Source organism: Antennarius striatus, chromosome 19, assembly GCF_040054535.1.
Source record: "Antennarius striatus isolate MH-2024 chromosome 19, ASM4005453v1, whole genome shotgun sequence".
Classification (NCBI taxonomy): Eukaryota; Metazoa; Chordata; class Actinopteri; order Lophiiformes; family Antennariidae; genus Antennarius; species Antennarius striatus.
The window spans coordinates 2,841,959-2,904,114 of record NC_090794.1 but is presented as its reverse complement, the minus strand read 5'-3'; the positions used below and the strand labels follow the sequence as shown (position 1 = coordinate 2,904,114).

General features: G+C 42.6%; 1 protein-coding gene across 1 annotated transcript; it reads left to right on the top strand.

Annotated features, from left to right (window-relative positions):
- Positions 1–52,587: 52,587 nt before the first annotated feature.
- Positions 52,588–54,105, top strand: tmem121ab (transmembrane protein 121Ab). The gene has a single exon (XM_068343012.1). The coding sequence runs from the start codon at positions 53,034–53,036 to the stop codon at positions 53,970–53,972; it is 939 nt and encodes a 312-aa protein (XP_068199113.1). The 5' UTR covers positions 52,588–53,033; the 3' UTR covers positions 53,973–54,105.
- The last annotated feature ends 8,051 nt before the right edge of the window (positions 54,106–62,156 follow it).

Sequence of the window (62,156 nt, the reverse complement as noted above, 5' to 3'; positions counted from 1 at the left end):
CTGAAGGTCACTTCTGATATCCTTTTATTTTACAGTGTATTCAGTTCAAAGCAAATACACAAAACTGATGCAGGCGAATGCTGCAGAAATGAAGGGATTTCAATGGATTGAGATGCATCGCTGTACAAATAACTGATGTAATACATCCTGTCCTTTCATCATTGAATGCATTCTTCTATAATGTAGCGGTCTGTTGTCTGCTGTAGTAATGCAATGTTCTTATAAGATAGTATATTGGTTATGTGGCTAACGGCTAGGCTAGGTCATCAAGACGGTCTTTTTTTATCCTTGCTTGTTTCCCTTTGGTTAAAAGCAGATAAGAAAAAAAAAAGCTGTAATGGAAAACATTAAAAAAATTAAAATTTTTGTTATACAACATCTGCATTAAATCGTACTTGATTTAAATATAACACTGCCCCCTCCCCTGCATTAGCATTGTTAGCATTTCAATGTTAAAAATGCATCAGGATCAGTTTTGAACAACGTCATAAAACACAATGCAAACATTGAAAAAGTAACATTTTCAAACCATTTGGCAACTTTTCAAACTTCAATTCAAAAGTTGAAGTATAGCGTTTGTGTTATCTGGGAACGGCTCTGCATCCATTACGTGAACGCTGGCATTCCCAAATAAAAAGCAGGTCCGTAAAATCACTGATGTTTGAAATTATTTTGAGACAAAAAAAAAAAAAATCCACTAAACGATGATTTTATTCACCCTTCCATCTGTCCTTGCCTGGATACACGTTCTGTCAAAGATTATTTTTGAGGAAAAAAAATGCACGCCTCGGAGTTCAAAAGCTCTCATAACACAGGCGCTAATTAGCGCGTTCACATTTGTATAACTTAATATGACAAAGGATTATATTGTAGTAAACAGGCTCTCCAGAACTACTTTACATTTCACCGCTACCTAAGCCTCTGAGAATTAAGTGTTTCATGCTGTACACCTGGCAAGCACAAAAGAAAACCAGCTTTTCATTTCACCTCAGACCCAAGTCTAATTTATTTTGTGCTGTCAGTGGCTTCAAATTATTCACTATAAAAACCCTCAGAGTATTGTCTTAAGAATGCTGCAGCAGGGACTCACTGACATTTCAGCTTAAGTCATGTGTTCTCGCTAAAATAGTACCAAGAGATATTAAAGCTTCGCTCGTCGCTGATCCCTGACTGACAAGTGTAACATGTGATTATTCACAGTTTTGCCCGGAAACAGCAACGTGACTGGAGATTTGCCTTTGACAGCAGCATTATTAATTCATCGGGGTGTTAATGAATCTTCCTGCAGTTTTTCTTTTTGAAAAGCACCAAACCCTCCTGCTTGGTTGTGGATATAATCCTATGTGCATGCGCATGCGTGTGTGTGTGTGTGTGTGTGTGTGTGTGTGTCTAGGGGCCAAAACAACACTTCTGCTGAAATACAAACAGCAGAACTGCAGAACCCAGAGGCGATGTACCTCAATGCAGGTGTTGGGAGTACTTCTGTCTTTGTGCATGTTCTGTATGTCTTTAAGTGTGTGTGTGTTGTGTGTTTGTTAGTGTGTGTACAGGTTGAAAAGCTGCAGGCGTTTTGTCCAAGTCTGTCGGGCCGTACAGATGTCACCACCCTCGGGCGGTGTCTACTGGACACCCTCCTTTTGAAATCAAGACCCGACTCCTCGGTGCAGAGAGATGCCAAAAAGGATGTTTACCTTCAAAATAAATGAAGAAATCCACCATTAAACTGCATAATTCACTGTAGAACACACATGCGAACGCACATACAGTCCACGCGGGAACCCTCACCTCATACTGTGGTAATAATTCAAAGTTACTACCAGGAATAAGCGGGCTGGAGCCCTATTTAAGCTCAAACTCATAATTACTACGCAAAGACATCAGACTATAAATTTAATTCTATGTGCATTCATGTGCTGCATGATGGTGGGTGTATCTCTTCCACAAACACGCAACATAAGTGGTCGAGCAAAGCTGCGATGCTGGCAGCAGGTATGGCAGCTGCATGTCAAAGGGGTTGCCATGGTTACCAGGCACAGTCAGCTCCGGCATCCTCTCCCTCCCTCCCCCCCTCCCATCCCTTCCCTTCGTCTTTCTCTGAGTCTTTTCTCTCACTTTATCTCTTTTGCTCACTTTTTTACGCTCCCAGCTGCTTTCGCATGGCGCCAGAGGGACGGCTTCGCGTTCGCCCGGGACGGCCTGGGGGGGGGGGGGAGTGGAGCATCCTTTAGATCATTAAAGAGCATCATCCAGCTTGTCATTAATGTAAAGCAACACGAGTTTTCTGTCTCATCCCGCTTGGCGAGAGGAGAAAAGCATCGCTCGCTCGCTTCATGTCTTCATCACTTTTTCCCCCTGTAAGCGCCGTAATTGAGGGGGACGAGCCCCCCAGAGGTGGTAATCCCATCCTGACAAAAGGAATGGTCCCATTCTGAAGCAGAGCACGGCAGTTGTGCGTCTTTACCACAAATGTCCCAACGCTTTCCTTCTCTTCTGCTTTACTCGCTGAGGTGATGTACCTCTGAGTTAATTGCTTCTTTCCCACGGACCCACTCAGGACGTCTCACAACCCCCTTCAGAAGCTCCAGAGAACCAAGCGCCAAACCAACTCCCCCCTCTTCTGCAGTCACGCAAAGGCCCTCCATCCTCCGCCGTCATTAACGTCGCTTTACCGTCGTCTTCGAACCCGTTCGTTAACACCGTCGATTAGCGCGGAGAGAGCTAGCACAGGCTAAAAGGACGCTGGCGGAGCATCGTGGCTAAATGTCACCCACATTCTGCCTGCAGCGTGAGCCCATAATGAGAGCGCCGAGCTCTTAAAATAGGAGCTACTGCTTGTAATGGGAGTCTCATGCAATGACTCAATGGCGTCTTTGTCTTGCTGAAGCTCCCATACATGCACACACTAACTCACATTTACACACACACGCACACTCTGACACTGAATGTCGGAACCTCACGCCGAGTGACTCAGAAAGTCGCACACAAAACGGAAACGACAAACGATAATTCATCGAGCGCCCTCCCCCCCTCACCCCCAGCCCCTTCCTAAAACCCCAACACACACCGTTTGAGTATATGAGCCCGTATTATACGCAGCTCCCTCGCAACATCAAATTAACCCAGCTCACATAATCTCTGCAAGTTTTCACCCCCCCACCCCCCCACCCTGTCGTAAAGAAGGGTGCAGTGTGCTAAGAGAGGTCTTTCTTCTTTTACAAATGAGGCTCCGGCTCACAGAGAACAGTGGGGAAGAGACAGGAAAGTGTCGAGAACTGCCACTGGGATGCTTTTGGAGAAGAATCTATGGTGCAGTCAGCCGGCATTCATCCACGCTCTTATTTTTCCTAGTGTCTACAGAAGGCACAGTGTGAATCAGAAACACCCCCCCCACACACACACACACACACACACACACCTTATGCCTCGGGGATATCATTTGCACCTTGAGGACCTGCCATATTATATATATGGAAATACAATTTGAATTCTCTCAAGAAAAAGATCACCTTTCCCGTGAGGTGAGGGTTATTAATCTGCCATCAACTTTTTTTTTTTTTTGTTGTTCCCCCCCACAACACTGCTTTTTATTTATTTATTTATTTAAATTCCAAGGATGAGAACATTTTGTCTCCACTTTAATAAAATGAAAATATAAATAAATAAATAAACAGCCAAGATAAGATTGTTCCTCGCTTGAACCTGAACAAACCTCAAGGTCCAATGAGGACTTCATCATCCAAGTACGTTTCAGGTTAGAAGAAGCAGCAACTTTTAAACAACTCTTTAAAATCATTAGTGTCAGGGTTTTATTATCTCTGCTAAGGTTTCTTTTTTTCTTGCCTGATCTTTTGTTATCCGTTCCTTTGCTCTTTGCTAACCGGTTTCCTTTCATGCTGGTGTGGATCCTATGCCGATACTCTATTCTTCTACATTGAGAATTTTCTTTTCTGCAGAAATGGTTTTCATTAAACCTTTTTTTTTTTTTTAAATTCTTTGTTCGTTTACTTGAATGTTGTTTATTCCTTCCAATTTATCACATAAACCATATCTCTAGTTCTTTCTATCAGTCTTTGATTCAATAATACTGCAGCTGGAGAGATTCATTGTGAAACCTCGACGCGATCGCTGTGTTCTCCCCCTCGCTGTGGACACCGGGACGTCTTCAGTTTTCACTTACACATCACATCCATCATTTGGACTGTTGGGGTGATGTGCTCGCCTCCTATTGGCTGCTGACACGTATGTACATCAGCGTTTGCGTCAAAGCGTGTCGACTTTGGTGAACGATCCACTTTTTAATTACACGTCCTTTTGGAGCGCCTCGACTGAAAGGATTTGTTCTTTTAAATTCCGACAAGAGGAACTCCTGGGTGTTTATGACAGTTTATTTTCCGCATTGTTTTACAACGGTTATTCCCGTAATGATTTTGCATGTGTAACTAACTGAGCCCCACGGGTGTACATTGTGCTGCGTTGATGGATTGGAGGCCTGCTTCTATTCCTGTGCTGCCAGCTATTGTCTGGTTGGGGAAAAGTATGTAAAGAACCTGTCAGTCATATAGACGGCTCTCTAAGGCTAGCTAAGGTTAAGTAATTTTAGAAACAGTTGTCTTGCATCTTCTATTTAATGGCAAAATATGCTTTTAAACCTCGAATATATCCACTTATAATATTTCATAGCCAAAAAACAGACATTTTTACTGGTAAAACGCCAACCAAACCACTTGTACGGTATAAACTAACGTCTTCCAGAGCCAAAGGAGCCGCATGCTGTGCTGCGAGAGACTATGACACCTGTAGGCTTGGCTGAGACTAATAGAATGTGGATAAGTATAAGTATAGGTTTCCGTCTTCTTCTTCTCAACCACCACCTGGAACATCTCCAGCCCAGCGTGCCTCTCCAAAGGGGGGGAAGCATTCAGACGAGCGAAGCAACGAGCCAGATCCATTGTTCGGCAGAGAGCAGCCTTGCCAGGTAGGGAGGACAACGAGGGATATAAAAGAAACCAGAAGGCACTCTAAGAAGGAATAGTGTTGTTGCCGTGGTGCTGCTGCTCTACTCAGATCAGAAAAATTATGTAAAGTCACCTAGAAACCCCTTTATGATGGGGCGTATGGATCAATTCTCCATCTAGGTGTTTTTTTTTCCTATAAACTACATTCCTACCCTGATTGCTACTAAATTAGCACCTCCTTTTTTTTTTTTTGAGACAAACACATCTGCACGACGCCGTTACCTCCTCCGACTCTCGTCGGTGAAGGTAAAATGAGGAGCTGTGAAAGGTCCGGTATCAAAGGGACAATTTTGCAGGAAATATATGGAAGTTATTTCTGGGGGGAATGTGAGTAGATTTCTTGGCCACAACCTCAAGCGAGCAACTCTTTTATTCTCAGCTGGACATATTTTCCAGGATCGGCCGACCTCCCCTCCTGGATAGCTGCCCTGCTAGGAGGACAAGAAGCAGCAAGTCCATCACCACTGGGTGTCTCCACATCAGTTGAGTTCCATACTGAGAGCTGGATGGGTTCTTTTCTATCAGCCATCGGCCCTTGATATCCCCGACACCATGCTCTGTCAAGGAGCTCTTGTTTTTTTGCAGTATATGTAAGCAGACTTGTGTTATCCGACGTTTTTTTTTTTTTGGGGGGGGGGGGGGTAGAAAGGATTAAAACCCATCCATTAGAGTCTGATAAATCTTTCCTGCTGCCCTCCGGGTCTATTTGCAGCTTGAGGTGATGAGCAGCTACTTTAAGGCAGGTCTTCAATGTCTGATGAACTGATAACCCCCCTGCTTCCTATCCTGTCAATCAACATGGACCCGCTGAACCACAAGAGCGTAAGAAAACCTACAGTAAGAGGGGAAGGATTATCGCCGGAGGCAAACGAGGACAGAAGTAGAACCTGTTGAGGACCCATTAGAGATCCAGCATTGGCTGCACCTAATCGAAGCCTGTTTCAGCATTTCTGATCATTAAACTAATGCTCAGCATTACAGATGGACCCCCTCCCCTGTTGTCCCCATTAATCTATTAGCGTTTATTGACTGGTCTAGTTTCCAGCATGCAGATAATCATGTTTCCCCAACGCGCCCTATTTACTCTTTTGCTGAGTCGCTGGCTGTCGATGCCCCAGAACTATGCTTTAAATGTTACACACTCCATGTTCATGCTCCGGAGTGTGTGTGTGTGTGTGTGTGTGTGTGTGTGTGTGTGTGTGTGTGTGTGTGTGTGTGTGTGTGTGTGTGTGTGTGTGTGTGTGTGTGTGTGTGTGTGTGTGCGTGTGTGTGTGTGTGTGTTTTCCTATGTACCAGTCCTAATAGTGTTGATGATAATGCATACTGAGGACTGTCTGAGCTGCTTAGTGAAAATTACTTAACCAATACAATGGTTTAAACTGGTGATTAACCAGTGGGGTATCGAGCTGTAATTAAACAAAGTGGAAATGTTCCGTTTTCTTTGTGTTTCTTTCTTCTGGTTGGTTTTCTTTTTTTCCTTTTGTTTTTCCCAGTAAAATCTTTAATTCTGGAATTAGCGCGCTTTTGTTGGTCTACTTAATAAAGTAGACGGGATAACAGCTGTCAAGTAATTTGGGAGATTGAGTAAATTTTAACTGAGATTTTAAATAAAATCATGTATAACTATGACAGTGTTGTCACAATATTTTAGAATATGAATATTTAGATTCTCCAAGTTTTGATCAGAGCCTAATTTACAGCATTTCAGAGAGAAAGACAAGGTGATTGAAATAAAGTTGGAATAACTTTTGAGGGATTTGTGTTTTGACTCAACAACTCCTAAGACTTTTAGCGTTAGCCGCTACCTTGACTTCTAAAACACAACAGAACACACGACAGAAAGGTTTTTCTGATATGCTTTAAAAATGATCCAAGTACACACCGGTTAGCAACATGTCTGTGAAGCAGCACAATCAAAACCAGACAGTCGGATACGGTTTTCTAGTTATTGAACTGTCCGTGGCGTGAAATGGGCCTGATGTGTGAGTGGGGTTGTGTCAGGTTTGGTTACAACACAACAAATGTCGACTAAAACCGTCGTTGTGTAAAACGGCCCTTCAAGCTTGTCCACAAGGACCTCGGGGGCATCGCTAACAGCTTAACTCCACGGTGAAGGAGTGGGGAATAATTTGACTTGAAACTAACAACCCCATCCCCACCCCCTACCATTGAATGCTCGTCGTTGTCACCACACAGGAGACCTCTGACAAGATCCACGACATGATCTTGATAAATCGACCAATAGATCGATGGCACGTCGCCACGGGGGCCGTATCTCCGAGGGGTACGTCCATGCAGTCATCCTAAGCAAACCAAATAACCAAGCTGTCAGCTCGCCTGCTCCAAATCTCCTGATAGAAAGTGGATTTGGAACATGATAAGTTACGATCTAGCCATTTCTGAAGGGGATTTCTCCTGCGATTCAAAAACCACGGGTAAAACCCGGGTCGGCCGCTTCCAGCCGGAGACAAAAAAAAAGCACAACAGGATGGACGAAAAATCCAAGCAAGCCAACGCTTAAACTGTGTGTCGCCAAAATAGCACCACCTGAAATCTGTTTCCTGAGAGCAGATTAATGAAAACCTTTTATATGGAACACACCCCGCCATAATCTGCTCAGAACAGGATGCTGGGTTGTGTTTTTGTTTTTTTTTCATAGCCACAGCAGAGAATGAATTCTGCAAATTAATGGTTGCACGCTGCCTTGGTGACGCCTGTCCCCTTCATCAAATTCTAATGACAGGATTGTGGGAAAAGCCCAGACAGGATTATCCAAACAAATGATGGAGGTGTGTTGAGGTGAGAGAGCAAAAAGAAATAATTGTCAACATGTGTCAAGCGCTCGCCATTAATTATGCAACAATATGTGCACGTCCATGCAAATTGCATTCAGGCATACATCTACTGATGCATATATTTTGTATGGAAGTGTGTGTGTGTGATTCCAGGAGCGTTTGAGGGCATGGTTGCATGTGGGAGGAATGTGCACGCTTCTGTTTGTATGTGTGTGTGTGTGTGTGTGTGTGTGTGTGTTTGTGCGCGAGACAGTGATGAATGCGGTAAAGAGGGAGGTGGCAGCGCTGAGTGATGGATCGTCTGTGTGCTGCAGGCAGAGTCTCCAGGGAGGGACGGTGCTACATCCTACCAGGGAGGGACAACTTAGAGTAATTGGGTCACTGGTACTGGGAGGAGTGTTTCCACCCAGGCATGCTTTTAAGTGAAAGAGCGGTACAGAAGGTAAGCAGACAGGAGACACGAGCGAGGTAGGACGAGCGATGAATAATGAGAATGTGGTCTATGAGGAAAGAGGAGCAATAAAGAGAAAGAGGCGGCAGGAGACGGAAGCCCAGTTGGTACAAAATTGGTTTTTCTTCTGTTTTCTGTCACCTCCCAGAAAGGCCTCTGTGATTACAGAAAGCAACGTTTATTTTCTGTCTCCTGCACAGCCTGGAGAATGGATGGATTCCATCCCTCAAGAGCTCCGATCGGGGAGCGTACCAAACAGCTGAGGCGACTGCAATCTTCTCCTGGTCTTCTTCGGTGGAGCTCTGATCCGATCAAAGCGTCTAGATCACATGTGTCAAACTCAAGGCCCGAGGGCCAAATGCGGCCCATCACATCACTTTATGTAGCCCTTTATGAGAGCATAAAAGGTCACAGTGTCTAAAAATAAATACGTCAAAAGCGTCCTCCAACAAAAACTACATTTCCCTCAATGCAATAACTATGGCTGTTTTAACTCTGACAAAAACAAAGTTAATGTCCTAACTTGTGTTTGATGTATTTGTCCTTTATTCATTTGTATAGTTTGATCCTTGATTGACGGAGTTCTGACCGATTAAAAAGATTTATGTTATAACAGAGCAACAAGAAAACATGTTTGTAATGTTTGTAACTTGAATAAGTAATAAATTCAGAGTTATTTAACATTAAGGAGTAGTTACATTTCTTTTGACATTACATTGAGTTACTTTTAGTTACATTTATAAGTTACATCTGGCCCTTTCAGGACAGCCATTATGCTGATGTGGCCCTTGAAAATGAGTTTGACACCCTTGGTCTAGATGAGGTTTTTACACAAAGAGGTGTAAAAAAGCAAGGGGTTGGTCGGTTGGGTGGGTGGGCGGTAGGATGGAGTTGTCAAGACGGTATATTACTTCTGGGATCAGACGTGAGGTGGAGAAGAGCGAGGAAGAGGTAGAGGAAGAGGGAGGAGACGGCGAGAAATGTGAGCGTCCTCTGCTGCTTTGGCAAGACTGAAAGGTCAAAGATTGAATATGGTGTAAATCTATCACTATAGTGCTGGAGGGGTGAAACACCAGAACTGGCTGCCACCCTGCTGATTCCGGCCTTGTCTTCTGCCTCCAATCCCGACCATGTCATCCGTCTCTACTTTAAGTTTTCCTAAGATTTACAGCAGATAAATCTCCCTCGCTGCTGAGTTTGCATCTTTCCAACAGGTCTGCATTTACATCCCGAGCTGCATCAGCGTCTGTAATACCCGTAAGGTGGGATTCTTCGAAAAGGTAGTAGATGATATACCTCCAGCTGAGGATTGGCGCACACAACCTGCAGCTCTATATGCATGACAAAGATTCAGCAGCGGAGAGAGAAAGACAGAAGCGGTGATGCAACTTGCGATTTTAGCATAGCATACGGCTTCACGCCGTGAAATACCGTGGGCTGCAAACCCACAGCACCGAGCACATAAATAATCAGAAGAGGAAAACTCACAGGGTTTCTGCAGCCATGGAGAAGTATTGATATATTTATAATCCTTTGCATATTACCTGACCTTTCAAACTATTTCTTTTTTTAACTCTATCAATATTTTACTGATGGTTCTAAACAACCAAAACAACTAAATCCAGCAGAATTTGTTCTTCTCCACATTAATTTGTCTGAGGACCTGTTCTCTTAATCCAGTTATTAAATTTGAATAATGAGCATAATCATGTTGAGAAGCAAAAACATATTCCTCTGAATAGCTGCTGTGCTCCACATATGCAATTAAATGATTTTTTAGACCACAAATTAGATTAATCACAACAATTCATAATGCATGCATGCTTCATACTTAAATTGGGCTAAGAAAGAAAGCCTTATTATCGGCTGCCTTGGGGGAAAAAAATGTTTGTATTATATTAAGTTTTATCTATAAATCCTCAAAGAAGGAGTTTGTTTGCGACGGTTTTTGCGGCCGTCAGGCGGCGTGATTGATCATCAGGAGAGCAAATATGAGTGGCGTGGTCAATAAAATTCATTAACTCGTGGCTTCTGGACACGGATTGACTTTGTGTCTAAAATAAAAACTGTCTGTCAAACTTAAGAAGCCCCGAGAGTGAGAATCAGCAAAGACAGGAGGATTCCAATGAAACACGCAATCATTAGTTTGTAATCCTTCAAAAAGAGTAAAAACAAACAAAAAGCAGTCAATGTCTGTTGATTTGTCGTCTAATTCAGACGCGTGTTGGCTGAACGTCATTTTAATTTGAATTCTTCAGAGTTGTAAAATGATAATTCCAAGCTGGTTTGAATTTAGTCATTTAAACTTGAGAATTTTTTGCAAATTTATGCAATTTTTCTTTCCCTACTTTTACTTTTTACTTACTTTTTCTTGGATGAGTTGTTCTGTAAAAAAAAACAAAAACACGAACACTTTTTGGCAGCTTCTCCTGCCTGACTTTTGTACTGTTTCTTCATGTTTTATTTTTTGTTTTTTTTACTTTTAACGTCAAACCGTTAAAAAAAAGAAGAAGATGGTAAACAGAAATAAATAAATAAATAAATAAATAAATAAACAGCACACCTGCTGAACATGAACAACTGTTAACGTGTCAGCGTGAAATCAGAATTTACATCAGCTGACATTTTGCTTTCCACATCTATTCCTCCGTCACATGATCAGAGCCGTCCAAGCATGCATTCATTGAGTGTGAGGAGCTCACTCTACCCACTGAGGGCTCCTCGCTGGGCTGAGAGCCCCCCAGCAGCCAGAGCAGAGACCATATTAATTACACCCAGACCTAAGATTTTAATCAACCTCTCTGCCCCCTGGGCGAACCAGCTGTACAAGAATGTCAATCTAAAGGAACTGCATCAGTCTGAATGAAATGAAAGCATAGTAGGGAATCTAATTAGTGTTTGTAATGGGGGGGGGGGGTTGAGTTGTCTTACACAAGATTTCATCAGGGCACACATCTATTCTGAAAAGGGACAATCATACCAAGTCCTTGACCGCCTTCTGGTCGTCGCTGGCTGTACCTTGGCGCCGCTGGAGGCTGATCAAGTAGGTGATCTGGGAGTGTGTTCAGAGAATAGAAAGTACAGACAGAACACACACCGTCACCTTTCTGACAGCTCTCAGTGTGTATCTTGCATCAATTTGGGCGACGTCCCCCCTTACCGAACCAAAGAGTCTGATTAGTTTGAGGCTCAAAGAGGACTTCACTGAGGTTAGAATAAAAACTTCTTTTTCTACTTTAATCATCACAAACCAGACACAAAAAAAATACCCCTCACATATTTTTTTTTGTTAGATTTCATCTGGAAAACATCCAAATATGCTGTTATAAAAAAATTTAAAAAAAACAAACCACTGATTTTCTGCCACCAGTGAGACTGAAAAATGCCAAGTTAAGTCATTTCAAATTGTTCTGTTACCTAGCAGCTGTTGCAGATCCGTTTCATGTTTCAGGTCGTCGCTGTCGCCTCCTCCTCCTCCTCCTCCTCCTCTTCCATCTTCCTCCTCAATGCATTCAGTGTTGGCAAAATCCAGGCTGTAGACACATTAATGCACCACATTAGAAACATACACACGTATCCATACCTTGGAGAAATGTGCCTATGTTTTATCATGGGCCGCACCGGGGTGACATGTTTACCTCATTAACATGATGGGTGTCGTAATTTATCTCGAGACACCCCTCACATAGACAGATTTAGCATTGCAAATACTCAGAGGGTTTTTAAACATGAAGCTGAAAACCACACCTTGCACCTTTTATTAAGCTGTTCTGCAGCGTGTCGAACATACGTACAGAACGGCAGAAACGCTCAATTTAGAGTCCGAATACGATTCCGCGTGAGCACTTCCTCTGAGGATGAGGAGACTTTTGAAGAGCTTGGTGCTCAGCAGGAACAGATGGACTCGGGGTCGAGAGGATTAAAGTAGGACTCACCAGCTGCATCTCATAGACACTTGAAAACATGGTACATTTGCTAATTTGCTAAAATATTGAGCTGGTATGTTGGCTGAGGAGGACAACTGACCCTAATTAAAAAATGAGAGTAAAAAATATACTGAAGATGGTGTTAAAGTTTGTCATTTCAGCAACGATGGGTCTATGTGTGATGTATTTTAGCACCTTCCTTTAAATCTGGGGTGTCAAACTCATTTTCACCGAAGGTCACATCAGCATAACGGTCGTCCTCAAAGGGCCAGATGTAACTTATAAATGTAACTAAATGTAACTTAATGTAATGTCAAAATAAATATAACTATTCTTCAATGTTAAATAACTCTGAGTTACAAACATTTAGGACAAACAGAAAAAATACGTTTGTTTGTGGCTCTGCTATAAATTAAATCCTTTTAATTTGTAAAGTTATTAAACCCACATAATTCCATCAATCGAGGATCAAACTATCCAAGAGAATAAAGAAAAATAACATCAAACACAAGTCAAGACATTAACTTTGTTCAAAACGAGTTCAAATGGGCTGAATTACAGTACTGCATTGTGGGAAATGTAGTTTTGGTCAAAGCACACTTTTGACCTATTTATTTCTAGATACTCTTGTGGGGCACATAAAATGATGTGGCGGGCCACATTTGGCCCCTGTGCCTTCAGTTGGACACGTGTGCTTTACATTGTGCACCGTACTGCTATGAACTGTCTGTGATGCGTGAGCGGAGAGGATTTAATGTCCATCCTGATGAGCAGGTGACCTCCAAATCAAGGGTGTTTTGATTTAGCAGTTCTTCATCTTTTGTGCCGAATCGCCCACACAAGAATCCATTCCCTTTATTCTCCCTCTATCCAGTTTCGTCTGCAACTTCTTTCAGCAGCTGCTGACTGAAGGACGTGTAATGAGACGTAAACCGATGATGGGTCACGGCTGCGATGGAGCCGAGAGGGAGAGGCGTAAAGCCTCCTGCTTTCTAACAACGTGTTCCTCTGATTGACCTGTGACCAAACCCGTTCTAATCTCTGGAAGCTTTGGCTCATCTCACAGCTCACCTGTCAGAACAATACTCTTTCTCTTTTCGCTCTGCCCTTTACTAATCCTCCCATCACCACCTCCCCTTTTCCCCTCTCGCTCTCATCCCGCACATCCATCTGCTTCATCCCCACAATTCAATTTCATTTGCTACATTAGCACAGGACGGGAAATGCTTATCTTGCTAAAACATGTATACAAGAAATAAATTGAAAAACATAATAATAAAAAAAACAACAACAACAGGCTGTAAATATGAGCGAGGATTAAAGTTGGTAAGCCGTCAAACTTATTTGCAGCCAAAGTGAGTTTTTGCAACAAAGGATTCTCCGTTCGCCGATCCAAATGTACCGCAAGAGCTGGATATGAGTCCCCTAACCCTAATAAACAATGTTACTTCTCATATTCTGCTTTATCAGACACACAATCAATATGGAAATTATTTTTAGCGAGCCTCTTCTGCCAAAAAAAAAACCCAACATGCTGATCTAAGTCTAGTTTCATCTTGGATGGGGGCCCTCGTCTCTCCACAGAGAGCGTCAGGCGGGCTTTTAATGCACTTCACCGCCTCCGCCGATATCAGTGTGTGCACATAGACACACAGAGGGATGTGCAAAATATGCTTCAAAGACCCCCCCACCCCGCCCCCAAGCTGGCTTCCACAGGCCAATTGCCCCCCCCCCCCCCACACTATAAACACACATGCAACAACACGCAACCACTTACCTCGCTGCAATCCTCTCACATTTACACATTCATTGAGTTTAAACAAACTGATGGTTAAAGTGTCAGTGTGTGAATGTGTGTGTGTGTGTGTGTGTGTGTGTGTGTGTGTGTGTGTGTGTGTGTGTGTGTGTGTGTGTGTGTGTGTGTGTGTGTGTGTGTTATACAGTATTTTCCACGCTATAGGGAGCACCTTCAATGAATGACCTGTTGTAAAACCTTTTCATATATAAGGCGCACTGGATTATTAGGCACACCGTCGGTTTTTGAGAAAATTAAAGGCTTCTAGGTTCACCTTATAGTGCAGAAAATACTGTAATCCTCTACATAAGACCTATCATTTCTTTTTAGTCTGGCTGTCTTCATAATGCCTCAGACACTCCTTTATCCCTGGACAAATCCCAGCCTCGCCGTCAGGTGGAGAAGTGGGAAAGCGTTGGATGTCGCTGCCGGTTGAAGATGGGAGGCAGAGGAGACGAGACGTTACAGCAACGAGCTTCCACAATGATAAGACGCTGTGTTTACGCTCCACGGACGAAGGCTTGAATCTGTTGAGATGCACAAGGCCGATAGATGAGGTGCAGCGCCGGGGGTGGTGGTGGTGATGGTGGTGGTGGTGGTGGGAGGGGGGATAAAGGGAAGTGGGTTCTTCTGGCGATGCCGGGACGTCACCTGCCGTGCTGCGGGGATTTACTGAGTTTAAATCTGATTGCATCCTTCTGCTTATCTCTCCTCTCTAGCGCCAAATTTTGATGATGGATAAGAAAATGAAACAGGTTCACGTAAAGGTGAAAATGAGACGTGGGAAATGCATGGAAAGAGTCTGCAAAGAGGACTGTGATCAGCACAAATTCCACTTCTGCTTAGGACGTGTACCTATGTGCTCTATGTATATACTGTATATGAAAAGAAATCAGGAGAGAGTTTTGCCCCCCTCCCCCCTCTTCACTGACACTGCATTAATACTTTTGGTTACGCTGCACTGCCCAGTCTCCCCACAGGGATCATTAAAGTTTCATCTCAGGTATCCTGTGTGACCATAAAAGCTTTACATATAGATTTTAATGCACCAAAAATGTTCAAATAATTTATTTTCTAAAAAAAAAAAAGAAAAAAAAAAGACTATTCAAGATTTCACTTCGTAGCTTTTAGGCTTTTTCAGTTAATATTTAATTTGATTCTATTCTGATTTGGTTTTCAACGCCTGACACGGGGAGTTTTTAAGGACTGTGTGTGTGTGTGTGTGTGTGTGTGTGTGTGTGTGTGTGTGTGTGTGTGTGTGTGTGTGTGTGTGTGTGTGTGTGTGTGTGTGTGTGTGTGTGTGTGTGTGATTGAATTCAAAAATGCTTTCAAGAAACACTGAATAAATCCCAGCTCACCTGATCCAGACAGCTGGGCTGGGGACCAGCACCGTGAAATCAAAGCACTGCTCAGAGCACGCACAGAAGGGAGGCAAGAGATGGGTGTGTGTGTGTGTGTGTGGGGGGGGATAAAAAGTTAACACGAGAAAAAAGCCCAACAGCGAGAAAAAGCAAGTTGTGTGTGGGGAAAAACATGAATAATGGATGGCGAGCAGAAATCATGCAGATGAGAACAAATAGAAAAGTCCAATAAGAGCTGCAATGAAACAGACAATATGAGACAGATACAAGGGTAACTGGGGAAGAATTTTTTTTTTTTTCTTTCTTTGCTCGTGCGGCGGCACATAAACCGACATAAATACGCCGCCGCCGAACGGAGAAGCCGTCTCCTAATAGGTTTGACGGTAATGAGACAGAAGCAGAGTGCTGCATTTAAGGAGCAGAGCCTGCAAGCAACAGACAGACAAGCAGAGCATGTCAAATCAGCCTTATGTGGGACAAAGTCATTATGTCACCACCGACTAATCTGGAAGCCGCAAACTGCAATTGAACTTTTGGCAGAACATGGGTCAGTGGCAGATGGGTAGAAGCTGGAAGCGAGGAAGTCGTTGCTGGCGACGTTGCAGCAACTCTAACCTCATTTACACCCATTTTTATGTGGTCCCCCTGCAGGGGGATGGGGGGGGGTCAACCTACGTTGTAAGTCCAAGGAAATTTAGGCCAGGTCTGCAGAGATTTCGCCTTCGACGCCTCTGGTCAGCAGAGGTTCGCGTGCAGCTGCTAGAGGGTGAACCGAGCGTTAGACATGCACGTTTTGGTGCTCAAGAAAGCTGAAAGAATGCAAAAAATAAATAAAATAAAAGTCACAGATTTTATGGTGAAGAAGCAGGAATGGAGGTAAAGAAACACGGAAAAGGAAATGATTTTGTCTTTGCAGTTAAACTGAAATATTCTTGATAGACTTTGGCGATAAGCATCAAAACTCTTCAAGCTTTAACACGCTCTTCTTTCTAAATGAGCAGCCATTGCCGTGACAGGAACAACGCACTTGCATCCCAGCAGTAATGATGAGTCACAGAAAAGAGGAAAAACGTTCCCCTTAAAACGGACATGATTGGTAGAAACTTCTTACATTTGGTAAATTAAATGTAATTCTTCAAAATTGCACATTTGCAGCCAAAAAAAAAAACCAACCTCAAGAGCACTTTACACATTATTTGAAGGAAGGGCAAAGACAAAAAAACAACAACAACACAAATTTATTCCAGCTGTGTTTCATTACATTGGTTAGACTTACTGTGGTGACAATTTAGCAGCAAAATAAAAGGATGCGTGAAAATCCAAGTTTTTTTTTTTTTTTTTTTTGCTCATGAGCTTTAGATATTATGACTTCACCAAAATAAAGGACTGTTTTCTGGAATTTCCGTTTGAACGTTTTTTAATTTTGTTTACTCGGTCGCCAGTAAATAAAAAATTAACTTGACATTCCGTGAAGCACCAGCGGCATTTCAACTACTCCAGCAATTACATTTTCATTCTGACAGGGTATCTGCTGATTCTTGGTGTGAATGTGGAACGACAGCTAAAGCTGCACCCAGCAAATAGACTTAACCAAGGTCAGCCTCCTCCGCTGAGAAACAAAACTGGCTTTATTTCCTTTTAATCTAATGCTTTTTAGATTATCTAATCATTTCAAAGTTTAACAAGTACCCTCTCCACCAAAGTTATTCAGCTACATGCAGAGAATACGTGAGGGCAATTATTATATACTTTTACCTGATTTGAGTGATTTAACTTGATTCTGATTCATGCTTTTGTTGTATTATGATGCGTTCAGGTGCATTTACACACACAAAAAAAAAGACAGTTTTGTCCTTTTTTTTTTTTTTTACTGATTTCAGATTTTTGTTGCCATCGGCATGAGGAAACATGGGCTGAAACGAAATGAAATTTGGCGTTGTATCTTTTGACATTGATCTACTATTCTGTTAAGTCTGTTACACAAAGTTTGGACTGAAGATGAGGCAACATCACAGCAGCACAGATGCTGTAAGATTAATCCTGCTGCAATAAGTGTGAAACTGATGAGTAACAACGGCAACAGCTGTGGCGTTACTGCACACTTGCATCTCCTTTATTTTAAATAATAAAAAGGAATTACAGATGTTCTGTAATGAGAAACACGTGTATCTGGCTGCTCTGTGTGGTCGTTGCATCAGTAGATGTGGCCTAATTGCAACCAATGTGAAACCCGGGAGATAAGTTCTCTAATAGGATCTTCAACCACGATGGATTATGAATTGATCTGAACACGAAAAACGATCGGTTTTGAGAATTTAAATGTGCATTTTTATGTTAAAACTTTGCTTTGAGAGCATCGCTGCTTCCTTTTAATGAATATTAATAAAGAATATTAGTGTCAAAACGCTTTGAAATTCTGCCCCAGCTACACAGGTAGCCACAGTGGACGACAGCAGCCCACCCCCCGTGTGATGAAAGCATGCATTATGCAGTCAACTTCCCGTCCTTGGGCTGCCAAAGGACAATCTTTCCACTCCCCCCCCCCAAAAAAAAAAACCTGGAGAAAATTATGATACGACACGGAAAGCCGACTTCTAAAGCAGGAGGACTGTGGGATCCCTCAATATTTAACACCTCTCATCCCCCATTCACTTTAACTCAGAAGGAGGAATAACCTTCTGATCTCCCCTATCAAAGCTCGCTTGCAGTCACCTCACATCTCCCGCTATCCCCAAATCTAATCGGCTCTGATTGGCTTATGAAAATCCTAATCACTGTAAATGACTTTTAATATGATGTCGGTGTGTGTGTGTGTGTGTGTGTCTGTGGGTTCGGAACAACTTTAAACGGCTGAGCGAGAGCAAGGGTTTCTTTTGTGCCTACTTGATGTGAAGTAGCTCTGCACTCTATATAGATGTGGTTATGAAAGCTAATGAGGCAGAGCGCACCCCTCTTCTCTAAGGCGATGGGGGCAGCCAAATCCCCAATGAAAAAACAATTCAAATTCCTACAATAATTCTATATTATCCTAGAGGACAGAACAAGGCAACAGATTAACTGTGTATAGTCTTTCAACTGTGACTGTGATTATATTCTTATCTCATATGACATCATGTAATGTCAAACACCCCCATAATGAGTTATGCAATGAGTGACTGACTTTTTCCATTTCCATTTCCTGTTTCTAGATTGCTGTTGAGAGATATCCACTTACGACACGTCCATTTACTCAGCGTCTGTCGTACGCAGTGACTTTCTAATGCATTACAATTCAAATTAGTAAAGAAAATGTTTCCCGTCTTGTGGTTTGTTTCTGCTTTTAGCTTTTTATCCAGCCATTCATTATCACCAGAGCATGGACCCTAAACATACCTCATCTACTTTACTCTTTTTTGTGTCTGTGTGTGATGCATGGATAAGCCCCATTATGTCACTTATATTAGCCAATGCTATCATGCTAACATACTAAAATATGACATTAGCTGAATTGCGACTGTAACTCACAGTTTAGCTGTAGCATTCTGTCCCTTTTCCTTCATACTGATTTAAAATACTGCTGTTATGAGGTAATTTGCTCAGTATATCTACTTTTGATCTCATGACCCTTTATTCCGTGGTGGTTCTTTAATGTCTTATAGAATCATTTAGCAGATAACATTTTTCAGACTTATGCTTTGACTCTGAACCTCCACGTTGGGTACGCTGCCTTAATCATGCTTTAGACTACATTTAATAACGTAAAGCGACTGTATTTCTTACTTCTCCTATACTGCACTCTTTAACAGTAACTAAATCCATCATCATGGTAAAACCCTGTTTCCAAAAAAAGTTGGTATCCCGTGGAACATAAATAATTAGAACGTCACCCAGTAGTGCACACCGATTTGCCAAGGTCCGACGGTCCTTTAATTAAATTTAACTCTAATCCAAAATCCAACCCAGGTCATGAGTACCATCAAAACTGCTGACCTCGGGGGTTCTGTTAAAGTAAGTGGAAATAAAAATCATGGATCCACGCCTTTATCCAAATCCACTCCAAAATCCATTCCATTTTTGGCACACCTCCCACTCCCCCACTATGTGTTATGACAAAAAAAAAGAAAAAGATCTGTGTAAAATTAATGAAAGTGCTGAAAACAAACACACACCTGTACAGGTAAATATGTAAATACACATCATGTGTCTGGTTTTTTTGAATTGAAATCTCGCCATCCGAGCACTGCTGGGGAAACTTTACAAATTAATTAGCCATATTCTTTTTCTTTCATTTCACGCTTATCGACTGCCATTTGCAATCATTGCTGGATGGGCGGCGGGGGGGGGCGGCGGCGGTGAGAACAAAACACAAATAAGTAGAAAACGATGGGGCTGGAGGGGCCCCAAGCAGATGGCTGTTCCCTCTACATAAGCAAATTGACCGTAAATTCAATTGAAATGAGTTTGTGTCTCTCTGCGAGTGTCGTTGGGTACATCTCTTTGTTTGTCTTATAGCTCCTGTACAACAGGGAGGCTTTCTCAACTCATTGGATTCATTCACATTGAACGTCGCCGCCAAATAAAGCAACAGTTAAATTATTTCCATTTAATTATTGGCAGTCGTTCGCTGGCGTCTACTGTAGTTACTGTGTAGGAGACTGGAGGCTATTGGTCTCCCCCCAGTCACTCCGACATATTTGAATTGAATGGTGATTGATAGAGAGAGGGGGAGAGAGAGAGAGAGAGAGAGAGAGAGAGAGAGAGAGAGAGAGAGAGAGAGAGAGAGAGAGAGAGAGAGAGAGAGAGAGAGAGAGAGAGAGAGAGAGAGAGAGACCTGTGGTTGTGCTCATCCGGAGGATGAAGCAAGTAGCGTCATTTGCAGAGAGCCGGCGCTACCCTCACATTTATACCCTCGTATGACGTTTTGAATGTGCCTCGTGCCGTCTGGCACGCGACAGGAAGCGGGATTTTTCTTTACCGTAACTTAAAGGCGGCTGTTTGGACCGGCGGTGTTTTCCTCTTCTTGGAGGCGGATTTTAAAAAAAAAAAGAAGAAGAAGAAGAAGAAGAAGAAGAAAAAAAAGAAGAAGCTCCCATCCGGATCCACTGGATTGAGGTTCAGCACCCCGGACAGCGCCTGAGCCGTTCAGCACCCCGGACAGCGATTAACCGTCCGCTGGAGGTAAGCTGGTAGAGATGACCTGCCTTCATATGTCGGATCGTGCCTGACTAAAAAAAATTAAATAAAAAAAAAATTTAAATTAAAAAAAAATCACTATTCTATAATATTTCGCCCTTTTTGGAATATAAACGATCCAAATATTATTTATTTTATAATATATATTTATATATATTTTTTTTTTAGCTTTCGAGTTTAAAAAACAAACAAAAAACGAAATCACCGTCACTTTCTTCTGGTCGACTTTGTGACACTTGTCTTCTCGCTTTTGGACGTCAAATCACGCGTGACGTCACATGCAAAAAGAAACCGTAATGCTAATCAAGTAAGACGTGACCGTTAGCCACACCGATGTTAGCTCGTCAGCTTTATTGACGACAGCTGCTTTTTCCGGTCCGCGCGTGCCCAAGCAGCAGCAGCAGCAGCAGAGGCTCGTGCCTCCAGGCGGCGCGGAAAATCACCCCATCCATGTTCCCAATACCCCCCCCCCCCCCCCCAAAAGACCCCCGTGCTTCCGCATCCCAGGGACATAATGAGCGCGAGACAGGAAGTGCTCTCGTTTAACCCACATTTGTACATTACAGCAAGGGCTGTGTCATATTATGGGGGTTTTGTGTAAATATAGATGATTTTTTTTTTGACAAAATGTTGATCAAGTTTGATTATCTTGATCAAAATCAGACATATAAATTAAATTGATTATTTTTACCTTAATGAATGTGAATATTTGCTTATTTGATTTGATTGTTTTACCTCCATGGATGTGGATATTTGCTGATTTGTGTCGTGTGGCTGCTGAGTTGCATGTATGGGAATTAAAAAAAAAAAAAAAACCCTGACAATGCAATGTGGCTGTTCTGTCTATGAATAAAACACACTCATTTTCACCTGGTGATTTGAAAATTTCCATTTACCACTATCTTTCTGTCAGGGTCTGACACTTTCAAATGAAGAGAGTTACCGGGCAAAGTTATGTCAGAATAAAAATAAAATAGCCTGGTTAAATTGAGTTGTTCATTGTGTTCTCTTTCAAGCAGACTTTTCCTACATCAGAATGTAAATTCTTTTGAATCAGCAGCAAATATTTGAGCATTTGTTGGAGTTGTTGCAGCTAATTTGCCATGTGATGTCACTATTACCTATGCACATATTGTAATCCACAAGCAGAAACCAATACTGCAAATTTATTGTACTGGCCAATATCATAGATTGATAATAATCAATTCCCTCCCTATTTCTTTCTGAAATATCATAATGAAAACTCTCAGAAGTTAATCAGGATATTTGAATGAAATGAACATAATCTTTGTTTTTTGTACATGCTCATAATGTTTTATGTGTTGGTAAATGTTGTCACACTCAAGGATTTATATATTTACACCATTGTAATCCAAGCAGTACATTAGCTGCTGCTGGGATTATAAATGTGACCTTTTGGTTATAGCAGACGGCTGCTTGAAATTGATGTGGCCACCCAGCTACCATTTTCTTGTTCGCTCTCTGCATCACTTAAAACTGTCTGCTACAGCTCTTTTGTACAAAGAAATTAATTCTGAAAATGTAAAGGAAGAAAAATGCCCGTGTCAGGACTGCTTTGAATAAGAGGTGACCACCGCGGTTTATTTGCCCTGCGGTGCTCTAACAAGCTGTGATATCCCCCACAGACGCATGCCGACTGTGTAAACACAGTGATGTCATTCTTGGCTTTCATAAAGCCTCGACTTTAATGATGTTGGTGACGATCTTGATTGCGATGAATGTGTGATAACTCTCAGCTCTGCGTCGAGGTGTCTGGTGTGTGAATGTCGGATTGTGACAGGGATTCATTCGGAAGAAGCATGAATCATAGCTGATGCCTCTTCAGGACACACTCCAGTGTTCTGAAAAGAAATAAAGCGCATTGTAACCTGCCAATATCGTCTCTGGGTTATTAAGCCCTGGACACCGTTGTATGGAAATCACTGCTTTGTATCAAGAGGATGATGAGATAAATGCAAATTAATCTTTCATGCTCAATTGACTGTCTAATAAATATATTATGAATTTGGATCTGAACACTGGCCACACAGGGCAGGCGAAACAATAGCGTATAACCTCTGTCTTCACTCTCCTTCCCTTTTTAGAAATAAACCTCCCCTGTATAGGGAGTGCATGCAACACTGAATCCAGTGTATTTATCTGGAGGTGTTTCTCAAACCATAAAAGCAAGGCCAGTACCTGCCAGCCAGAGGGTTACCTCTGAACTGATGCACCGTCTGCAACTGTGCTTCAGTGATAAACAGGGAACAGCACTCGTCTTTAGGGTCAGGAGTTACAAGCTCACAGAAGCCTCCTGGACACGGCGTAATTTTTTATTTATTTAGTATCACACAGACTGCAGATGTTTTCATGAGCATGCATCTAACACGGTTGTTGCATCGTGGATTATGATATTTCATGCCTGGAATTCCATTTACGTGTCCCCTGCTGGAAGCACAATTAAATTCAGCATTCCTATAACTACACCATTGGCCGGTTAAAAGCTCCGAGTCCAAATCATCCCAGGCTTGACAAACCCCCTCCCCCCAACTCCTCACCTCTCCGCTCTGTGAATTATGGTCAAATCGAATGACCGACCAAAGACAATCGGGAGGCAATGGCGGTTACAGAGTTTATTAAAAACCTGCGTGGAATATCCAATGTGATTTTTTTCACTCCTGTGTGTTTCTACAGCACCTTCTGGCATGGATAGAAACAGGGGAAATGAGGAATGCTCTGTCTTTGCTGCGCCGGCGCCCTACTCTGGGCGAGATTGCGGTGCGTTTCTGTGCTGTGCTGTGTCATTAGCAGAACACAGCTGCTGTTGCATCTGAAGCAGAAAGCGCTAAGCTCATCTCATCGGTTCCCAGCCAGTGGTTTTCCACTTCAGAGTCAGTGTGCTTGGGAGGGCTATAATCTCACGGACATAATGGTGTCCACTTCCATCAATAGCCAAATGGCATGGCCAATCAATAGGGACCATGCTGTACAAAAGACTGGCCTGGGAATGGCAGGAAGGGTGGAAATGGCCTGGAGACATCACATGTTTCACTCATGGAGACTGAAAATAATCTCCTTAATTATGGATCAAAAATACCAGCCTTGTTAATGAACCACGTGTAATGGATTGCCGCATGATCTATGCTAATGTAGGCAGAGGAGTCGGAAAAAAACTGGTAACACGTTGCTTTCTTGCCTGCATCTCTTCTCTAATCAGCACACATTCCAACACACACACACACACACACACACACACAAACACACACACATACACTGGCTCACTCAGAAAAAAACTAAGATATGAAAGCCTGTATACTCCTTCTGCACCAACCAGAGGTGTTTAGAATGAAACGAGCAGCATTCACACATCCAGTCTGTTCAGTAAATGATTTGTTGGCGCTCCCCGAGGGAGCTGGAAAACTTATTGGCTTTCTAAAGTGTTAATCAAGCTTTTATCAAACCCTAGCTTAAAGATCTCCAAAATTAAATGGTGATTTTATACGTAAAAACGAGAGCGGCAGAAGCATTTCTGCAGTTTTATTTTAGAGAAAATTGCTTCTCATCCTGGAGAAAAAAAACCGTCAAAATATCCATCTGTTTGAAGGGTTTTGTCCTGGGAGATATTATCATGTGTGCACAGCAAAAAGGCATAACAGTTTTGGCAAAAACACAATTTGGAAAGGTAACCTCAGTCAGGGTCAGAGGTGAAGCTTAGCAACTGCGCGGGGGGACGGGGGGGGGTTTCCAACAGAGGAGCAAATTTCTCTCAATAGAAGATCAGAGGTTTATCTTTCTATTTGTGCTGCACTGTAACATCGCCAACATCGATGTATGACTAGGGTCAGCTTATAAAAGAGTTACTGCTCACCTCAATAACAGTTTCCCTGTTCATCAGCAGTGGGACAGTCTGTTCAGAATATGAACTCCATGTGAATTGACATGGTTTGTGGACAAGAAAAAAGCAGACTACCAGAATTCACAACCTCACGGCATTCCGTATACATGCAAACGTCTACCACGAATGTCACCACGGCTAGTTGTGAGCACAGTTGCAAACACACCCAATCTTCACATACGCCTTCTTGGCTACAGCACCCGCCCTCCTGCACACAATGGAAAGCATGCTTTAAACAGAGCGTGGCTGTACGAGCAGAGAGCGGTGAAATATTGGAGTCATTGCAGCCCTCCAGGCATGCCGTTATCAGGGATACAGAACTGATGGGAAATCAATCAGCTCAAGTGGAGTGGCCTGGCTTGTGAGGATGAGAGGAGTCTAGTCTTCCAGATGCATGCCTGCATCTACAGTATCAGTCCCTATCTATCTATCTATCTATCTATCTATCTATCTATCTATCTATCTATCTATCTATCTATCTATCTATCTATCTATCTATCTATCTATCTATCTATCTATCTATCTATCTATCTATCTGTCTATCTGTCTGTCTGTCTCATGGGCAATGCAGTGTGAATTCAAACACACACAGGGGTCTGTCGCATCTCTATGTCAACCTCATATCTAATTCATGCACTTTATTGTTGCTCTGCAGCTGCATGAACGTGTCTATGAAGTGCGGCGCCAGCGGCTTCAGCCAAACCACATCACAAGTATCTCACACAAATTTGAGTCCAATTATAGACCCATGCTATAAAAAAGGAGCGGGTCTCATTACATTTGAGATTCATTTGTTGTGTCATCGTTGGCACAAAAGAGAACGTTCTGTGTTATTTTTACTTTTCTATATATAAATATCTGTTAAATTAAACTTACATAGGCTGTAATGCAGCATAAATGTGTGTTGATCCAACAAATTCAGATTATTTGATTAAAAGCAAAAATATGAAGACTATCTGACATCATAATTTAAAAAATCTGGAGAAAATTTCAAACAGTTCCCTTGTGATTGAAGGAAAGTTTGAAACCAATCCAAGGTCTTCCCCTCCGTCTGAGGTTGAATTAATATTTACTGGCTTCTTGTCTGACCATTCTCCACCATTTCCACAGCTTTGGTTGGTGGAATCAATTCAATAGTTTAAGAATATTTTTGCCAACAGACATACAAACACAACAAATAGAGACGGATTAAAACCAAATCTCTCTGTTGGAGGTAACAAACAAGGAAAGATAATGTAGTAGCTGGAGGAGGTAATTTCAGTGTCTGTGGGCATTATGACGCCATATTATCCCACCGAGACCATTTCCTTTATAATGATTTTAAACAAACACATCCTTCTCGATGGCTTCGTCTCAACAGGAAGAATAGAAATATATCTGTCTTCGCTTAATTTATATGTTCTTATTATACTGAGGCTGAGATAAACTCCATGACTGCCAGCATAATAAGCATCTATATTATATCATCAGCATGTGTGTGTTCCATCAGGATTTCAGACATGCATATACATCCTAGTGTGAAGAGGGTTTCGCAGTAGTGCACACATTTGTGATACCTAACACTGTGACAGAAGAAATAACCCGCATCACATGTGTGGCTCCTGTGTGCATGTGTTTGCCTCTCATTTTCATGTTCTTGGATCTTGCGAGTGTATGCACCTATCCAGATATCTGTGTGCATACATTTACATGCTACACGGATGTATTTCCTCCTATTTGTAAAGGAAAATATGTGAATATTTATGGGTTATGTTATGTGGGAGTAAGATGCATGTTTTCAGATATGAGGAAAGCCTGTTTTTCTCTGGGTTTTGCATTTCTGTTTATTGATGTAAAATTCAGAATTACTACAATTGAAGAGACAGGAAGCAAATTTCCAGGCAATATGTGACAATACAGGTTTAATGCAACATATGAACGATGCATGTTTCCAACCACGGTGGTGTTCATGTCACCAGGAAGTTATCCGGTCAGTCACTGCTCCTGCAGCCAGTTCTCTTCATCCAGCATTTTCAAAAGCCTCCTCATCACAGAGCATATGCAACTGCGGCGTCTCGCACCCCCCTCCCCTCCGGTTTATTCTAATTGACTATTCATGAAGAGACTGGAAGCGATATGTGAGACCGCTACTATCGCTATCAACACCCAAAATGTGGGAACATACATCTATTTATCCAGATAATCCGTGCAAATTTAAACTGAGTTTGTCGGTATTCTGGAGATCATTAGGTCACGTTTTAGATTATAATTGCAAGGGGATATATTTTTATACCAAATTGCTTCTGGAATCTCTAAATGTCACAGTGCATTTAATGTTCTGTTTGTTCCATCCTGCTGTTCTGTTAGCTCACAAGTGACAGTCGGGTTCAGATCAGGGTCTTGGGCTGATTAGAGGCTTCGGCCTCAGTTTGCTGTCGCTGCCAGTTGAGCAACGAGACAAATGGAAAGCATCAGGTAAAACAAGCCGAGACTATTTGATGCAAATTGCGCATCAAGGGCCTGGAAGAAAAAAAAAGAAACATCTATTTGCATATTGCTTAAAGCACTTTTATTAATGCATTCAAAAGGTGAATGAGTGCAGCTCTTGCTTGTATATGTCACCTATCCGCACAGCTAATTATGACGCGGTAGAGTGAGATGAGTAACACATATGTGCACATGGAGTGTATGATGAGTTTCACCCTGCTCAAGGGCATAAGGTATTATCATATTAGCCTCAACTTATAGTCTTGTGTTGACAGAACCCAGCTGTACTCTATACAGTCGTGCATTCACGCATCAACGCTCTCGACTTCACCTCATTGTGGATTTTTAGTAGGTAGTCACGTTATATCGTACATGCATTCTGTTGGCTGACGGCACCCGGAAGTGCGCTATGTTCCATGAATCTCGGACTTCCGTGAGACACAAAAGTGCTTTAAACAGTCAATCAGAGTGTGGGAAAAGGTAATACAGATAGAAGGTGGTTTAATACCAGTATGGGGAGGGTCATAAACGTTTAAATCACCGTAAATAATAATAAGATAAATAGTTTGTCGTTATATCCTGGAATCCGTTATTCACGTGTTGTTCCTGGAACGCATTAACCACGAGGAATAAGGGCGCACTGTGTCTATTTACTAATGAGAAAACAGCCCAAAGGAGGTGAAATCAACCCAAGAAGAGTCAAAACTGGATGCAAGGAGGAGAAGATAATGAGGGAGGGGCACTGGCTCGTCCTTTAAGCGTATTTATAAGAGTGAGTTGAAAGACTTCTGCTGGAAAAACATTGTTTGGATAGTCTTAGCTAGTCGGTTAGCGACGCTGCAAAGACGTGCTTGTGTTTAATTACAGTATGTGTGTTTGCTTGTAATTAAGTGTAGGCCCACGGAGTCAGCAACCGGGCTAGTTTAGAGATCCGTGTGCTGCACTCCAAAGCAGTGGCTCTCATTATTTAATTACCTCAAAACACACACACACACATATATACACAAACACGGAGAGATGAGCCAATACACGAAACGTCTCACATGTTCTGTGCTCCTGTCTGTAACATTCAAAGGCTTGGAGGTGCCGAGGGTTAACCCCCCTGTGCGGCGCCGTCTGGCCAGGTCATAAAATATTACTGCTGGAACGTGTTGCACATTTCAGGCCAGCGTATGCAGCAAAGACGGTTCAGATCAACATGGATACAGATCGAACCCAGGACTGGTGGACTGATTGGTTCTTGTTGGGAGGCGTGGATGTGGCTTCCCTTCTTTCTTTCTTTCTTTCTTTCTTTCTTTCTGTCTTTCTCAGTGGAACATAAACACCAGCCTCAACAGGCTTAAGACAATGCAGCGGCACACACACACACACACACACACACACACACAATTGCCGTGTAGTAATGTGCTCCAACGCACACCACTGTGTGTGTGTGTGTGTGTGTGTGTGGGCTCAAAAAAAGCTGTTTTATCTCAGCCAGTTGTATTTAATCCTATGTGAATATACAGAAACATGCACATTCGCGCCGGCGAAGAACAAAGCAGGAGCAAATTATTTTGAATATAAATGTGCCTGATTACTTATGGGTCTTCGACAACTCAAGTCGGGGTGGCGTAAAGTCATTCTGCCAGTTGCTTTGCTCGCGAAAACCACAGGAAAAACACGGATAAACAAACATGAAACAATTATCGCCATGCCCACGAAGTCGCATGTAATTATCGTTTTGGTAGTGCAGTTTAACAGGCAGGGGAGGGGGCCCCGTCGTCGTCGAACAGCCACCAACACGTCCTTGAAATGCATCAAACGGAAGCAGAACCTGTTTGTCCAGACTCTTATTAAAAGCTCATATAGGCTATTTATGAGGGTGTTGTTGCTGGAACAGGAGCTAAAGCAGCGGTGGGTGCTTCATCCTTGTCCACATAGTGCTCTGGCAGTATAGGCTGGGGGCTACCAGCCATAGTTTCATGTCAGAGCCAGAGACTGCAGACATATCCAAGGCTGAAAAAGCTCCATCAGCCACAAAACATACTCATCTATCCTGAGCTGGCTGCAGAGTAAAAGAGATGGCTTCAGGAACAAAAAAACAAAAAAAAACAGTATGTGAATTGTTCCCTCTTTCTTTTTCTTTCTGGCTTTTGCATCTTTCCCTCATCTGCAATTCATTCCCTGGATTCGTCTTATTTCAGGCTGTTTCTTTCTTAAAAATGTTTACACTTTAATGAAACCCGACCAGCCTGCTCCCCAAAGCCCCAACGCCTTTGAACATTATTCTCGGCCTCGACGGATCAATATCGCTATGTTCTCTGTCTGTCTGTTCTCCATCGCTGAAACTTTGTGGCAATAAAGTTTTGGGTTTTTTTATAACCTCAAATGTGGAGTTGTCTGATGAAACCGGCTGCATCTGGGTCCCGCAGCAGGTTTTTCCTTCTGAGCGCTGTCAGGGCAAATAATATCTCTTGTCCCTCATAGAGCTCTTAATCTCTCTCCAATAATTGAAGTGTAAAAATAATTAAATGCTCACAGTCCCGATCACTCCAGTCAACCCACGGTGATGCAAGTTGATGGAAATCCATGCCATCAGATACGACCGCTTTGCCGTGCAAACCCCTGCATCTTGTTCAGATGCGTGGTGACATATAGGGACTATTTCCTGAGAAGGGGTGCTGCGTCCAATACTGCAATCCTCCAGCAAAATACTGCGGGTTAAATGGGTTGAATTTGAAATAAATTAATAATAGTACAACTAAATTTGTAAAGTAAGGTTTAATTATTCTTCAAGCATCCTTTTTTATGACGGTAATAAAAAAGGTCATATCAGAGAGGAATGACCTCTGTAGCTCATATCTAGCAAGATACCTTATAAAAGCCCAACAGGAAAATCAATGGCTCTTTGAAGCACAAATCTTTTATATATTTATTTGCTGAATAAAGGTCAACTCACAAATCAAGTATTTTTTTTTAGTTCCTTTATGTTTAAATTGCGCAACCTGCAAAAAATAAAAATCCCCATCTGAAACCCAACTTGCAAAAGGTTAATAAAAACTTCATTTTATTTAAGCACCTGCTGATATTTAAGCAATAAATGGGCAGTTTTTATAGAGTCAGAGTCAAATTCGGTGATGTGGAGTTTATAAATGATTTATGTTTATCTCAGTAACATGAACGATTAAAAAATAGACAGACCAGACAGTTTGTCATTCAGGGATGCTGATGTAAAACCACAAAACTATTTAGCCGATACAATCAGCTCACATAATCGACCCGCACATGACAGCAGCTGACCGGGCATAACAACAGTCTGCAATAGGAACTCTTCGAAGGGCAAATAGTCTGAAAACAACCTCATCATAAAGACCACCTTCCTGCAAATTGACTTGGAGCTCAAATGTATTCACTAGCTTAATACATAGTGGAAATAGCAGCAGGAAACAGTCCATGAAGGGCTGAGGTGGTGAATAAAATGAGGCCTGAAGATCTGTGCTCCCCCCTCCAGCTGCTATATTCCATTTCCCTCTGTGTATTTTCACTGGAAGTACATTAAAGCCCAGTGCATCTCATCCAGATGCTGCGGAATCCTCTCTGGTTCTGAATGGGATGCCAAAAACCTGGGTATGTAACGCCACGGGAACGAGATCCACGGTGCAGCGGATGAAGGGGGGGGGGGTGAGCTGCAGAGTGACAGCATACTGTATTGGTCTAAGTGCTCTGCTGGCACTCTGTTTACATCAGCGCTAGGCAACAGGAGTCAAGGAGGTGAATCTGAGGTTGACTGGCGACTTGCTTCACCGCACTCACTGAGTTTTACAAGGTCTCTGTCAATATCCATGACAACCTACAAGTGACATTACGCTGCAGTCTCCACTACCGAGGAAGGTCTGGTTAAAGCTTAACGCTAAAACTCCCACAGAGACAAGAAAAGCAGTAATAACGTACAGGTAGAAGAGAAAATACACCTATTTGGACGGAGATCTGATATACGAACAGAAATAAATGAGACAACTGGAGACAAGATCACACTTGTGTCACTTAAAGCGAACACAGCTCCATTCACCAGTAATACATACGGGTAAAAAAAAAAAAAAAAAGAACAGCACATTGTTTGTGTTTTGTGGCAACATTGATTGAAGAAAATTTAATTTTCAAAAATCAATAGGCACTTAGGAGGTGAGCAGATTAGACTTTTAGTCAATTAGTCAGTCAATGGAATATAAATTGGCATGTATTTTGAACATCAATTCGTTCCCTGAGTCATTTAACAAGCAAACATGTCAAACGTTTCTCTGGTTGCAGTTTTGTTTTATCGTTTTTTCTGTTTCTTTCTTTGATTTAAAGAAGCACTTTTAGCTGTTTGGTTGTTAATTGGAGAACTAAAGCAGTGTGAGTCACCTTGGCCTTCAGTTTTCTCTTTATTCAAACGATTAATTAAAATTGGTAAAATTCATGTTGTAATTCACACGTGTCAAACTCAAGGCCCGGGGGCCAAATGTGGCCCGCCACATCATTTTATATGGCCCTTGAGAGCATAAAAGGTCAAAGTGTCTGAAAATAAGTAGTTCAAAAAGAAAAAGCTTTAACCAAAAACTACATTTCCCACAATGCAGTAATTAATTTGTATTTATTGATTGAATAGTTTGATCCTTGACTGATGGAGTTCTGTGGGTTTAATAACCTGACAAATTAAAATGATTTATGTTAAAACAGAAAAAAACAATTTTCGTGCAACAATAATGTTGGTAACTTGAGTATAAATATTATTTAACATTAAGGAGTAGTTACATTTATGTTGCATGACATTGAGTTATATTTAGTTACATTTATTAGTTACATCTGGCCCTTTGAGGACAGCCATCATGCTGATGTAAGCCTCATTGAAAATGAGTTTGGCACCCCTACTCGAATTGATAAAAGGTGAAGATTGGAGAATATGTCGTCTAAAACATTAGAAACGTTTCAGTGAAGCAGAAAAATGAATGCCTTTTGACAAATGTTAGCACAACTCCCACATGAATGCTTTTATCCGCTGCAGCAGGACGACACAAAGCTTCCTTTAACATTACCAGATAATGTCCTTGATAATAGAAATACTACTCAACTGATTTTCATGAAATGTTGTGACACTTGGGTAGAATAACCTGAGCAGCAGAGGAGGATTCATGGATGATATGGAGCGCTATGCTAAGTCTTTGTGTTTGTAGAACGTACACACATCTCAGAGGTGGATGTACATTTAGCTTTACGTTTAAAACCCGCCTTTCACACTGAATTTAAACAAGAATGAATCCAATAAGACGATTCCAGCATCTGTTGACCTTGCAGTCTTCCTTGTTCATTTTACAAACGTAATTTTAATCTTTATCGATTAAAAGACTTACGTGATTCATCACTATTATTTGACACCGGTCTTGTATTAACTTCCCCTCTAACAGCTATGTTTCCTGCCTGATCGATGCATGTTCTCCAGCATCTCCATCTCTTTCTAATTAAGATATTTATTTGTGTTCTCCTCCAGGATTTAACAGAAAGGTCAAACCAACTGTTTCCCCATTTGCATCCCGCAGCATTCATAAATGCCTTGTTCATACCAGTGACAGTGACGCTGGGCCCGACCGTTTCCCTGTCATGAAAATGTCATCGACTGATGACATGAGGGGTTTTGGGCTGCGTGTGGCCGACTGTGTCAGGCTGGCTTTCCGGACGTAATTACCGCCTGTTTCATCAGAGCCTTCTGATGGGACAAATGATTGCAATAAAACACAAGGAAACAAATTAACCACTGGTGTCAAGATTTTAATGGTTCCAATTAGTCAGCACATGGGGGAACGCACATTATTAAGAATGGTAGCATGCCACTTCCAGTTAGAATAAATCTGACCTGGTTTGCACTGTTAAAAGGTGTCCTATAGACCTGAATACAACACGCTCTTGTTGCTACTACAACTAGCGCTTCGTATAAACGCTCTACACGACACCCTTAACCCACACAATGAGTATTACCTTTATTTTCTTTCTATTTGCTATCTGAAGTGAGATTTGAATCTGCATCCATCAGCGTTGCAAGACAGATCGGTTCAGATGTTCCATGTTTTGGATCATCTTTCAACGCCATACATCTCCCTTCTGTGCAATGATCTGAGGCGGTAACCCATCAGTTACCCTTAATAGGCTTTCCAGAGGTTGTGAAGCCAGAGAGAATAGCTTCTGCACTTGTACAATAAACACAAGGCTTTTTCCAGCTGCAGTGATGCTTCATTTTTAAAAAGTCTTCAGTCTTGCTGTGGCACTGTAAGGATTCTCAGATATCTGTGGAAGCAAGGCATTTGAAATAAATATAGGATGCATTATTTAGCAACAGATCATAAAGCATGGTTGCTTTGAACTGTAGATTTTACACCACATAGGCCTATTAGCCATTTCCCACCAGAATAAAAAGTCGGTTTGCTTTCCAGACTTTCCCTGAGCCGTGCTATCGATTGTCCAACAATATTTACACCCACACATACGTTCTCGAGGCTGAGCCCTGCTGAGACGTTACAGACTTCTAACATATTGGAGCGCCATCGCTTTTCTTCTCCATCTGACTTTTTGCTCATAAACAACGGTTGTCAAACTAATTTTCACCACATCAGCATAATGGCTGTCCTCCAAGGCCCAGATGTAACTAATAAATGTAACTAAATGTAACTCGATCTAATAAATAAATGTAACTACTCCTTAATGTTAAATAACTCTGAATTTATCACCTATTCATGTTACAAACATTACATTTGCACAGAAATTTGTCAGGTTATTAAACCCACAGAACTCCATCAATCAAGGATCAAACTATGCAAGAGAATAAAGAAAAATAACATCAAACACAAGTTAGAACATTAACTTTGTTCAAAATGGGCTGAATTACTGCATTGTGGGAAATGTAGTTTTTGCACACTTTTGACCAATTTATTTTTAGACACTGACTTTTTATGCTCTTGCGGGCCACATAAAATGATGTGGAGGGCCACAGTTGGCCCCTGGGCCTTGCTAATAGAGATCCATGTTTCAGGCAGGAGAGGGCAGATGAGGATCTGCCCTCCCCCCTCTTCACGCTGATGGAGAGGTTTGCCAACTTGCTGTGTCACGTCGTGATGTTAGAGGGTGAGGTGCTGCTCTTACTTACGTCCTCACATATCCACACCCTCCATCTTCCATCCCTTGGTTAAAAATGACCTGAGGGGGTTTGGAATAAGGGCAGAGGATTTCAAGACAGTCAGCAAGCATGTGTGAAAACGATAAGGCGGATGCGTGTTAACACGTGAGCAGAAGACATGCTACGTCAGATTTCAGTGAAACGAAAGAGAGACAGAAGCGAGAGGAAGAGGCTTAAATGTGCGCCGCCGCCGCCGAGGGCACACGGCTGCCTGTGAATGATAGAATGCTTGTGTTGCTCATCGTCTTTCTGCTCACGGCTCTGGTTAATTATTCACAGGGGTTGTGCTGCAGAGATGAACCAAGGGGCTCTGGGATAAAGGCACTGGAGGAGGGAAGATGAAATTATAAAATCCCAATGACGGAGCTTTGGCTGAATGTTAATTTCTTAAATTGATTTTGAAGAGGTGCCCAGATAGAACGGCGTGGACGGACGTTGAGATGAAGAGAGGTAGGAGTCCTCTTCCTCCTCCTGGCACGCTCCATCTCTCCTCAACCTCTGGCCTAATCTGCCGTTTTATCCCACACTTAAGCTTCATCACCACACGTCTGTCCTTTTGCTTCTTCCTCTTCTACTTAACCTGAACTTCCTACCTCCTTCTCCTCACATTTTCTGCTCTCATACCTTCATGATGGGATTATTTTAGTAAGTATTTCCTCTTTCCTTCAATAGATGAGATTTGAGAGTTATTCAGAGACTCAATCTTGTGGAGCTTCAAACTTAAGGGTACTTCACTTGGACTCATAAGGTAGCCTCAACCAGCAATGGAAAATGAGCACTTATGAGGAATTATTTAAGGCACATTTGTCAAACTCAAGGCCCAGGGGCCACATGTGGCCCTCTACATCATTTTATGTGGCCCACGAGAGCATAAAGGGTCCGAATGTCTAAAATTAAATAGGTCAAAAGTGTGCTCTGAGCAAAACTACATTTCCCACAAAGCAGTAATTAAGCCCATTTTAAATTTGAAAAAAAAGTTTTGAACAAAGTTAATGTCCTAACTTGTGTTTGATGTTGTTAGGGTTAGGGTTAGGGTTAGGGTTATGTTGTTCTCTTGGATAGTTTGATCCTTGATTGATGGAGTTCTGTGGTTTTAATAACCTAACAAATTAAAAGGATTCATGTTGTAACAGAGTAACAAACAAACTTTTTTTTCTGTGTAACTGTAATGTTTCTAATTTGAGTAAGTAATAAATTCAGAGTTATTCAACATTAAGGAGTAGTTACATTTATTTTACATTACATTGACTTACATTTAGTTACATTTATAAGTTACATCTGGCCCTTTGAGGACAGCAATTATGTTGATGTGGCCCTCGGTGAAAATAGTTTGACACCCCAGATTTTAAGGAATACATGTGAAAATGTTTTCTGGTCTGATTTAATGATCACGTAAAACTGCCTAAAACAGATTTGGACCATATGGGTCCAAACCAAGCTCTCCCAATGGGTTCACCACCCACAGGAGGAACCAATGGGTTCCGGTCCAGTGTGGATGAAGCAGCAGATTCCATAAATTTTATATTCATGACTAAACCTTTCCAAAACATCGTGTTTAACGATGTACATCTGAGGAACTGAGTTGCCTTAATTCACTTTTTAATAAGTGAATAGATTTCGTCAGAATGGTTTTACAGTTGGAATGTAACCTGTTCTCGATGTGCGGCAGTAATCTCAATGGTTGATAGACGGTGAAATGAATGAGGTCCATTGACACGGTTGAGGGAAACGTAGGAGAGGGAGTTCAGACTATTCTCCTTTGACTAAATCGCTTCTGTAAGTTGATATTGAACAAAGCACTTAACCTCCAGATGCTCCAGTGGAGTAGCTGAGTGGACCTGCATGGGTGGATCAGTGGATCGTTGGTGGTTTACTCAGATGAAGTCGTTCCATATCCTTACTCGACCACCTGTACAAGAACAACACCTTCACACTCCAACAAACAAGACGAGTAGAGACACACGAACGCCTCTCAGATTCTCCCCTCGCTGCGCGTCAGCTCCTGTTAGCATTACTGCTCGTCTACCCCTTGTTTTCCTTCTCCTCTGTGACCACCATGCTGTCCTGACCAGGCCTTTTCGCTTTCCCTGCTGCTGGCTACACAAGAGGTGCAGTGATTGACACAGATAAGGCCTCTAATTAGAAGTCGTGACAAGGGGGTGCTCTGAAGGCGGGGGTTTAACTTCCTGGAACGCATCGAAGGAGGAGAAAGAGACGTAACCAGGATGCCCGAACCCTCCACAATTAGACACACATCCGCTATCAACCATCGGCTCAATGTCACTGGAACGGGGAGGTGCTCTGCAGCACTTTGCCTGTCAATGTCATCCATTGTAGAACTGTACAGCCCACCCCCTTCCACCCACATCCCCACCCGGACTGGGAAATGCTAACTACAGACACAAATGCACCCATAGTCCAACAGAGGAAAATACAACATGCATATATAGCAAGCAAATGTAGACTCACCTGCTCCTATTACATTATATTAATATATGCATACTTTTAACATGCACAGGCCTGAATCAGTGGTCTCACTGTAGGCGTTGAATTTACTGCGAGAGAGTCAGATCCGACCGCATGGATTTTACAGCCAGGGTGAAATGTCACATCATCTCACCGCCAAGTTTATGACTAATCTGTGCAGCCGGCTGACACAGCCTCAGCACCCACTAGCATGTGGAAAATGGAATAATAGTACATCATGACACGCGAGAGCAAGGAGGTCGTCGACAGCTGAAGTGTGTTGTCAGATCGGGCTAATTTACGAACCACGGAAGCTATGGCCTAATTCTAAATATGAAGGAGCCGTCGTTTAAATAATCTACACAGAGGGAGTGGAAGGCTAAGAGATATTCCACATGATGAATAAGCTGGAACCGGACAACTTGTGCAATCTGCCAAGGTCTTAAATCAGAAGTCTTAGGGTAGAGAGGGGTAGGAAGGCGGCTGGAAAAAGTCCATGTCTACACAATCGTTTCAGAGAGGAGAGGATGGACGGCTGAAACGAAGGATAAGTTCAGGAGGAAGACACAGGGGAATGCTTAAGCTACAACTAAAGAGATTTCTCAACTGAGACAGCCACTGAAAAGTTAATTAGTCTGGTAACAGGCGTAATCCATGTCTGTGAACCGAGACATAAGTGTTTTCTCTCCTGAGATTCAGGTCTCCATTATAGCTCTCTTTTTCAATACCCTGACCCAGTCTTCACTAGGAGACCGGTCGCCCCAGCAACGAAAGAAATCTGCCTATGCTTTTAAACCAGGGATGCTGATTGGATATTCATTTTCATCCATGTATTACAGTTTTAAATTGCAATAAAAAAAAAAGACCATCTTGTTGCCATCAAGGCTCGATTCGAAGCGTTTGTTCGTCCTCCCCCTGCTATGTAGATATGAACAGCGGGGGCTCCACCTGGAAAAAAAAAAAGACCTTGAAAAAGGTGTGCACAATAAATGAACGGCATATAATGGGAACCTGGAGAAGATTGGAACTCTGCATGGGGTGAGGAGGGCAGATTCGCCCCCCCCCCCCCGACACAGGTCAAACTGTGAAAGAGGGAAGCATCAGGAAAGCAAAGACATACAGGCAGAGAGACGTGACTGGAGCGGTTCGGTGGGAGGAATGTGTCGGCATTGGATGCTCATTTGTGACTGGATGGTCTGTGTTTGTCAGTCAAACCGATGACTGTTACTCAGTGCAGCTTTAAAGAGCATCTCTTTAGCATTTCAGGCTAAATCCTTCCTCCACTGCAGCCTTTTCTGCAACACAAGTCAGAAAATAAACTCTAGACCGGCCATCTGAGAACATGCAACTCGAAAGCAACACCAAACTTTTTCTTCACTTTTTGAAAGCTGGTCTCCTCGAGCAAATCTGTTTGACAAGAACGCAGATATTCAAGAGCGCCTGCAGAACGTCAAGATTGTTTTGAAACTGGCTCAGAACAGCATCTACTGGAACATTCAGATAAGGTTGGGGAACGGTCTCCTATTCACTGTGAACATAAACTTATTATTTTTTTCACTCCGGCGCTTCTGTTTCTGCCTGATGCCTTAGAGGAGGCCGTGGTTCTGTTCATCTTTCTATGCTCTAAAAAAAAAAAGAAATGCTTTCAGTCTCGGTTGACAGAAACATGGCTGGAGAAGAAAAGCATGATCTGTGCATGTGACCGCTTAATGGATGGACAGAGTGAGGAAAACTCTTCACCGGTTGGCTTCTTTCCACAGTAAAGATTTTTTTTCAGTTTGTTGAAACTGATTCTCTTCTAAAACATATTTTCCTTTGGTTTCTAATTTAGTTAGTACTCATTTTTTGCTATTCGGTGCATTTATTCTTACGCATGTTAAACTTAACAACCCTCCTCCTTAACATATTACAGACAGAATACTTCCTGTAGTGGCAGTGAACGCTCCCTGATACTAGAGCTGACAGACGTGGTGGCAGGAAGGATCTGAATAGTATGTTTATTTTAATAACAACAGCAAAAAAAGTTGTTAGCAATAAATTATTTATGTCCAATCCCCGTGGGAACTGTAGTCGCAATGTAATGTTAAATTCTGAGGCATTGACTTTTATTATTTTACAGCTGAGACAACACAGCAGGACTATTTGTGGTTTAATTAGAATTTAATAAGTATTCCTTAACTCCCGGATAGACTATAAAGAAATAAAATGTGTGGTTGAGCTCACTGTTTTTATTGCTTTTTGTGTCTATCTTGTGTGACAATATTACAACAAATCCATGATGGTGTGTTGCACAATATTCCACATCGAAAATCATATGTCATAATAAAGTTTTAACACTTGCAGCAGCTTTAAAAGCTAAGAGCATGTCTTTGCTGCATGTAAACTAAATATAGCATCTCTGAATGTCTCATCATCACAACCGAGGCGCTCTGGCATGTTTTCCTGTCAGCTTTCTCTGACTTCCTCTCTTCTTCCCCCTCGTCCAAGGCGTGTTTAATACCTCCAACTTTTTTTTGCATGATAAATTAAAGCGTTTCTTGTGAAGCGTGGAGGCATTGGAGTCACATGCGATATGCGATTGTGAGGCTGAGTATTTATGAATGGCCTTTAACAGCAGGGGAGAGATGGAGTTTGATTATCCCTGCTCCTTCCATCGCCGCTTTCTTTCAGATCGGTCTCAAATCAGCGTGCAGAGGTCCGTCGTGCGTTACATTCAGCCTCAGCGTGAATCAGATGATGGGTAGTGTTGTTTGTGTGCCTTGGTGGGTGTATGTAGGTCCGTCTGTGTGAGAAGACAAAGAGGGGGTGATGGAGAGCTTAGGCACAGAGAATAATTTATGTCCGCTGCACCCTATAATTAGCAAAAACTAAATTGCGTGTCAATGTAGGAGGCAGTTTAAACAGAGCTCTGCTTCTGTCAGAGGACATCACAAACCTCTCTGAGCTGGAAAAATGGGATTACTAAAATAGGAGCCCATAGCTTGAATGGTTTCAGAGCCAGTTTGGTGAGATCAAACCACCAATAATTTGCTGGAGAATTGATCATTCTCAATTACTTTCTGGGCGTTAATCTGGTAATAATGGCGCCGCAGCAGAGCCCAAAGGCGGAATCACGTTTGGAAACACGTTTTCAAGTAAAGGCAGCAAAATTGCTGAATTTAATTCTTCCTCTACATAAATGGTAGCCTGAGGTGTGTGTGTGTATGTATAAGTGTGTAGGTGTGTGTTTGTGTTGTGTGTCTAATTTGATTGGCTGATTGATCAGATAGACATTTCAGCACACAACAAACCCCCACAAGTTTCCCCTGAACTCTCCAGTGGAGATATTTTGAGTCAAGCAGCCGGCCTAAATAATCAAACTATTTTGTTCTTTTAAATTGGAATACATTTTCATGTGGAACGAGGCTTGATTATGTAAGATCTGAATGAATAATAAATAATGTCTCAAAATATGGGTCTAGATTGAGCTTCAATCTCAATCATGTCATTTAGGTTGACATATTAGAATATAGTCACAGTCATAGATAGTTATCCCCCCCTCCATCAGGACGTCATGGTGGACGTCACTGACAGATGCTGATTGATGTGCACACAACATTTTAGAGTTTCCACACACAAATCAATGAGGAACCTCAATACAGGGGAGATTTTTGATGTTTTTTACACACAGAAAAGTGCAAAAGAAACCAAGCAGTTGGCGTTGATCTTTCAAAATGACTCATCCACATCAATGCCTACCGACTCCTACACACACAACTACAGTATACTTGTCCAATTTCTTGAATATAAATGAAAACAGTAGCACCGTGATGATCTTTTTTTTTTCGATTTGGCTGCAGCTGAAGTGCTTGTCAGCTGCCAGAAATCAAATAGAAGACAGTCTAAATAATGGCAGTTGTCCACCATGTGAATTTTAACGTAACGATAAACAGGAAGTGGATGCAGGAAGTGTTTTTCTCTGCAAAAGCTAATGGTGATAGAGTGTTGTTTGTACTTCTGTTTGTTTGTGATTATTACTCCTGAAACCTTAAAGGACAATAAACTATATTTTGACAATTGCAAAGTGTTTTTACAGCCTTTTAATCCACATAATCAAAAGTTTGTAACTATGCGTGATGACATAGGCAATAATGAGGAGAGGGCACCAACAAACAAACCGAGGTTGAATTTGACGCCAAATTCACACATAGTTTCACACATAAGGTCACGTATTTACAGATAAATGAATATTATTACAATTTACTTGGTGACAGCCACATAATTATTACATAAGACTCTAAGTGCTTATCGTCACGAGTCCTCTGAATTGTTGATTGTAAACTAGTGTGTGTCGCTGCTGAGGAGCGTGACACAACAGTTGGCGAGCGCTTTATTAGTGAGCTACATCTGCTTGGAGGTGTCTGCGGCGCTGCTTGCATCAGACAACTGGATGTTTCGTGTCCTTCTTATTCACAAAAATACGCAGCATTGAAAGCAGCAGGACGACTGTACACATGTGGAATAATTAGCTCCCCCCCTCCCTGACACCATTCCCTGACCTAACCCCAACCCCACAATGACATCATTAAGTGGATGTCACTCTTAATTCATGGACTTAAATAACCCCAATGTGGACTGAGGTCATTGTCGCCTACTGCTTCTTCCACAAACTGCACATTGCTAAATGAATTACTGTCACCTATATAATTTACTGATCCATAAAGCCATCTGTAACATAATAACCCGTTTTAGATGTGACATTTTTCTTTGGATTATTTCACCTCTAATTGTCACTGGATGGGTGTTGAGATAAAAGACCACCAGAGATTTCCCATCACAGATCCACGTCTCCTAACAAAAGCCACTTCGCTGACGTTTTGGGATCTCTATCTCCAACCTCAGTACCCAAGGTTACGTTAATCACCGTCTGAACTTTATTAGTTATCGGTTTCTGAATCAGAATGTTTTCTTGCAGGTGTTCAATGAGGAAAGGTAATAACATCTGCTTTCAATAAATGCCGTGAACGGGTAACAAATGATGTCTTCTAACAGTTGAGAGCATATGTTCTGTCTCAGGGAGCCGCTCAGCTTATTTCATAACAGTAACTGCACTATTGTTCTCACACAGCTGGTTCAGTTCTGGCTGATTCGATCTGTACTTAGCATGGAGGACATTACATAATGTCTCATGTCTGGAATGACTCCCATGAGCGCTAAAAGGAGATACCAGATGAGGAGCAACCTCATCTTGAGCTGCATGACTGATTTTTCTACACCAGGTTTTCACTGCACTGTACGGTGAATAAATATGAGTCTTTAAATCCTATTGTTTAATTAAAGTAGTGGATAAATATGGCTCAATATGCTGGTAGTGATTTGTGATACAGTACATATTCCAATAGGCTCTCACTCCCTGATGCTGCGAAACTTTGCAAAAGCAACCGATTCAGTATCAGATATAACAATAGATATAATCCTATTGTTTGTGTGCATGTACAAACAGTTTTTTGTACAGTTTTAGCTGAAAAATAAACCAAATATATACTCATTGTGTGCAGCAGGGCTTACTTTTCTGTTTGAGAGGAATTAAGTTATCTTTTTTTCACAATAGTAAAATATGGAGGTTTGAAATTCTGGTATCTTGACAGTCTTGAAAGCAGTGCTAGTAGAATAACAGTGTGGGTGTCTAATGGATGTGTTGGGGCTTTACTCTGACAGGACCGTGTTTCCTTGACTGCGCCTCGGGATTTTTTTTCAGTATCAGGTGGTGGAAGGGAATTTTACAGGTTTTTGCAAATTGTGAAATTACATTACAGCCACCATCCCAGTGGCGCGTCTCCACTTTGACACTTCAGTGAAGTGTTCTTTGGTGTTTACCTGCAATTTCAGTGTCAGTTTGCATTCTGTGGGTTCGGTGTAGACACACACTCTGGGGAGTGTTAATTTGCTGTGGGAGCTGGAGACACAAGAAGAACCGAAAGAGAAGGTTCATCCATGGTTGTGTCATTTTCCTGCCCCGGCTTCTTCTTTGGCTCACCGGAGTCCTGATCGGATTCTTTGGGTGTGCATTTGATAACACTCTTCAAGGATGAATCCAAACACAGCTCCTGTGGAATATGTGTCTGAGAGACAGCTGTGGAGAAGAAATCAGCAACACACTGCCGAATCATCTCATCAATAACAATTACCCAGTAAAAGCTGCACACAGAGGAATTTCACGACAGCATATCAAAATCTAACACAATCTGTTTACAATGATGCAGCCCGTAATTGGTATAAAAAGTCTACAGACAACATAATAAGGCTTGAAGGGGATAGTTTGTTAAGTATGGTAAACAAAAATAGAAAGTTATCCAAGTTGGACTTTAGAGAAGTACAGTGCGCCATCGTTCCTTGCGGTTAATGCGTTCCATCAACCACACGCGAATAACGAATTCCGCGATACAACGTCAAACTATTTATCTTATTATTTACGGTAATTTAAACCCATACTGATATTAAACCACCTTCTATCTGTATTACCTTTTCCCACTCTCTTATCGACTGTTAAAAGCACTTTCGTGTCTCACGGAAGTCCGAGACTCACGGAACGTAGCGCACTTCAGGATGCCGTCAGCCAATAGAATGCGCGTACGGTATCACGTGACTTCTTCTTCTTCTTGTCCTTTTAGCTTTTCCCTTCAGGGGCCGCCCCAGCGAATCAATTGCCTCCTGCCTACCAAAATTCCGCGATGAGGTGAAGTTGCGAGTGTTGATGCGCAAATGTGCGAGGACGCACTGTATCACAGTGTGAATGTTAACTTTAAGAATTCCTCTTTTAGGAACGTAAATGTCCTTTACACTCTCAAACTGTGTCACGAGGCAAAAGTTTTCCAATCCCCGGGTGAAATATCGTCTCCCCTTTCATTATCGTACGAAGTAGCCACGACGACGTTAAATCAAATACCCATTTCCACTTCGCCGATGAAACAGACGTCGTGTGAATAGAACGTCTTTGCTCATTGCCAAAGACCCACTTTAGGTAAACGATCATGTACTCGATTTTAAAGACCCATCATCCTTAACATGGAGCACATTTCTCAAGCCGTCAATACGTTTTCTCTCCGATAACTTTAAGAGTAAATGTGAGATGAAACGAACCCCTGAAAGCAACATTGTCGTCTGTTTTTTTTTCGCACTCTCATCATAAAATCCCTGACTGGTAATATTTAAATCTGTTTCCTCTGCAAAGCTATCCATTTTAAACTCTCAGCTCATTAGCAGCACTTCAAATCCTCCCCGCATCGCATTTTGCCTTTTATTCAATCATGTGGAACAGCAACCCTGCTGCCTTGTATCAATCCCACTCTCTCACTCTTCCTCCATCGCTTCTTCTTCATCTTTTTTCCCCCAAGTTATATTACTTTTCCCTCTGAGGATGCTGCGTGAAGGTTACTGGTCCTGCCCTTTTCTGTTCCCACATGTGCATCCGTTTTATGCAAAATAGCATGAGCCACAGAGTAAGTGTGTTTAATTGAGATGGAAAACAGAGCGACACAACGCGGAGGATTCATCTTTGTCTACATTTTCAGCTGCGTTTCGCTGCATTAATGCAATAAAAAATCTGATAAATACTGAAAAGGACTTTGTGAGTTTTCGGGTCTTTGGGAAGTCGTTTTATCCCCAAGTGCAACAGAAAGTAAACAGACAGGAAGCGTGACCAGAATGTGGGATGGATGCTGCCTCCCTGAGGGTTGCCAGATTAGAAATGGTGGAACTGAAAACAAGAGAGAGAAATGGGTGGTGGGGAGGGGGGCAAAGGAGCAGTTTGAGTGTATGTGGGGAGGGACGTCCACAAAGATTAAATGGATCTTGTAGTAAAACTGTTGGGGGAAAAAAAAAGTCGCGTCTGTTCCTGGGTGATCGCACACCCAAATTGTCATTAGCCAAATGAATATGAGAGCTGGGTGGATCGAAATGCTTGTTAAACTCTTGCATCAGTGCGTGGTAAAATTAGCAGCTACCAGAATGTGCAATAATGTCATGCCCATGTAGCTGTGCCTGTAAAGATGAGAACTAATTTATTCACCATTGCACTTTATAATCTTATGACTCTAAATCAGAGTAAAGAATTAAAGGGGGTGACCAGCAAACCGGTGAGGGGTTGTTTTATCTATTTTTTTTTGCCAACAGAAGGGATTAAAGGAAATGCAGGCTGAATTATTCAAGGATTCCTAATTGTTAAAACTAAAGTCCAAGTCTTAAAATCAAAATGCCAAAGGAAGCAACTCAGTTCGATGAATGAAACATCAGAGTTTAACAGAAATAATGGGTTATTCATTGGGGCTGAGGTTAAGTCTCATTGAGACGTGACGATAGCGCTACAGGCTAACGCACATCCACACAAAGGACAGGCTGATTGACACAGTGGACCATGGCGTAGCTAAACCAGATCTTTTTGAGCTAAGGAGACTTAATATTGGTTTAAAGTTAGTCTGGGTAAGCAGGAACACCATTTGAACTTGCTTGAAGTTTGACCTCAGTCCCAACACAGTCATCAGCCGCCACCAGTGTCTGGACTTATCTTTCTGCTGCTTAGGCAGCCCTTTGATCGCAATCTCTTTCCAGTCTAACTGCCTGACAGATTAATTATCACATAACATCAGCTACAGTATATAATTATCTTTTTCCTACTTGAAATGTCAGTTAAGTGGCACACCAGCAGGATTAGCAGATTTTACCTTCAATTCCACATGAATGCTAAATAAATACGTTCTCACTTCATCTATTTTGGACTAAAGTTCCCAGCAGATAAAACATCTTCGCACTGAAAAAATGTAAAGGCCACCCCGGCCAACAAACACATACAAACAAGTCACCCAACTGTCTGCAGGGAAAAAATGCAAAAAAACACAGCTTAAAGATAAGGAGATGGGACCATATTTCAACCCTTAAAAATGATTAAGAGTTCAAAAAAGGTTTAAAATGTCATTTTTGTTGTGGTAGACATCCATTGATTGTTGTTTATTGAAGTTCAAACTTGTTTTCAGTGATGGAGATGAAAGTTATCCTCAAAAAAAACCCCACAAAATGGAGTGGGATCTCAATATTTAGACATTTTGGTATCAGCATTTTCCAAACTGGGTTGTCAGAATAGAAATTACAAACAGAGTTTCTGCAGGTTTACTGCAGCAGCTGCCGGGGGGGCACCTCAATCCAACTGGAAGTCACATAGGGAATTTCTTGATGCAACACACAAGAAAAAACATACATGTATGAAAACAGCATAGCAGCAGCAAACTCTAGCAGTAAGAACCGAGATGGGCTGACCAACACACCTGCAGGGTTAAACACCTCTAAACAAACTCCACGGTGAAGTAGATAACTCAGTCTGTTTCTGCATCTGTTCAGTTCCTTTGGACGGCAAATTCTTTCCCTGGAACCAACGGCGAGGCAGAGATGTGGTTCCGACTCCCACTCCTTCATCATTCTCCAACAGACGGCAGAATGGTTTCAAAATAATTCATTAAGTATTGCAGTTAATTTGTCAAAATAAAAATGCTGCAGATTATTTATCTTATCTTCTGCTTGAGAAACGACTGACAATTAAGTTGACCGTCGATTCTGAATCACGACTGATCTGTTAAGCTTATCACAGGCCTGCTAATACCACTGATGCTAATAACGGTCAGACACCTCCCATTAACCCCCCCCCAAAAAATAGGAAAAGATAAGCGTTTTTTCCCTCCTGTTGGAACTTAAAGAACCGGACCGTCATCTGGAGAGCTTTCCTCCAGAGGATAAGATCCCAGCCTCCTCTGTCAGTCAATAACTGCCGGTTTAGATGTTTGAGGGCCGCTCCTCACTTTGAAGATGACTCGCGGTGGCGCGGCACCTTTGATTCGCTCCCCAGCTTTGTGAATAAAGAATACACTTTGATTGATGCTGCACACATTATGGCCGTTTGAAAGTTGGCAGGGGAGAAAAAGACACGTCTGTCATGTTGAAAAAGGCCTCCTGTCTCTGCTGCTCAGGGCCAAAATGGAGAGAAGCACTTCTGAACCGCTCGCAGCATCTGACCCTGATGTCTGCTATCTTTATCGTGTTCAGCTTATTAGATTTCAGCAGCATTTGATGAACATCTACGGTCATTTAAAAGCCTGAAAGCAGATTGGTTTGTGACGACTCTGTGCTGAGATGAACCCTCACAGTCTCATATGGCAAAGTAGTGATAATCAGCGTTAAACAGCCACCTTGGGCGATTTAAAAAAGAGATTTACCATTTCTACAAAACGCGACCCTCCTTTTGATGCCAGATCTTCAGTATTGTAAAAATGAAACCTCAAATGCAATTACAAACTTACAGCTTGAAGGAGGAGTGCAAAAGAGCAACAGAAACAGGCAAACCTTCTGTATTGTGTTTTGACTAAATGAGGTGCACTGCCTCCGAGTCGCACAAAATAGGTGGAAAAGCCCAGCATGGCCAGAAAAACGACAACAACACGAAACAGGGGTGTTTAAAATTTCAACACAGCTCCACAATGATCTATTAAACAGCAGATATACACTGAATAAAGCATCACAGACGGAGATAAGCTCTGTGGGAGCAATGAGAGGAGGGAGGACGCTTAATATATTAAGGAAATGCACATAGCACTTAAGAGATTTCACACACATTTATCAGTGGAATGGGAGGGGAATCAATCTGACACCTTTGATGGGATTTGAGGGAATAATTCCCCGCTGTGTTGGAATTATTACAGGAAGCATGTGATCAGCCTGGTTAGAGAACATTATCAGGCAGTAGATGACCTGGACCAGGACCTACAGACCTCTCCAGTGGTGTGGTGTGTGTTTGGTGTGTGTTTGGTGAACAATATGCAACTAAAATAATAGTTGCCCGCAGCTTTTTTGGGCAACTTTGGGCCATGAAAAGAAATTATTTTGTGTTTTTAACCTCCAATCTTTTCACAACTGTAACTGGGCCAACTTTTGCCAGTTCTAGTTCCTGTTTCTTACACCAGTAATACATTCATCTGTAAATGTATTAATCAGTCCATATTGGTAACTGCTGTTTACTGCAAATCATGCAGAGGAGGTTTGCGTTCTATTTCAGAAGTTGGTTGCGTTGTGTGTTGCCAGACGCCCGCCTGACTCCAGTTTCTGTCTGACTGATTACCAGCAGAACCAGAGTTGACATTTTCCAGATTTTCCCATGAAAAATATATTGTATTTGTTTGCTTATGTACACCCTGTAAACAAGTGGGAACTTTTTTGAGGCAAACTCATTCGGATGACATTTCCGAGAGCTCATGATGAAGATAAGTGAGGGTTAGGATGTAGTTCAACAGGCATGCAGAAGATTTTAAAACCTCCTTCTCAATGATGACAACCATGCTGCTGGTAACGGACCAAACCGCCGGTTCCTCTCTGGCTCTATTTTCTCATCACTTATCAACAAGGCACCAAGATACTGGTGGAGCAATCCACTGGAAAGTAGTTCTAGCTACTTTTCTCCCTTGGGTAGCTTCACTGTGTGCAACTTCCTCCACCGTGGAACTAATTGGTAGCTCACGACTCACACTATCCTTTCAAAGTAGCCTTCCCCACGCTCCATGAAGTGTGTATTTATGCGCATACACTTGTCTGCATAAACCCAGCTTGTTCAGCTCCTGTGTGTTTGAGTGTTGAAGTGTGCCGAGCTGTATTCTGTGCACAGGACGAATCCACAGCAATCTGCCACCTCTCTAAAACTAGCCAAGCGCTAAGTGTAGCACAAAGGATGGCTCAGAACACCTGCGGAGATGATAGAGATGGCTACATGCCAAGACAACATATGGGTCTCGTTCCGGTCCTAATGAAGACAACCCGACATAAATATTTGACAAAACAGATTGCTCCGGAGACCCACAACGCAAGGCTGACATTGACACAAACATTTGATCATCTCTAGGGTGTCATGCAGGAGACGGAAAGCCGAGTCGAGGACGAGAATTCAATGCATTTAATGCATACAAATGTAGTTTCCCAACAGCAGAAACATTTCTATCTGGCTTGAAGCCTACAGGTAACAGAACATACAACCCAACGCTGACAGGATGAAACAATTTTGCTGCTGTAAACAAGCATTCGCTCACATCCTTCACGAGGTGTATGGAGTGTCAGAACATGTTAAAAGAAAGCTTTAAGCTTCAGACTTCACTCTCCTTAACTTCTGAGGCCGTCGCAAAAGACAAACATCAGTAGCAACAACACAGGAAATTAAGTCAAGGCAAGCGCTTGACAGGAAGCCGTTTGTGAACATTCAAAAGAAGCGTCTGGAAAAGGCACCGCTTAAGCATCTTTTGATTCTGCGTTTTTTTAGGGGGTTTTTTAAGTCTTCTGCCAAAATACTGTTCTTGCCTTTAAACTAACTCCTTCTCAGACCAGTATGTTCTTTCTCACATCCGTCACTCCCTGCAGCAAACCTTGTTGTCCATCCTTGCACAAAATATTTCGGAATCAGTGGAGGCTGACCGATTGGCCAGAATGTGGAATGACATTCAAAGAGTTGATAAATCTATTATTTATCATGTCTTTTGTTCTTTTTTTACTCTTCCTACAGAAACCCTCTGGGCTAATATTCAACCTTGAGTCAGACGTCAGAAATACTGAACATGAAAGATGTCTTTTCACTGAGAAAAAGACATTTTTTGTGCAATAAATGACAGAGTAATGATCTATTATAGTCTAATCGAGGCAATACTGTCTCTGGATCATTGTTTCGGATGGTTTCTTTATGTTTCAGACCATCCATGCTGACGCCGTCAAACAATCGCAGCCATAATCCATTCATTAGGATGCAATCTCGATGCCTTTTATGATAATTAATGACATGTAAATGAAGATGTGATACACTCTATATGGCTGCCTTCCTTATAGCATGGTAATGATCCATAGCATTCTGCTAATCAGTCAATTAATCGCCATCTTATGAATTTAATCTCTTACTTAGGAGATGTTCTACATTGTGGGTTTTAAAAATTCCAATTCACGATGGGATTGTAAACGAGGTTCATTCTGGTGCTGCTCGTCTTCAATTGGTTTTCTGCTGATATCCTTTGATTTTTGAGATGTTAGGAGATGTAAACCGCGCTTTTACGTCGTCATCTCACAAGGATGGGGAACAACAGACAGGCAGAGCTGGATGTTGAGATGGTAGAAAGGAAATATTAAAGCCCTGAGGGTTTTATCTATTTAGCTATCATCTGTGTACACACAGTTCATGTTCTTCTACGGTGGTGTTCTCTGATGATAAATAACCCCTCCTTGATCTTCGGATCTCATTTGAAACGCTGAAAAGCCCATTTTCCTTTGTTGATTTTGCACAGAGGCGACTGAGATCAGCCTCATGTTTATTTATCTCAATTTTAATTCTCAAATCAAGAGCTCAGTGTGAGAAAATAGAAAATGGAACAATTTGTTAAACATTTCATCGGCTTTATTAAATGAATCCAATTATCAGTCAAAGGCTGGAAAATGTTTCATGAAAACTATGAGTCACAAGTTTAATCTGGGGGTCTAGTGTGATCGTTTTCTTCTTTGCTAGGCTAACTTCCCTGTAGCTTAGCATCTTTGGCACCAATTGGGGTTATTAGCTGGTTAGCTTATACAGTAATCCCTCGCTTGGTGAAGCTTCAAGATCCACGGAATTTTAGTGGGTAGTCACGTGATACCATACGCGCATGCTATTGGCTGATAGCATCAGGAAGTGCGCTGCGTTCCGAGACTCACAGAACGCAGCGCACTTCTGTGAAACACAAAAGTTCTTTAAGAGTGTGGGAAAAGGTAATACAGATAGAAGGTGGTTTAATATCAGTATGGAGAGGGTTAATAAACGTTTAAGTTACTGTAAATAACAAAATAAATAGTTTGTCGCTGTATCGCAGAATTTTGCTTTTCGCGAATGGTCCTGGAACGCATTAAACGCGAGTAGCGAGGGATTACTGTAGTACTAATAATTATTTTTGTGCAATTTTGTCAAAGGATAAAAATCCAAACAGAAGAGAAAGAATTAAATGTTTGGACGGACAAAAAATATTCATCATGCAGGCAGAACTGCGTCCTTGAATGAAATCAAAATCAACATCCGTCAATTAACTGAACAGTCAGTCACAAAAAAATCCCGATAAAAAGATATTACATCAAATAAATGTATTTACAAAAAAAGCTTGATAAATAATCCGTCACATCTTTAAAAGACTGAACAATGACAATGAAAAGATTTAAAGCAATTTAACTGCAGCCTGGCCAGACAGGGAAAAAACTCCACCAGATGTTAGTTTTTACAACTTTGTGACAGGAAATATGTTCTATTAATGACATCATCATCATCCATAACCGGGTATTCTTAGGGGTCCCAGGGGGGTTGGACCAATCCCAGCGGACATTTATAGATAACTGATGGTTATTTTTCGACTAGCAATAAAATCATTAGCGCCATCACATAAAAAGTGTATTATTAGAGGGAGGTGCTCAAATCTTGGGTTTAAGAGGCACTTCAGTGACATTAAAACATCACATTCAGATTAAACTCTAATGGAGGGTTCTGTTCAGCCCATGAGAAAACATTATATAAAATAACCTTGAAGTTGTCAACCTTTTATGTCTTTATTATACAACTAAAGTAGATGGAAATGAAGGCCAGACAGGAAGCGACATGCACCACATCCCCCGCTCCTGGATCCAAACCAGGGGCGGTGCAGTTAATGGGCCGCACCTCCACTCCCACGCTGGGGCGTCGCTGCTGCGACCTTCCTTAAATATGTCACCCATCTCAGGAAAATCCACACCTGCAAACCGGAACGCCCTTTAATACTCCCTCGAATAAATCGCAGTTTATTTTAACTCTGTGCTGTTTCATTAAAACTTTTATTTCATTAAAAGATTTTGGGATGCTGCCTCCCATCCAGACAGAAGTTTCACAGTCACTCGCTTTTAACCAAACAAGCTGCTGCTCTGCAAACGAGAGCTGTGTTTTGACTTGCAATGAATCTCAGCTGACGGAAGCGCTAATGGGACTTATTTCTGTTCTGCGTGGACGATCCAGCGACAGGACGGGCCGACGGAGATGAGCCGAACGGGACGGCGATAAATTCCCACACCTGCTGGAGACTCACCCAACGCAAACCGAGGACGGCGCTTCTGCTCAATTAACACACTTCCTTTCACCGTGTGTCTGCTGTTACTTTGACGTGTTGTGTTATTTAAAAATGTGGCTGTTAAAACAAGGATCCTCTAAACTGGACTTCCCATAACACACCTGAACAAAATACACTGCAAATACAGCATGTGCTGAAGCTGAATTTCTGAAACAACACTTAAAAAATCGCGCATGGACGCTCTCGACTTCACCTCATCGTGGAGTTTTGGTAGGCTCCAACCTCTTAAGAGACTAAAAAACTCGACCCGTTCTGCGTTAATACCCCAGGTGAGCAGAAAATAACACGACCGCGACCACGGGGGCGCATTAAAACCTTGTGTTCAGCTGTCATGTGACACCTCACTGACATTACATTGGATGACATCATGAATCCTCTCTACTACCACCCTATCAATAGCAAAAATGCTATATTTAAGCCATGCTGACACGTTGTCCGGGCCCCTCATATGTCGCGGGGGGGGGGGGGGGGCCGCTGGCAGGGCGAAGCGTGGCCTAGTAGTGCTGACAGGTTTCTTTCTCTCTCTCCTCTTCCATCCCCCCCTCTCCCCTCTCTTAGGCTGGCACACAACAAGAGGAAGAAGGGGGAGGGAAGGATGAATCTCCAGCCCGTTTTAAGAGCCTCCCCCCAGGGAAGCCAGCGTCGGACGCAAGGCCTCATGGGCCGTTGACCTGCCGTCTGCCATGATTTATGGCGGCTGAAGGCCTCCGGCCACTGCACACTCCTCTCCTCTCTCTCTCTTCTGGTTTGTTTCCAACATACCGCAGGATCGCAACGGACCACGACTGCTGCCGCCGCCGCCGCCGCCTGCATGAGACTCCAGAAAGGAAGCCCTGGCGCACGCTGAGCCGCAGCTCGGGCGCGCGTACATGCGTCGCTTCCCTACAAAAATAAACGCTTGCATAAACGTTTCTTGCTTTTGGCAGCAACCGTCTCTCGCAATTTCATCACATGTCGATTAGACGAGGCCCCGCTCTCCAAGTATTCCCCATCCGACTGCGTGTTGCCATCCGTCATGGCGTGTCAGCTGTAGAGCCCCGGGTGTAGCGGCTGCAGAGAAGGAAGGTGGATCAATGGAAGTGCGCTGAGTAACGAGGTGATGTTTCTGTTTCCACGTGGTCTGAGCTCCATCAGCAGAAGAGCATTGCAACGCTGCTATGCTTCTACAAGACGATTACCGTCCTCTATAGATCAGAGCCCCCCCTTGAAGAAATAACCAACAGTAGGAACACCAGTTGGGTTCTAAACCCGCCTTGCGTTTCTGTTGCTTTCACCTTCAATTTTTTTTATTTTTTTTTATTTTCAAAACTGGGGTACAGACGGCAAGATCCAGCTGGTGCCCTCGCCATGGTGTTGCCACCCCCAGACAAACGTCACGTGTGCCTGACCACCATCGTCATTATGACCAGCATGGCCTTCATGGACGCCTACCTGGTGGAGCAGAACCAGGGTCCCAGAAAGATCGGAGTGTGTATCATCGTGCTGGTGGGGGACGTATGCTTCCTCATAGTGTTGAGGTACGTGGCGGTGTGGGTTGGTGCCGAGGTGCGCACCGCCCGACGAGGATACGCCATGATCCTCTGGTTTCTATACATCTTTGTTCTGGAGATAAAACTCTACTTCGTGTTCCAGAATTGCAAGGCAGACAGGAAGAGTTTGGAAACTGTGGCCCGGAAGGCTTTGACATTATTGTTATCCGTGTGCGTCCCGGGTTTGTACCTTGTTCTGGTGGCGTTGGATAGTATGGAATACGTGAGAACTTTCCGCAAGAAGGAGGACATGAGGAGCCGTCTGTTCTGGGTGGCTCTGGACCTGCTGGACCTCCTGGACATCCAAGCCAACCTTTGGGAGCCCCAGCGAACGGGCTTGCCCATCTGGGCCGAGGGTCTGATGTTCTTCTACTGCTACATCCTGCTGCTCATCCTGCCCTGCGTGTCGCTGAGCGAGATCAGCATGCAGGGCGAGCACATGACCCCCCAGAAGATGATGCTGTACCCGGTTCTGAGCCTGGTCACCATCAACGTGGTCACCATCCTCATCCGGGGCGTCAACATGGTGCTGTTCCAGGACAGCCGCGTTTCCACCATCTTCGTGGGGAAAAACGTGGTGGCCATCGCCACCAAGGCGTCCACATTCCTGGAGTACCGCAGGCAGGTGAAGGAGTTCCCCCACCCGCAGAACGCCATGGCGATGGAGCTGCAGCAGAACTCGGTGGGACACACGCAGCCCAACGCCACCAGTTTGCCCCACGAACCGTCGCCGGCTCAGGATGTGATCGACACATGACCGCATGAGAGTTTAGAGAGAGAGAGAGACGGCTTTTTACCAACGGGATCAGCTGCATGATGGGAGGAGATTCTGCCAACAGGAAGTGGAACCATTGAAGAGATTTTTCAGCACCCACCTGCCCATCAGAACCGTCAACCCACCCTGGTCACAGGTTTTTATTGTGCTGTTGTGTTTTTAATTGTTTGAAATATTTTTAAAAAGTTCCAACTTTTTCTTGAGAGACAATCTCCACACTGTGCAGCGGCGTGACATTAAGTCGTGTAAAATGGACAGTTGGTTACCCCCCAACTCCCCCCCCTCCCATTCCCCCAATTCGCCCCCCTCCCATCCCAGAACGGTGAGTATCTTGTATTTTTAAAGGTCACTTTTTCAACCGGGTGGCATTTGCTTTGTATTCCAGCACCAAAGGACAAACCACAAAGTGTGAAGCACTGAAAGGAAGTAGGAGGAGAGAGTAATGTGGGGTGGGGGGTGGGGGGGCAGTCATATCAGGGAGAGAGGGGGGGGTCTAATGTTGCTGAGCAAAGATGGCAGCAGACAAATACCTTTTGGTTCTGCTGAGAGAGGAAGCAGATGTCGAGAGAGCTCAGAACGCCACCGCCCACTGCAAACGTGTTTAAATTTGTGTGTGTGTGTGTGTGTGTGTGTGTGTGTGTGTGTGTGTGTGTGTGTGTGTGTGTGTCCAAAGGGTACATGTGGGAAGTTTAATTAGTTTAAGTTTCACATGATTTTGAAAGTGAATGATTGGCATGTGTGAATTACAGATGAGACAAATTATGTACAGATATTTGGGGGTGGGGGGGATAGTACTCTATTTGGGGGGGGGGTCGAGATGCTTTTTGTTTCCTGTTTCTTGTACTGTACATTCCTCTAAATCTGGTTCAGGCCTTGTCGTCACAGAACGCAGAAATCAGAGTCCATAGAACACGCCATTAAAGAATTGTTTAAAAAAAAAAAAGAGGAAAAAACGACAGTAAGATACAAACAGAAAAGAAGTTATTTCTGTTCTTCAGTTCATTTATTATGATCATCATCTACATTCTTTACCTGTTGGAGGCCGATGATGTTTTAATAAAGATATAAAAGGAAATTACGATGCAGGCATGTTTTGTTTTTTTGTTTTTTGGACCAAATCATGTTCAAAATAAATGTTATTTTTAGGAGTTTCGGAGCTCTTGTTGTACCTGAATGCATCACGTACACTAGACTAACTAACAGCAGAGCCGTTTCTGTGAGGTTGTGCATGGAAGAATAAACACAGCACATAAATATGTAGGAGGAGCCGCCTCCTCTTCATCTTCCTCCCCTCAGGCCCCTGACATCATTTGGGCGAAGCGAGAAGCGAATGTGGCCGAAAGAATGTGATAACGGAGGAAAACTTTCCTCCGCCTCTCTTTCACTCTCCTCTCATCGCCTTCCTCTGACTTTTGTTCCCAACCACATTCTTCCCGACACCGACCCGGTGTCAGTTATCAAACAGAATTCTCACATCCTTATGAATTTGCCTTCCTGTTGCCATGGAGAATTCTTATTAGGTGACCCAAGGTGTCAGGGCGTGGAGGAGGAGGAGACGACGAAAGACGCTTTATCATCGACAGGTTAATGAAGGTTAAACGCTGATCTCAGCTCACAAAACGAATGTGTGAGCCTCGAACACATCCCTCTTCATTAACAATAACTGTCAGCTGCAGTGACAAAGATCCCAGGTGAACAAAGGAGGGATGTCTCGCTTTATTTTACATTTACATCAGACTTAAAGCGGTTTTCCGTTCACATTCATTTGCAAAATACCTCGGATATCAGATTTCAAAGTGAATTGAGTGAAGTTCACGCGCTGTAGAAGAAAAACAAAGGGCACGTCTGCTTCTTTTTGTCTGGATTCCGAGTCGAACCCGATGGCGACGGTGTGATGTCACGGAAATGGAAATATCACCCAAAGTTTCAAAGTATCAAGGGGCTATTTTTAACCGCATCCGTCTGTCCCTGCCTGCGAGACGCTCGGTTATATTAAAGTTGCATGAATTCTGATGTTGCTGTTCAGACTGAGGTCGCAGCGCAAAAAGTCAGACCTGAATCTGATTAAGGAGCTTCTAGGATATCAGACTGAATTAGAACAGAAAAGTTTAGGTTCCTTGTTCCCATGGTGCTGTGCATATACTGTCGGACGAGTCTGGCTGGAGTCTCATTTAAATGAGAGGAGAAAGTCCACCTGACTGGACAGAGGAGTTGAATTAAAGGCCCCAAATTGCAGCACATTTGTGAGCTACAAACTGGGGAGATCTTTAATACAAAATATGCCGTCAGGAAGTCTCACAAAACCAACGAGCCGTGCAGGAAATGTACGCAGAGAAGTCTTGATTTGATCTCCCCCCATGCCCGCCTTCTGTAGCTGCTTCAAGCTAATCATAAAAACCCGACAGCTTCGGTGAGCGAGCAGCATCGGTCGGCGGCTCACAGCGTCCTCACAAACCCTTTCTGTAGAAACACATCGATCGCTCTGTGCCCATCCCGTTCTTTCTGGCTGGTTCAGACATTCATCCCATCAAAACAAGGAGTTATCACAGATAAATCAGGGACATATTAGGCAAGACGCAGGCACTAACACGTTATTGTGATAATTCAGATTCATTGACAGTATTTTCCGCACCATGAGGCGCACTGGATTATAAGGCACACTGTTTTTTGAGCAAATTAAAGGCTTTTAGGTGTTTAAAATACTGTAAATGGGTTTTAAATCAAATTGAAGATGTAAAATCTGCATGAGGATGGATCTGGATCTGCATCTGATGAATTATCATCAGCAATTCTCATGAGCGACGTTACATCGGATAAAATCAATAAAATAAGATCCGGAACTTAGAGTATGTACTGTAATGCCGATGTTGGTTTTTTTTCCCCAAGCTCATAAATTTCCTGTTTCGACAGTAATGTAAACGTTACGTCACACTGTTCACCGTCAGTCATCCGTCACCCGCAGGAAGATTTACGACAATCCACCAATAAATAATCCCTCAAATTCTTGTCGTCTTGCAGAGTTTATTGTCCCACTGAGGCCTCCGTATTTAGAGCCTCCTCGTTAGCAGCCGGCAGTTAATCTCCAATTGAAAAACAAGTACATTAAAAAAAAAAATCAAATTACACACCTTGTGCCCCATGAAATGATTTGCGACACGTAAATAGCTATAACTCTAGATGCTGAACAAACGGCGGTATCATATTTTTGACAGGGAGAGAGGCAGAAATGCACTTAATGTACGATTTTGGAGTCTACATTGACAGCTGATTAGAGAGATTTAATAATGTGTGCCAAACAGGAGGGACCAACGTCTCCCCCCTTGAATAAGACCCACATCCCCATTCTTGGTGATAATTAATACCCATAAGTCTGTGATTGTTGAGTCTTTGTCGTGTTCTGGATCACAGCGTTATTATTGAGCTCACAGCTTAATGTCACCATTTTTTTGGGGGGGAATAAATCTTGTCAGCACTAGCAGTTGGAGGAGAAAAGTAAATGGCAAACTTGAGAAGGAAATAAATTACCTGTGGCTGGCTGTGCAGCGGATCACCTCTCGGAGAAGCCTCGAGCGAGACATTCAACCATAAATCACCCAGCCTTCAAATCAGCAATGTAATTGTGCTCTCTCCACATGTAATAAGTCGGTGCAGCGCTTTTTTTCCCCCCTCGCCTGTAATTTACCGTGTATTTATTACTTCCTGAAGCACTTAGTCTCAGCAAAATTAAATGAAAAACAATCAGATGAAGTTTCCCCTGTTGCAGACTCTCCCGTGACCGGGCGCAAGGATCTGCTGATTCGCAGGAGTTAGTCCACTCCGTTGCTTCCCATCTTCCTCTCTCTCGGTTGTTACTGGAAGTCACGCCGTAATCACTTTGTTGGTTGGGCGCCACTTCAGCTGTACCGCCCCGCCGCGCAGTCATTTATATGGAAATAACTCTTTGACAGGGCCTCCATCATAAAATTGCAACACATGCGTCATCCTCCCCCTCGAGGATATCGTCGAGGAAACAATGAACTTCCGTCGCACCAGGAGGTGCTAGAGTTCAGGGAGAGAGGACGTTCTCCGGCAGATTCGGGTTTTGCATTTTTACCTCCTCTGTGAAAATTACTGGGTCATTTGAAAAAGACTGAGACACTCGGGGTATTAGAAGAAGAAATACAAAGTAGAACGTCGCCATGGAGTCAGAGTTCCCTGGCAACAACTTCAGCCCTACTTACACTTGTTGGCAGAGGCAATTTGTTCAACCTTGTTTGTTTGTCCTCAAAGCCTCTGGAGAAGTCATCAATGTGTTTGATTAATGTTTGCCTGGGGGGGGCACAGGGGGGTCTAGGTGGAGTTGATGAAATTTGAAGGTGGATTCTTTAATTTTTTTACTTTTAATGTTATGAGATGCAACATGGTGCAGAATTATACTTAGATCTGACTAGGATCAAGATCTGGGAGACTTTACTATAAATCTGTAAGGTGGGAAAGCTGCTAGCAGCTAGCATGTAGCCGGTGGACAAGGTGGAATCAGATTTCCCATCAGGAGCAGCTGGAGACCATTAAAGGATTTGCCCAGAAAATAATCCCTAATGACATTTTAGCTGAAGAGGAACATGTTTGTTTTCATGATTGATTTTACAGAGTGATCACAGCATAAAGTTGTACTGCCCCCAGGTGGCCAAAAAGAGAGAACAAATTAAGATGACTGCTGATCTGAATCCTCGTGTCTGACATCACGGCTCGGTTTATTTTGCTTAGGAGCCAAGGACAAACTGCAGCAGCAATTTGTCAATGACTAGCAGGTCCCTCCATGAAGCATTTACAAAATCAATATTGTGCTTCTATCACCTCCATCGAGGAGGTTGTGTAATTCAGTTTGCTCGCCTGATTCTTAGGATTACACATAAAAACAAAGGATGGATTTGCTTGTTCTTTTTACCTCATATATCCTTGAAGTCTTTAAACACACAGTTTGTTAGGGAAGAGTTGAAATTGGCAGCAAAGACCAGGAAGTTAATGAGAAAATGACACACAATCTGACCTCTTTTGAATCTGGGGTGTCGCCCCCTGTTGGTTCTTATAAAAACCCGTGAACATGTGGAAATAAAGATTGTCATACATGTAGATGAGATACGCTTACACCCACATTTCCTAGTGCAGGAACTCATTACACACACACACGGATATCATCGCTATTTGAATGCTTAATCTTTCATTACACAGAACTGGCTAATGAGGAGGGACGTATCCCGTTTGAATTATGGATATAATTAACAAAACAGACTCAGGCTCTACTGTTTTAATTCAGAATGAGTTTTATCATGTCAGCCAACAAGGAGCCTTGGACTGTTTCCAGCTCTAATGTGATCTTACGATGATGGATGGATGCGGAATAGCCTTAACAAAAGTCCACAGTCCTCTGCCACCCGCTACACATGCTAACGCTAACCTCCATTAAAGGGCTGAATGAGCGACTCACCGTGAGGTCACCTTGTCTCTTGGGCTGCTACACAATCCTCCAAGGCTGACAACTTAATATACATCCACAGATAAGTATGTATGGTGATGCCTATATGAACTGCTCCGCATGTGCAAGCAATGAATTAATCACCGGACCACAATGCACTGGGGAACCTGAGTATAAATGAGACATGAGTGTGCATTGTGGTAGAAAGGCCCACCGTTAGCTTTATCCTCTAAGTTTGATTTAAAAAAAGCAGCGGCTCGGCTGTTAAAGGCGATCCAAAGCGACCCCGGTTTAAGATCTGATAAAAGTCGCTGTCCTCATCATTATTCAGTGTCATCCACTGCAGTTATGAAGTTAAAATACCAAAGAAAGCTCAACGCTCTGATGGCGTACGTGCCACGAAGAGATTGTCAGCATTAAATATTAAAAAAAAGACTGTCAGCTGTTGTAGAACCAGTGAAAAAAACAGCTCTGAATGCAGAATCCATGCAAAGATAATGACTTTAACCACTACACCTTTGGGATACCATGAACTGAGGGTTCGGTTTGTAAAAAATAAAAATAAAAATGTGTTTACCTTACTTCTAGATTTGTTTGCATCATGCGACGTGATTGGAGATAACCTGGAAGAGAGTCTTTAATTCTATTTCCCGATCTCTACATCATGGATTCCCAGGATAAATGTGAGGATTCTTCTGGAGGCAGCAATTTGTCCATTTCACCCCCATGAATTACCATAATAGACCAGATTGGCCAGTTAAGTGACAGGAAACGGAATTACTTTTAAAAACTCCATTCTTTCTCGAAATAGCTTTTGTCCAGGCATCAAGTAAAAAGTAGTTCAAGTTCTATGATCAATTTTTCACAAAGCAGCCCCAACCCAAAAGCTTCTCCTTGTATAATTACCCCCATCCATTCTGTAACGTGGGCGATCCAACCTTGAAACAAAAATATTGCAGAGTCATCGTTCATCACCTTCGGGGGAACGTCAAGCCTACTTGTAGGTCGGCACATGGGGGCCAGTCGGTACCTTGTGTTCAGCAGCAGGGGGTACCCTTTTTTTGGGCGGGCGGGGGACTGCAGCGAGCAGCAGGAACCGAATCGGCTCACAATCCATCATCGCAACACAACCATTTACCCAAAGAGCAGAGTGGTGTCGAAAATACCGGCGCGGCAGAAACAAGCAGAGGAAAATGACCCTGAACTTCAACCTGCGGGGGCAGTAGTGCATCCCGCCAAGGCTGGGATGCACAACCTCCATTCAAAGCTAGCGTTCAAGACAGGCACGCAGAGGATACCCAAATGGGCTTGTTAGGGGGGGGGTAGAGAGGGAACTCATGGTTGCACAAGATCACAGATGACAGGGAAGCTTGTTATCTGGTAGCCAAGGGGGGGTGGGCTCATTAGAGGGAAGCACCAGTCGCCCATACTGGTCTCACCAGATGGTTGTCTGTCTGCTGGCTGATTGGGGATCTGGACGTCCATCATTAACAAATTATGTGCAGAGCTTTAGTGCAGGAAACTCGCAGACAGGACTGATATCAGTCATGGTTTAAATATGTCACAGTTTGATGTCTGAAGCCTAATATCAGGCGCTGTCAGAGTCTTATTCATTGGGGGTAAAGGAGCTCTACTTGCTCTGGAGGTCTAGTCGTTTTTTTGCTCTGCAGCACTGCCCCCTGGTGGAGCTCACGGAGAAAGCATTACGGGCCCAAGCGTGTAATCACAAACATGAGTTTTCCAGTCATCCTCAACCGTTTGCCAGCAGTCACCGAGTAAATTGTTTTGTCATCATGCTGTCTTGGCTTAAAGCGCTCTCCAAGCCTCACCATGACAGTTTCATCATCCTCCATCCCTGTTAGCGCAGCGGCTCAGGGATGTTTCAGCCAGGCAAGCAAACCATCTCACACATGTTAAATTGTGTTGACTTTGAGAATTGACAGGATGAATTCATTATGGTCATCCACAGACAATTTGAAAATGTTGAAAAGCTTCAATCAAAATCTATAAAATGCCACTCAAGAAATTCACAACTGGCTGGATGACAGATGTGTTATCGAACCCTGAAGCGTCACCAAGAAAAATCCAGACATTCCATTCCATACACACCTTTAGTACATTAAGACTCAAGGTAAATTCCATTCGTTTTAATTATTAGCTTGTTATTCCAGTGACAATTTATCATTAGAAGTATAAGTTTTATTTTAAGGAAGTAAAAGATCCAATGTTTTTGGAGCTAAACTCACATTTGGGACTAAAATCCAGGGTCTTCAAGTCTGCACTGCTTTATGTTTGGTTCTTCTTGGTCTAATTCACTTTGGACACTTCCTTAAAAGTTTAAATCATTTACCAAATAACCAGAAATAAACAAATATAGAAAAGACTGTGACAAAACATATTTATGGTAAAATGTACAGCTGAAAAAACTACAATTTCATGAGCTTCAATCCTCCTGAAACAAAACAGCACAGGCGACAGATACATGTAGAAATGGCTTCATTTAATTTGTGCATTTCACAAACAATCCAAGAACATATGAGACAAATGTACAGGAATTCTTTTTGCCATTTTATTTTTTTTTCCTCACATTATTGCTTTACAATAAAATGCATTGTTTGGATATGTCCAGTATAGCAAGACAAATACATTCATATAAGTTATACAGATGTCCTCGGTAATGTTTTATAGTAACTAACTTTACATTAAATATA

What these genes read in the sequence shown, in the direction of transcription:
- tmem121ab (XM_068343012.1), top strand. Translation starts at nt 53,034, where the DNA reads ATGGTGTTGCCACCCCCAGACAAACGTCACGTGTGCCTGACCACCATC.